Source organism: Hibiscus syriacus, unplaced genomic scaffold (assembly GCF_006381635.1).
Source record: "Hibiscus syriacus cultivar Baekdansim isolate YM2019G1 unplaced genomic scaffold, ASM638163v2 tig00111402_pilon, whole genome shotgun sequence".
NCBI lineage: Eukaryota > Viridiplantae > Streptophyta > Magnoliopsida > Malvales > Malvaceae > Hibiscus > Hibiscus syriacus.
The window spans coordinates 7107014-7177797 of record NW_024063082.1 but is presented as its reverse complement, the minus strand read 5'-3'; the positions used below and the strand labels follow the sequence as shown (position 1 = coordinate 7177797).

Below are 70784 nucleotides of genomic sequence, written 5' to 3'. Positions count from 1 at the left end.
ATTGATTCGGAGTTGCTTATGGACTTGGAGAGAGAGCACAAGGTCTCTAACGAGAAGGATAAAAGTGAGAATGTTGTGATTCTCGGTAATTCTCTTCTTTTGAATCAATCCTTTGACTGTTGTGTTGGGGGAATGCTGAAGAGGGTGCAGTGAAGGAAAATAACATGTCTTCGAATTGGAAGACCAAAGACTACGAAAATTCTTGGGAGCACAATAACGGCAACGCAAAAGATACTGGATATGAGAATTGTTGGAATAACTCCTGGGAATGGAACCAAAGGGAGAACAACTATAATGTTTGGAACAATAACAAACCCAGCTATGCGGATTATAGAAGAAGCGGAGATCGGAGAACACGGGATGTTACCAGAAGAAAGAGAGAAGGTGCCGATCAGTACATGTCAAGGTATAAAACCACGAGATTTAACGGCTGATATTATTTTATTTGTTATGTTTCGGAGTGTATGGTACAAAAATAGGACCACAACAGCTTCTCAGAGCCACCTATTATGTTCGGTTTATGTTGCAGTTTTGTAGTTTGCTTCTTTAGGTCTGTCTGAGGTTTTGAATATTATTTGTAGTCTTTTGAGAGTGATTTTTTCCTGATATGCTTGTTAATGCAAACTTATTGATATATATATATATATATATATATATATATATATATATATATCATTGGCATTCTCTTGCTTTCATCCTGACCAGAACGGGGTTTGTTTTCGGTTCCGTAAGGGCTTTAAATGTATTCAAACCTGAATGAGCTTCTTAGTTTCATGGGGCTGTTTGAGATTTAAAATGGAAGTTTGTTCCACCTGAATCATGGTTTAGGCATTTTATTTTCTAATGTTTTTATTGTCAATGCAGTGCTTTCCCCATTCACTTTCTTAGAACAAGTATAACGTGGGAAGCTGCTAAGGTGTAGATTTTTGTAGTGATTTAATTTCAGATTTCTAACCAAACCCAACAACCAAGGCAAGGATTCTTATATGGTAATCTGAGATCTTAAACCAATATTGTGAAAATTGGTCCAAACAGGCAAATGGACATCATAATTTGATACAAAAAGACAGCTATGCCATCCGCCGGACTGTTAAGTGTCTAGAAGAGTTGTAGGGAGTACAAGCATGCGATGTGAGTTTAGAATGTAAAATTTGATTGTCTAGTGTTGATGTAAGCTGCAATAAAGGGTTCAATATTTCCATCCAGAACAGAATTTAGGTCGGGCAATTCAAGGCCGGTTTTTACATCTCGCACTAACTTGCCGGGGTGAAACATGTACCTTCGGGTCTCCTTTTGCCAGATGTCAACAGAGGCGCCCCCCTTGATGCTACTTACACTGGAGACTCCTTGCTCGTTTGTTACCACAAGAAGTTTGGCCTTTAACCTATTGAGGGCTTTGATTTGATTAGCAAAGTAGCTCCTCTCACCTGCGCATAAAAGATGATTTTGAGGAACAATGCTGGAGCAAAAAGGACGAGTAAATGCTTGAAAAAGAGTGAATAAACCCAGAAGCATTCAAATTGCCAGAATCATAATACTTAGTACCGAAATCAAGCAAAAAGCCATTCCTCTTTCAATGATCACTGTTTTTATATCTTTTCATTTCATGGTCAAAAGCAACTATCAATGACACAGCTCTAAATGAGATTTTCTAGGGAAGTAATGAGATATATTAGTTTCGTTTTGCTGGAATTTAAGGCGAGGGTAATGAAACACGAGTTGAACCGAAACAAAGTATGGATAATGACTTCCGAATTCTGAGAGGAAAATAAGCACCTGAAGATTGAAAAGTTAAAGCAGTAGGGATATGCTGAACACAGACTGTATATCCCCTTCGGCCATGTTTTTCTCCAGCCGACAAAGTGGACGAAAGAATCAAATCATCATCACCGATTTGGAGGTCAGGAGTTGTTCCAAGGAATAGAGGGACGACATCAACACCTACTGAGCTAACCTGCAAGGTATTCGCAAGATGAGGGGGAACAATATTCAGATGACCTGAATCGTAGGTCACAGATCAGGAAGGCACAAATAAACTTACCTCATTGTGAACGGAACCGTTTTGCGAACTTCTTATCATGCAATGGATGCCTCTCTCTCCTGAAAGAAAACCATAAGCATAATCGAATTCAAACTCGATAGTTGCTGACTTGATACCACCACCATTCGTAGAAAGGTTCTTCTCAACCACTCTACCCCTATACCCTTGCTTTCCCCCCCACTTGATATACATGCCAAGAAGTTGTTCAGCCCACTCCTGAATATGAATATTATCTTTTAAGACAGATTGCAGTCCAAGAATCAACAAAACAAGTATATTTTTATGCACTAAAATTTTCTGTTCATGTACCCAACTTGACAATTAAAGCATTTGCACATAATAATGAAGAGTTGGAGTCGAACCTCGGATTTGTTGCCTTCGGAGCCAGCTTTAATAATGACACATGCCCCTTCCATCTCATATGGACCTCTAAGGAGCTTAGATACCTCATATTTATCTAACAAATCATTAATAGCCAAAGATGCATCATATGCCTGCTCAAAGAGACTGTAATTGACTGCATCTATTTCAGCCAATTGCGCAATCAGCTTGGCTTCTTCAGCCTGCAGAAATAAGTAGAGACTGTTCTGTAACTTTCTGAAAACCTTCAGTTATCGAGCGAAACCTAGCCGACTATGACCAGACGAGTATGTTTTAGATGCTAACAAAATCAGACAAAGTCCTATCTGATGTTTATGTGAAGTTTTAAGAGTAGAACTCCTAGTCTCTGCTGCACATCACCTTGTACTTCAGATCTTTGAGAGCGTCAACCACTTTGACACTATCAGCCAACTTGACAAGGATTTCGTTGGATTTAGCCGGGTCATTCCATAGATCGTAATCGCGTACCATCTCTTCTTGCTTTATTCTCCTTGACTCTTCAAGTTCCAAAGCAGTCGGTGCCAACATCTCAGCTCGGAGAATGACATCTTCAATCTTCTTTTTCAATGAAAATAGACCTAATGTAAGTAGTGAAAGGACGTTAACTCGGAACATAATTTTTTTTTTATCAAAACGACACTCTTCCAATGACTAGCAATTTCCTTCTAACTGAAGGAGACCATAAATGATCGGTAATAACCAACTCCTTTCAGTGTTCAAAAGCATAGGGGACGTTGCATAAACATAAGAAAGAAAACAAAGCAACACGCAATCATTCTGGGAATGTGAAAGTACAGTAAGGCGTCGATTTGGTCACTAAGAAGGTAAATTCCCCCAAAAATGAAAGAACAATAAATAGAAGAAAAAAAAGCAAAGTACTGAAACAGACCGAGTTGCTTGTAGGCCTTGTTCTTGTCATCGATGGAATGAGAAGCACGAATGGTGAAGTGCAAAAACTGAATAGTTTTCGACCTTTTATTTGTTGAGGAAGGATATTTCCATGGAGTAGGTGTAGGGCTTCTTCGAAACACAGCTTCTGCCGCCATTTCGATAAGCAGACAGATTCGGCCAAGTAAAGAAGAGATGCGGTCTCGGCAAAGACAAACATATATATTAAGCTAACAAGATACAGTATTGTTGGTTGGAAGCCCAAGGCCGCGCGTTGCCTTATCATTTCTGAGTTGCATAGCATGCCACGTTAGCCCTTATATTTTCTCACCTTTCTTTTAGGCATAATGATTTTAGAGTTAATTTCACAAAAAGTCCCCAAACTATGATACTCATTCAAAATTAGTCCTTATACCTTTAAATATTCCATCTTCATCTCCAAATTATTCTTTCATTCTAAATTAATCTCTAAACTTTGAAATATTCTAATTTCATTCTCAATCTATGACTATCATTCTAAAGTGATCCCAAACTTTTGAATATTTCAATTTTATCCTTAAATTATCGGTATGTACTAATCATATCCATTATTAATAAAATTGTTAAAAAATTGTTAACTGCATTGTAAAAATTAATGTGTAGGTATATTTTACAGCCCAAACCCCTAGGATAAGTGGCATGTACTATCCGAACATCTGATACTAAGTATGTAAACTTGAGAATTAATTTAACCTCCACCTATGTATATATTTGGGGTATGTGACCTATTAGTTATGGTTATGGTTATGGTTATGCTTGAGTTTATGTTTATACGTGTGCCTATTATAATGCTTGAGTGTATGTTTGGATTACATATTACTAAAAGGGGTAAGATAGTTGTTTAACAAAATGAAGATGTTTGAAAGCTTGAAATTGATTGTATTGATGTTCTTATCAGTTAGAGCATATTGGTGCATGATCTTTACCTTACTTGAAATCTGTTTGTTGCTCAAACTTTTAGGAACTATTTTTCTAGAATATAGTTCAATTTAGGGCGAATTAGTCTCGGAACAGCTAAAAAACAGCTTGCTGTTGTGGACTTATGGTTCACAGTTTCGACTGAAATGACATAAAAATACATATTCTGAATTTTCTTAAGCTATTGATAACACGAGCACACCCTCCAGACGCCGTTATTCAAACTCATGACCTCTAAAAAGATCAACATTCTCTTTTACTAATGAAATCACTTAACGGGTTCTTACTACTAATATTTATAAAGTACATTCTTCCCAGTTCTTGTGCGTCTAAACTGAATGGTACGCTTAATTAGGGTATGCTCATGCTAATATGTCGAAATCGATTCTCTCTGTCTTTTCAAATCGGATAAGGATTGTAGATGGGCAAACTTTTGAATATGCATAAAAAGATAATAATACTTCAAAATTTTATATGATTCAAAATGTCAATGGGTTTAAATATATATCAAGAACAAAAATACTTTAAAATTAAATATTTTAATTTAACATGAGGGTATTTTCGTAATTCACTTTTAATAATTAATTTAAAGTTTAAACTTCTATATATAGATGATAAATAAAGATAGCATAAACGAAACACAATGACTTCTATTTTATTTTCAGTCGAACATTGTAATTTCCTGTTTTAAAAAATATAAGAAAGGAAGCAAATACTTACAGCTTTTAGATGAACGATAGAGGAAACGATTATAAAAGGATGAAATTGAAAAGTTAACTTTCTGAATAATAATTTGAACAATAAGTTGTGAAGTACAAAATATGAATTACTTGAATGATAGAAACTTTACCAGTTAGTCAACAACAAGCTTCCTATCTATGCTGGAGAAAGTCTGGTAAAATGCCTTGAAATGTTTGTAAGCAATTTCTATATCTTCCTTCCCACATACTTCTCTCACACTGCAAAAGGTCCAAATCAAGAGTAGAAAAAAATCACTAAGATCTGCAGGAAAATGAGGTAAAAACAGAGAACGGAGCATTGGCAAAATAGGTTATCCATTTTAGAACTACCCTGAACCAGCTCCACTGACATAGGTTCGGTAACATAGTGCAATCAATATTACCTGTGCATAGAAAGCTGAGCGATGCCGCAATCAACAGTACGGATACCAACCCCAGAAGCAAGTATGGGACCAATGGTGGATCCACATCCCATATCATTTCTTACCACAAATTCCTACAAAGAAAACATAAAATGTATTCACAACTGTCTCAAAAATAATATGTATGTATGTATGTATGTGTTTGTGCATTATATAATAGAAGAATGTGAACATATGGCTGTCTAATATTTTGGTGTCAGTGCTTCAACCAAGATAATGTTACTAAATAGATGAATCATATGGTTAGATGATAATGAACAGGGAGCCAAACTAAAACTTCTGCAACGGGACGCCCAAATAATGATGCTATACTATAACTATCATATCTCTAATGACCAAAACAATTTAGGTCTACACGTAAAACGTGTGATAATCTTCTAAAATCCATTTACTTATCAGTGACAACATTTCTCCAAATATCACCTCCTCTACTTGAATCATCTCCCCTTCTTTCTTCCAAAAAGCAACCAACAGGCAAAAGCAGGAGGCATCTTAATGCTTGTTTGTGAGCCATGTGACATTGTGTTTCTAAACCAATATTCTGATAAGATATCAAGAAGTATAATGAATCTGAGGTGTGATTTGTTTATAAAGTGAATGAGGGTATTACTCAGAAATGTTGAGCTCTCTCTCTCTCACGCACACAAACAAAATCTTAATTTTCAAATTAGACAAAAATTGTAATGTATTCAAGCAACACTGTGAATAATTGTACATGCATGAAATACTTTGAGTGTGATCATACTATTTTGATTTTAAAAATGAATCTATGCCGCAAAACCAATGCAATTGATCCCCATGGCATAGAAAAAGGAACCTCAAGAAAGAAATTATATCTCTACAAAAATTTTCATACAGAAAGCAGCAAGTGAACTGATTCAATTGTAAGTCCTTGACTATAATATGGAAACCGGGTCACCTGAGTAGGAAGATTATGAAGTTTTGCAACTTCTTTGAAGAGAAAAGATGTTACGCCACTGGTAGCATAAGGGTTCATTGAGACAACAGATGGTAATTGCAAATATGTGAAACATGCCACCAGAATGCAAACACAACCAGAGATTTGAAAGTTCATGTTCTACCAATCAAAAGTCTTACATCAATCCATGAACGTGTATTAAGATTAAATATTTTCCATATTTGCATATGTTACTTAATCTCAGATTACACGTGTCTTCTAGATATTTTTAACACAAGTATGGCTCTTGTTATTCTTCTTAGGATACAGGCTGGGATTAGAAAGCCGCAAGAATTAAAATGGTAAGGCAACCCAGAAACAACCCACTTGAGTGACTGGTCCTTTATTCAACCGGATTAATAGGGTTTAAACTGGATGCAGAAATATTACATTTTAATATAATTTGTTGTTAAAATATAAATAGAACATAGGTGAAAGTTCTGATTCCCAACAATAACAAAACAACAAAAACAATAATTTTGGTCCACAACAAAACCGAATGACCTGAAACTACATCATTTTGTTCTAAACTGGTTGAATGCAAGTTCCACTGATTCCCAACTCAACCAGTTTGATCAGCTGCCTATTCCAGTTTCCAAAACAGTGTTAATTTATAAGCTGTGACCAGGTGTCTTTGGAGTTTGGATCAAAACAATAATTTCCATGTTAACAGGATTGATCCCCCTTGATAAGCTCTAGTTTCACTCGAGCTCAGTTGTTATGCCTAATTTGTTTTTCCTATGCTTCTTGCTTTTTGAACTTCTCAAATGGCTGGAGCTCGAATTCATTTGTTATGTAGCCTAGACTCAGATGCCTATGCCTTAATCCTTTCTTATTCCGTTAGACTCAGTTGCTCAATTCTTTTGGTTGATGGCAACCCCTGGATGGAATTCCATCCAAGTATGTCTTTGAGTACAAATGCACTAAGTTTTTTCTTCAAAACTTTTCCTCCGATTAGAAGAGCTATAATCCCCATCTTCATTCCAAATTGAAGGAGTCAAACATGAGTCTTACGGAGAAATTAAGAAATATAGTATCATAGGTGATAGAATTTCTCTTGGGGACAGTGAGACGGAGTCTCGAAGACATACTATTCTACATATTTGACATGCAAAGGTTAAGACCTTTCTGTCATCCTTCTCAAAAGAGAATAAAAAAGACCTAGATTCTAAAAAGGTACTATTTTTTCTTTTTAAGATGATGAATAAGTATTCTTAATAAGCAATAAAAGCATTAACAAAATTCTGAACAGAAGCATTGCAAAGAGTTCAATTATGCAGTTAAAAGCTTCTAGTTGATACATACCAAGAAAAGACTGGCGAATTACACGGTCAAAGGCACTTTCACCAGCATAACTATTGGCTAATGAACCAACAATGCGTCTCATTGCCTGAAACATAGTTGGTGCCCCTGCTCCTTGATATGAATCCGAACCTACCTGTCCAACAGAAGTAAGAATTCTGTAATTGTATAATTCTAGGAGGAAGATGAGTATTAAAAGACTCAATATTTACAAGAAGAATAATACAGAAACATGCCTACTTGAGAACAGAAACATCTTATTATAGCAATTTACTTTTGGGAAAAAAAACTTTGATTCTAAAAGGTTTGAAAGTAATTAATAGTTATATAAACTTCTACCAGATAAAATTAGCTTTTAAAGTATTTGACCAGAAACTCTCTCAGGTAACAATTTCTTTCATACAAATCTTGTAGGAGGCATATTTTTCTGTTGAGTCCAACTCTAGGTTGCATGCATGTACTGACAGATGACAGACAAATTTTGATTGTATGGAAGCATGTACAACATATATTCCTTGGCAGACAGCAATCCGGTTCACAAGTCCTGTCTGTGCTAATAATTGTTAAAATTATGTACGAGGTTCTAATTTTTGTGTTGAATTCAAGCTTCTCAAGAAATGATCTCAGCAAATGATTTATTTCATTATCCATCTCCCTATGTAGCATTTTTAGCTAGAGGAACTCAGATTGCATAAGCATGTTAAGTAGCACACATTGCCTGAGGAAAGCACATGCAAATAGAAAACTGATAGCAGGCTGCAAGCCATATTTGTAATGATAATTGTGTAACATTCGTGTTTATGCCACTAGATCTTTAGTTTGATTCAATACTCACTTCATTTTTGAGATTAGATGGGTTCATACAAAGAAATTAGGGTTCTGTCAATAATCTTGGCTCTCAAGCCATGTTATTGAATCATGTTCAGAATTACTACTACAAAGCCATCTAGTCATTCAAATAGGCTCAAGCTCCTTTGATAAGCATACACAAATATATATCTCTGGAAAAAGTTTACCTCCTCATTATCAAATAAAGCAACCATCCGAATAGCATGCTCACTTGATAAATCACCAGGAGACCCACATGAATCAACCAGAGCTCGCAAAGCACAATAACTCGAAGCAAGATTATCTAACCTTCCAGAGAATATAAATTCATTGTTTGCGCCTCCAAGACAGCTAGGTTGGGTATCACAAATATTCAACTCAATATTGACAATGTCATCAACATCACAGCCAAGCTCATCTGACAAAATCTGCAAGCAAATGTAAGAAAAATATTTAACACAAGTGTTCTATCAACACCACGAATTACATAAACCTGGTTGATGGATACCTATCTTAAACAACAGATATAATGATTACATCTTGCACAAACAAAAGAATCAATTATAAAAAAAATAAAATAATAAGAGGTTAGGAATAAAAAGTCGTGAAGCAAATTGAAAAATGGGTAGTAATGGATGTTACAAGGCAGCAACTACAAAAGGACAGACTAACCATTTGTGAAGTCTAATCATGCAATATTCTCTTTTCTTTACCTTTTAAAGATAACAAATGATAAAAAGAAAAGAAAAGAAAAAGACATCTTTAAAGAGGTTCATCCATACATAAAAACTGCAATTATCCAAATTTGGATACCATAAAAGAAACACATAAGGATTTTTCAGACACTTCACATGAAGCCACTCCTGGTCGTATATGCATCCTAGAACTTTAGTCAGACACTTCTCTATTGCAATTAAATAATGACCTATTAGCACAATTCACGCATGTAAAAGGCTCATTTGTTTTTCCCCAAGCAGGTAGCCTTGTGAACCAACTCTCTATGTACCATACACAATAAAGTCTTCTTTGTTCCTTTATTCTAAAAAAAAATCTTAAGGATTGACATTGTTAGCCTTAAATAGATCATTACTGTCAAATGAAAAAAGAAACATACAGTAATTTTCCAAACTAAATTTCCTTGATATTTTGTGTATTTTAATTCGAAAACTCACTTTGTTTCTACTTTAGGTTTGGAAGGCAGGTAGTTATAGTCACACCTTAGAAATGAGAGGTAATGATGTACAGGTTATACCTTAGCCTTCAAAAGATGGTTTTAAAGCTTGAAGAAAGTAGACCCTTTAGTAAGGGGCGCAAAGGGAAAGAACTACAACAAATTCGTTAATGCCTTAAGTTCCATGTATATTTCTTCTATTGTTGTTTTCCTGTTATATTTATTTAAATTTAATGTTGAAAAATCTGATTCAAGCCAATTCAGCCCCCTTTACTAGATTGCTTAACCACATTTAGCTGATAAGAATCATACCAATTTAGTTAATAGGAATCATACCAAGTAAAATATTATTACAATCTATGGGCATTTTCTCTTCTTGTTAGAGCTTCTTTCTAACAGATTCTGAGGGGGGGACGAGCTTAATCATAACAAGTGCAATATCATTAAATCAATTTTAAATTGCTTGAACAGCTCCAAACAATCATAATTCAAAAACATATACCTGCATAAGAACTGGATGATGAGCACCCTTGGAAGACGAAGTACCTTGCTCTTTTGATTCTGCAGGTGCTTCTTCTGGTTTTGTTGCAAGTAGTGGAACAAGGTGAGTCTCTAGATTTGGTTTGAATCCATCAGTGTTCACTGTGCTAAATCATTTTAACAAAAAAAAGAAGAAAAAAGTCAGTGTAGACAGTGAATGAGGACGCATTGATAATCGATCTAACAAACACTAATATATCTGCACATGAAAGAGAATAATTCAATTAAAACAATTTTGAAAAATCTTCTATTAGTAACCTAACAACACTTTTTTTTATTGTCCATCTTCCTTTTAAGATGGAAAAGGAAATAAAATGTTGGAAATAAGTGATCTTATGAATATTCACTAACTGCTATATATATGAAATATCAACATGTTTTGCAACTGTATATCTTGAAATTTTACCACTTGAGCATATGAAATTTCAAATTTATACAGAAGCTGGCACATGAATGATCTTGCTGTCAGTTTTGACACAAGTGATTACTTTCAACAAAGGAAATAAAATGGTAAACTGAAATTCTAAGTGTTCAGACAACATTATGGGATAATCAGAAAGATGCGTCAACAGGTTTTAGTTTAAGAAGGGACAAGTTGAAGAATAAATTCCATCTATTTAAAACCAAGCATGGACACACACACACGCATAGAGATGAAAAACAATGCAAGATCATGAATGAGCATAGCAACAGAATTCACTCCATGGTAACTTAAAAGACTTCAATGAATCTAGCAGTATCATAACATTGTCAACTAACCATGAAAGTTTGAGCAAATAAGATCTTCAGATTGTTTTTAGAGGAACTAATTCATTGAAACCAAGCAAATGTTAATCCATTATCCAGTTAAATCTTCACTTGATCAGAGTGTGAAATTCCTTTGTTATTTCAATTCTTTTAGATGTTCTGCTATAGTCTGTGCATGATCAAAAGTTATTATTTCATGTGCCTGTCTTCTGGCATAACATTTATGGTGATGAAATTACCAATTAGTCTTCCAAACTTTATCCTATTTAGGGTGCGTTTTATATGTTTCTATGACTCGGCCAATAGGAATTCATTTTTAGAGGAAATTATGAGGACAATACTAATTAATCTCGCCAAAATGTTATTGTTGCCTAATCAAAATGGAGGGTATTTATTAAGTATCTGTGGTATCTTCCAGCTAAAATTATTTTACAAAAACAATAGAAACTAATTGACAGAGATCAGTGGAAGAAAAATATAAACAATGATATGAACTATAGATGAGCAAGACAAGGAATTTTAACATAAAAATGATGCCGTCCGCAAAACTTATCTCCTCATCCAATTTATCGGCTCCAATAGGTGATGAAATTACAAGTGTTCATTTCAACAATAAATACCAAGATCATCACTAGCCAATCTCAATAAAGGCATTAATCATTTTTTTTTAAATTCCAAGAGTATTTGCAATATCCTAGCATAAAATAACATAATTCTGAAATGGTTATTTAATGGAGAAGTAGATAACCGGTCAAGATGAATTGCCAGTGTGGGTACTCGTAGAAGAGGTCTCTTTATTTTGACAAGCTTGTGGACAAACGAACCATCACTAGCTCTGACAATGACTCTTCCAGCAACACTTAGGTCTCTGTCAAACCAAGTGTGCCACAAGCCACCACCATAAGTTTGTACATTGAGCATGAGATAATTGGACTTCAATGAAGCTGATTTTGGTTTAAGTTTGAGACAAGGACTGTCTGTATGTGCAGCAATAACATGAAAGCCATTACCAACAATGTAACTGCAAAACTAACACGAGCTTACCTTGAATGTTCTTTTATTTTGAAAATTTTAAATCAAAATTTTCAAGATTTATTCCACTCACTTTTCTCCAACGGCGAAAGCCACCAAACAAGACATGTTCCTAGTAAAGAAGTAGCGCCCACCAGGCTTAAGGTCCCACTCATCATTCTCACTTAGTAAATGAAAACCAGCAGCAATTACCTGTCGTTTTGCTTCAGCTGTGTACAGGAAAATTTTCATGTTTGGCCTCAGAAGCTATATATCGAGAAGTCACATCATATATGAATTTAATTCAGCTTTATATCAAATTTTCGCCAGCTATATCTTGATTAGTTCGTTTATTAGTTTCACTTCCCCTAGCAGATGTGATCATTATTATGTCAAAATGTGTTATACTAATTAAGATCATGACACGATTGTAGTTTCTACTTGTACATAAAATTAGAGATTTCATTAATAAATTAGCAAAAAAATCAAATTAATATTAGGCAAAGAACTGCTAATAAATTACATATAGAAGTTGGAAAGAATTGGTAATATGTTCAAATATTAAAACAAAAATTGAAAGAAAATGATGGAAGAAAGGTGTTGATATTCGGTAAACCTGTAGCGTGAAACTGAGTCCAGGATTCGTTGAGATAATTCAAAAGGTCTCCGACAATGGGTAGATTCGTGGATGCTGAGGAGGCGGAGGCGGAGGTGCAGGATAGAGAAGAGAAGGAGAATTTGCGGCGGCGGGTATTGATGGAGAAAGGGGAGTGCGAATAAGGTAGTCTGGAGAAGAAGGTTGATGGGTGGTGCAGGAGTTGCGCTCGACTTATCGCTGCCATCGCCTACGGTCCTTTCCAGGCCTACACGGCTACACTCCATTCTGCCTAAATTATTCTCAAGAGTGAAATTAAAACTAATTTTACAACAAAAAATAATCAAATTTATTATATTTTTCTTATTTAAGGTACGTTAATGTTTTTAAATTAAAACATTTTTTATATTTTTGTTCTATTGTCATTTAAAAATAATAATTTTTAAAAAATCCCCAAATCACTATTTTTTTTATAAAAAATTATACTTATCATTAAATCATTGTTCTCATTTCTTTTCATCACTAAATCTCATTCTAAAATTAAATTTTTAAATCTTAATTTTTTTAATTTTAACCATTAGAAAATCACAACGATATAAATATACTGATAATGATAAACCTTTCGACGACAAAATAAGATTATAAAAGATTTAAATATTTAAACATTTCGAGTGATGACAAAAGAACAGTTGATCAATGGAAGTTTGACAACAAAAGAAATAGATAGTTATAATATATTTGATGATGTAGAGTTATTAATGAGGATAAATGGGTGATTTGAGGATTAAAGATTTAACAATTTTATTGGTATTTTTAATTTGAGGATTTAAGGTTTTTTTAGAAAATTAATCATTTTAATTTTGTTAAATGAGAATATTAAAATCAAATCATATGCCAAGTATTTATTGGATAAAAGTTTTTTTATGAAATTTGAAAGTTATGCCTTAAAATGATAACAATATGAAATATTAAATACTTGATTCAACAAATTTTTTACATATCTTGAGATATGTTATTCAGCTTCTCATAATACTACTTCTAACCATTTGAATTATCAAACGAACACTCTCAAAACCCAAAATATAATAAAACTCTAAACCCTGAAAAATCATATATCGACGAACTCACCTTGCGTTTAATGTGCCACTCTGTGATTTAGATTTTCCAAAATATCTACTCATGAAATCAAACACAAATAATTCATGCTTTTAGAGGAGGTTTAGAAATTTATCGGAATTGAAATTGTTCGTCTTAAAATTCAAATATAAAAGATATTCTTTTGAGAATATGAGCAACATATCTCAAAAATTAATCTCATCGAACATGTGTTGAAAAAACATTGATGCATTAAAAGATATAAGTTTTTGATGATTTTCTTTTGGTTAATTATGAGTAAGTTTTATTTAAAATAAATAAATAAATAAACAAATTAGAAGAAAGAAGAGAGGAATAAAAATAATTGGTACTAATTTTATCGCGCAATTATCGATGACAAATGAAGATTAAACGATGATATCAATCGAAAATTTTATGATTTATGATAAAAAGAAGAAGAAGAAGAAGAAGAAGAAGAAGAAGAAGAAGAAGAAGAAGAAGAAGAAGAAGAAGAAGAAGAAGAAGAAGAAGAAGAAGAAGATAATGACCATATCATAACCCTATTAATAATTTAACTTCTAATTTTGGTCATTAATCATTAGACCGTTTAATTTAGAATTAATGATATAATTTATCCTATAATATTTTATATAAGAGTAAAAGTATAAAAACGGTCCTTCGACTATATGATACTATTTTATTGTGCCTCCTCCTATTAAAAGTTATAAAATGTTCCCCGACTATTCATTATAATTCAAACTCGTTCTTTTCTGTTAATAAGTTAACAGTAGTATAAATTTGACATTAACATGCTACTGATATATGGTAGTTGTTTGAGATTATAAGATTAGATTTTATTACATCTCAATCACCAAGTTAACATACAACTCAAAGTATTGTTAATTTTTTAACAAAAAATGACGAGTTTAAAATATAATGAATAGTCTGGTGATCATTTTATAACTTTTAACAGTCGAATGACTCAACAAAGCAACTTCCTATAATTGAGGGATTATTTTATAATATTTAATTGTCATTTCACTCAACAAAATAATATTCTACAGTCATGGTACCATTTTTTTACTTTACCATTTATATAATTACACAAAATACCATATATCACAAGCTATTGCAAATCTTATAATAATTTACGCAATTACACAAGAACATTATCACATTTCAATCATTATATTATTACGCAATATTAACCTTATTTTACTGTGAGTTTTTTTGGCGTTTTTCCTAAAAAATCACCGATGACCGGTATATTTACCGATCTAACATCAGTCAGACTATATTTCCCGATCTAACACCCTTTACAGTAAGGCGCGCCCCCTACAATGCGTTATACGTTGATTTGGCGCCACGTGGGGTAAGGCGCGCCCCCTGTGATGCACCTTATGCTGATATGGATACACATGTGAACGGGCGGGGGTAATTTGGTAATTAAGGGTATAGCGCGGTGCAAGGGTCGCGCCTTACCTGTGATTCTGACTAGCGTCAGAAAGGCGCGACTGATAACTCCTTGAAAAGGTCATATTTTGGGACCTTTTCACTTAAGTTATTGAATGTCTAAGAGCCCATTTAGGACCATTTAGATGCATTTAGGAGCATATAGTTGCATGTGGTGGATTTCAGTTTGCCGTGGCATTTTATTTTTACAGCGGTGCTGCTTTATGGGAAAGGTACTTGTCTGATGATGTGCAGGTGTTGAAAGCAAGGAAAAGAAGATTTAAAATGCCGTGACATAAGGATATTGTTGAGCTAAATAAAAATGCCAAGGTCAAATGGCATTTCAGGAGCGTACAAGGAGAGAGAAGATATTTTCTAGCCAATTGTCCCGGATTTTACGCATGCTCTGCCTGAGATACCCACCGCAACATTTTGGCGCTTCAACCACCGGTTCTGTTGATGACGTTGCCTAGTCTGACCCTGCAGATCCTGTCGGTCCTAGGGCGCCTGTAGCGGGATTATGCTGGTCTCTAGCCAGCTACCTAGGTTGTATCATTGCCTAGTCTGCTCGACTCCCAAGCAACTCAACCATGGTTTTGGGGTTTCCTATGATGGTTAACACCAAACCTTAGGATTTCTTTTCCCCTATAAATAGAGGAGGAAGCCATATTGAAGAAGACTTTAGTTCCAACCACATTTGATCTTAAAAAGTTAGAGAGAGAAAGTCTCATATTTCTCCGTCAATCCCACTTGTCGTGGCATTTCTCCTTGACTAGCAGAAGGGAGTGGCGTTTTGAGCATCCGAGAGGAGCTAGTCCGCTGGAACAGTCCTTGGTGGCCGAGGAAGGCATTTGGCAGTGCACGTTGAAGGCTTTTTCTCCTCCCCTTAGTACTTGCTTTTATATTTTGTTGTTAGGTTGTAAGGAACGAATGAATCTTGCTTTGTGCTTGTTGATTTCGAACCCCAGCATGAACTAATCCTATTTGGTGGGAGTTCGCATGGTTATTTAAGTTGTTATTTTAATGAATGGTTGTGTTTCATGCTCTATTCTGTTTTGTTTATGATGCTTAAAGCCTTGAGGTTGTATGAGCTACGAGAGTAGCCTTTCCTTAGGAGGGCTCATGAGGTTCGAGAGAATGCCTTGGCAATTTATCTTTAGTCTTCGAGAGAAGCTAGGGAGGAACTATATAAACAACGGGTTCTAGATAGTAACTAGGCCTAATCCACCTTAGAGATAAGGATAGGATTTCATTTGGCTAAAAGGAGTTGTGTATAAACGATAGGTTAGATGTTAATGCTGCCGCAAAAAGGTATTGCCGAGACATATTCTATTAGCTGAGTCAATAGGATCACTGCTTGGGCTTACGCCAATCGGTTTTGCCAGGGCATCTTTAGTCTGTCGAGTCCCTTACTAGAGATAGCATAGGGCACATCAGTAGACTCTGTCGGGTAGGGTAAGCATAGAAGAAGCACCATTCAGAGAAATAAACTTAAGTTTTCGTTGTGTCTCCCATCGCTCATTTCCATTGATGCTTATCTTGTGAGAAAGCTAAAGTCCTACATATAGTAAATCTAGTATTTGCATTTTTATTTTGCCTTGACATTTCCATTTGTTTTCACATATCACAATTTAATTTGCCACGACATATCCATCTACTACCACACTATCACCACTCCATTTCCACTACGTCCATTCCATTTTGTCACAGCATTCTCATCTGTATATACCATAACTAACTTTACTTAGGTGACAAAGTAAAGTGCCTTGACAAACCTATTTGATTTCCCCAATTCCCTGTGGAGACGATACTCTACTTATCACTTTATTACTTGTTCGATTGTGTATACTTGCACACATATCCGCATCATATTTTAGTACTCACAAATAGCGGACAAGTTTTTGGCGCCGTTGCCGGGGAATTGGCAACTGGAAGTTAATTAGTTTTGTCATAGCATTTTTATTTTACTTGTTTAATTTTTTTGTATAGTTTTACTTGTTATTTTCCTTATCTTTATCAGGTTTTTATTTTACGTACTCAAAGTGCTCCAGCAAAGATGTATCAAATTGGAAATCAAGGAATAGGTCAAGAGGAATATCAATATGCCGAGGCAATTCCGAATGCTGGGAATGCAGCTAGGCCTCGTAGTATTCGAGATCATTTAAATATTATCATGGATGAACTAAATCCTGGAATTTTGGCACCCATGATTCAGACAGCCCACTTTGAGCTCAAACCGGTTATGTTCGACATGTTGGACTTTATTGGACAGTTTGGTGGTGCTCCTCATGAGGATGCAAGGCAACATGTTCGGGCATCCAACTCAGCATGTCTATTATGCCACGCAATCACAATGAGAGTGACTGCCCGACCAATCTAGAGTCCATCAACTTTGTAGAGAACTACAATCGAGGTAACAACAACCCCTATTCTAACGATCTTGGATGATGTCAACATCCAAACATTTTGTGGGAAAATCAAGGAACCATCAACTCTAGTCAGCCCGCTAGGCAGCAGAACTTCAGTGACTCCCAGAGTTTTCAAACGAATATGCCATGGCATAATTCTAACGAGGGAGTAACATATTCATCTAACACAAGCTCTTTGGAGGCCACGATGCAAGATTTTATCGCAACAATGAAGACCATGCTGCAAGACCATGCGACCTCTATAAAAAGTCAAGAAGCTCTGCTTCAGAGCCACAGTTCGTCGTTGAGGGCTTTGGAGGGTCAGGTTGGCCAAATTGCCACGGCATTACATTTTTGCCCACATGGCAGTCTACCTAGTGATACTGAAGTCACTAAGGATCAAGACATGGAGCATTGTGGTACATTCAGCTCAAGGAGTGGCATCAAAATCTATAAAGATGCTAAGTTTGGGGGGAAGACACGCGGAGAGCCCGATCATGAGATTATGCACGAAGATCCGAAGGTGCAAGAAGATTCACATTCGCTGGAAAATAAGGATGAGGGTTCGAAGAATACAACCAATGAAGAGAAGAAAATTTTTGCCACGACAAAAGAAAAAACCCCATCAGTAGGAGTTGATGACCAAAAGAAAGCTGCAGAATTTTGCCGCAACAAATTTTTATGCAGTGATAATCACTTCAATCTTGATGAAGAAGATGAAGAGGAGCTCGAGGATATTTCAAAGGAGATGAGTAAGTCTAGCTCACCCATAGCTAGACCGGGTATGAAATTTGAACCTTTGAATCCTATTAAATTTACTCATCCTAAACCTCAACTAGCTGCTCATTTTTCTAGGCTAGAAATTGTGAAAGAACTAAGGAATGAAATGGAGATTAAAAAAAAATTCACTAATGAGAAATTATTATTTGCCGCGGTAATTTCGTGGTATGCTGACATTGTCAAATTTCTCATTAGTGTTGTTTTGCTTCCTTACTTGACTGGCCTAGGAAGGAACAAGGTCATACACGATGGTGGAGACTGGCATAGGGATGATCTCGACCTCTCCAACGAATTTGTTGCCCAAGTGATTTCAAGTTGCCAAAGCAAAAAGGAGCGAAAAGAGATCACATTCCACTACCATTCAACTTCATGCATAGAGCACTTTGAAGGAGAGAGGACTACTGCAAAGGTCCTAAAATTTAGATGTGAAAGACCCGAAATGCCAAGGCAATTTATTTTTAAGGCAGAACTGTTATATGTGTGGGGCATTTTGGTCTACACTGGTGCTCCGATCGAGCGTGACAAATCTGCACTTTTATTGGACGATGTCGATACCGGCCAAGCATCTTGAAGATGCCGTGACATTTCAGATTTACTCTTGTGCATAAATAATATTTTATTATGCTATTGTTTTAGTTTATTTTCTTTGAAGTGCTTATTTTTCTTTGCAAGGTCCATCTCATGCAGCCCACCGAGTCAATGGAGGAGAAACAATATGAGATGCCACGACAAGTTCCTTTGCGAAGGAGCCGACGTCGCCTTAGAAAGACATCTCAGCGTACGGAGACCCCGCTCCCAGCCGCCCCAGAAGGTCCTAGCACTCCTCCAGTCGCACCCGCGTCTGACTCCGAACATTCCAGCCCCGCTAAGCTCCGCAAGCGCACTCGCCGTGCGACTGCTGCACCACCACCATGAAGCCAATGTACCTTGCATTGCATTGCATTCATAGCATGTAGTTTTCATTTTTCTTAGATTTAGTAAGCATTGGGGACAATGTTTCTCTCAAGTTTGGGGGAAGTAGGTTTCTCGCATCATTGTATGATAGTCTTAGTAAAATGAATATGCCATGACATTAGTAAATATAGAATTAGTTTTCTGGAATTAATTGAGGATGCCCGATGATGAAGAATTCTTGATGGCTAGGATAGAATGTACATGACTGGTTGAGGATGATAGAACCAACTCTAGGACTTGCTTCTTTGAAACCCTTGAACACGAGTGTATGTTTTCCATGCTTGAGAAACTTAGAAATTTTTTATAAGAGAATTCTTAAATGTCGTGGCATAAAACTGTGAATGATGAAAACCCCACATAAAAAAAAAGAAAAAAAAAGAAAAATAAGTTATAAATAAATGCCTTGACATATCTGTAGAGGAACACTCCGCTATGTCTTGGCATATGAGTGAATGAAAGTAGTCACAGGATGACTCTACCTGACTAGCTCGGGGGTGAAAGATATGCTCCCTTTCATCTAGAGTGTGGGATGGTAGAGTGATGGGCTGACTCTCCTCGTAGCAGAAGTAATCAAAGAAAACAAAGAGGAGTAGTAATTTGAAAATGTCATGGTAAATTGAGAAAGCTTGAGTAGAAAATTTTTAGGTTTGTTAAGCATGGACTGGATACAAACACGCACTCACCCACATAAAGAATCTTGCCCTAGGGGACGGTACTTGATTTCTCAAACTAGTCTAGCATGTTGAAGCCATATGAGCTGAGGGCTGAAATTTTATCCCATATAACTATTCTGCTTCTGAACTTGTCATGGTATTTTTGTTTTGCTTATCACTATCAATTGCTTGAGGACAAGCAATAGCTTAAGTTTGGGGGTGTGATAACTCCTTGAAAAGGTCATATTTTGGGACCTTTTCACTTAAGTTATTGAATGTCTAAGAGCCCATTTAGGACCATTTAGATGCATTTAGGAGCATATAGTTTCATGTGGTGGATTTCAGTTTGCCGTGGCATTTTATTTTTACAGCGGTGCTGCTTTATGGGGAATGTACTTGTCTGATGATGTGCAGGTGTTGAAAGCAAGGAAAAGAGGATTTAAAATGCCGTGGCATAAGGATATTACTGAGCTAAATAAAAATGCCAATCTCAAATGGCATTTCAGGAGCGTACAAGGATAGAGAAGATATTTTCCAGCCAGCTGTCCCGGATTTTACGCATGCTCTGCCCGAGATACCCACCGCAGCATTTTGGCGCTTCAACCATCGGTTCTGTTGATGACGTTGCCTAGTCTGACCCTGTAGATCCTGTCGGTCCTAGGGCGCCTGTAGCGGGATTATGCCGGTCTCTAGCCAGCTACCTAGGCTGTATCATTGCCTAGTCTGCTCGACTCCTAAGTAACTCAACCATGGTTTTGGGGTTTCCTAGGATGGTTAACACCAAACCTTAGGATTTCTTTTCCCCTATAAATAGAGGAGGAAACCATATTGAAGAAGACTTTAGTTCCAGCCACATTTGATCTTAAAAAGTTAGAGAGAGAAAGTCTCATCTTTCTCCGTTAATCCCACTTGCCGTGGCATTTCTCCTTGACTAGCAGAAGGGAGTGGCGTTCTGAGCATCCGAGAGGAGCTAGTCCGCTGGGAGCAATCCTTGGTGGCCGAGGAAGGCATTTGGCAGTGCACGTTTAAGGCTTTTTCTCCTCCCCTTATTACTTGCTTTTATATTTTGTTATTGGGTTGTAAGGAACGAATGAATCTTGCTTTGTGCTTATTGATTTCGAACCCCAGCATGAACTAATCCTATTTGGTGGGAGTTCGCATGGTTATTTAAGTTGTTATTTTAATGAATGGTTGTGTTTCATGCTCTATTATGTTTTGTTTATGATGCTTAAAGCCTTGAGGTTGTAGGAGCTACGAGAGTAGCCTTTCCTTAGGAGGGTTCATGAGGTTCGAGAGAATGCCTTGGCAATTTATCTTTAGTCTTCGAGAGAAGTTAGGGAGGAACTACATAAACAACGGGTTCTAGATAGTAACTAGGCCTAATCCACCTTAGAGATAAGAATATGATTTCATTCGACTAAAAGGAGTTGTGTATAAACGATAGGTTAGATGTTAATGCTGCCGCAAAAAGGTATTGCCAAGACATATTCTATTAGTTGAGTCAATAGGATCACTGCTTGGGCTTACGCCAATCGGTTTTGTCAGGGCATCTTTAGTTTGTCGAGTCCCTTACTAGAGATAGCATAGGGCACATCAGTAGACTCTGTCGGGCAGGGTAAGCATAGAAGAAGCACCATTCAGAGAAATAAACTTAAGTTTTCCTTGTGTCTCCCATCGCTCATTTCCATTGCTGATTGTCTTGTGAGAAAGCTAAAGTCCTACATATAGTAAATCTAGTATTTGCATTTTTATTTTGCTTTGACATTTCCATTTGTTTTCACGTATCAGAATTTAATTTGCCACGACATATCCATCTGCTACCACACTATCACCACTCCATTTCCACTACGTCCATTCCATTTTGCCACTGTATTCTCATCTGTATATACCATAACTAACTTTACTTAGGTGACAAAGTAAAGTGCCTTGACAAACCTATTTGATTTCCCCAATTCCCTGTGGAGACGATACTCTACTTATCACTTTATTACTTGTTCGATTGTGTATACTTGCACACATATCCGCATCATATTTTAGTACTCACAAATAGCGGACAAGTTTTTGGCGCCGTTGCCGGGGAATTGGCAACTGGAAGTTAATTAGTTTTGTCATAGCATTTTTATTTTACTTGTTTAATTTTTTTGTATAGTTTTACTTGTTATTTTCCTTGTCTTTATCAGTTTTTTATTTTACGTACTCAAAGTGCTCCAGCAAAGATGTATCAAATTGGAAATCAAGGAATAGGTCAAGAGGAATATCAATATGCCGAGGCAATTCCGAATGCTGGGAATGCAGCTAGGCCTCGTAGTATTCGAGATCATTTAAATATTATCATGGACGAACTAAATCCTGGAATTTTGGCACCCATGATTCAGACAGCCCACTTTGAGCTCAAACCGGTTATGTTCGACATGTTGGACTTTATTGGACAGTTTGGTGGTGCTCCTCATGAGGATGCAAGGCAACATGTTCGGGCATCCAACTCAACATGTCTATTATGCCACGCAATCACAATGAGAGTGACTGCCCGACCAATCTAGAGTCCATCAACTTTGTAGAGAACTACAATCGAGGTAACAACAACCCCTATTCTAACGATCTTGGATGATGTCAACATCCAAACATTTTGTGGGAAAATCAAGGAACCAACAACTCTAGTCAGCCCGCTAGGCAGCAGAACTTCAGTGACTCCCAGAGTTTTCAAACGAATATGCCATGGCATAATTCTAACGAGGGAGTAACATATTCATCTAACACAAGCTCTTTGGAGGCCACGATGCAGGATTTTATTGCAACAATGAAGACCATGCTGCAAGACCATGCGACCTCTATAAAAAGTCAAGAAGCTCTGCTTCAGAGCCACAGTTCGTCGTTGAGGGCTTTGGAGGGTCAGGTTGGCCAAATTGCCACGGCATTACATTTTTGCCCACATGGCAGTCTACCTAGTGATACTGAAGTCACTAAGGATCAAGACATGGAGCATTGTGGTACATTCAGCTCAAGGAGTGGCATCAAAATCTATAAAGATGCTAAGTTTAGGGGGAAGACACGCGGAGAGCCCGATCATGAGATTATGCACGAAGATCCGAAGGTGCAAGAAGATTCACATTCGCTGGAAAATAAGGATGAGGGTTCGAAGAATACAACCAATGAAGAGAAGAAAAATTTTGCCACGGCAAAAGAAAAAACCCCATCAGTAGGAGTTGATGACCAAAAGAAAGCTGCAGAATTTTGCCGCAACAAATTTTTATGCAGTGATAATCACTTCAATCTTGATGAAGAAGATGAAGAGGAGCTCGAGGATATTTCAAAGGAGATGAGTAAGTCTAGCTCACCCATAGCTAGACCGGGTATGAAATTTGAACCTTTGAATCCTATTAAATTTACTCATCCTAAACCTCAACTAGCTGCTCATTTTTCTAGGCTAGAAATTGTGAAAGAACTAAGGAATGAAATGGAGATTAAAAAAAATTCACTAATGAGAAATTATTATTTGCCGCGGTAATTTCGTGGTATGCTGACATTGTCAAATTTCTCATTAGTGTTGTTTTGCTTCCTTACTTGACTGGCCTAGGAAAGAACAAGGTCATACACGATGGTGGCTACTGGCATAGGGATGACCTCGACCTCTCCAACGAATTTGTTGCCCAAGTGATTTCAAGTTGCCACAGCAAAAAGGAGCGAAAAGAGATCACATTCCACTACCATTCAACTTCATGCATAGAGCACTTTGAAGGAGAGAGGACTACTGCAAAGGTCCTAAAATTTAGATGTGAAAGACCCGAAATGCCAAGGCAATTTATTTTTAAGGCAGAACTGTTATATGTGTGGGGCATTTTGGTCTACACTGGTGCTCCGATCGAGCGTGACAAATCAGCACTTTTATTGGACGATGTCGATACCGGCCAAGCATTTTGAAGATGCCGTGACATTTCAGATTTACTCTTGTGCATAAATAATATTTTATTATGCTATTGTTTTAGTTTATTTTCTTTTAAGTGCTTATTTTTCTTTGCAAGGTCCATCTCATGCAGCCCACCGAGTCAATGGAGGAGAAACAATATGAGATGCCACGACAAGTTCCTTTGCGAAGGAGCCGACGTCGCCTTAGAAAGACATCTCAGCGTACGGAGACCCCGCTCCCAGCCGCCCCAGAAGGTCCTAGCACTCCTCCAGTCGCACCCACGTCTGACTCCGAACATTCCAGCCCCGCTAAGCTCCGCAAGCGCACTCGCCGTGTGACTGCTGCACCACCACCATGAAGCCAATGTACCTTGCATTGCATTGCATTCATAGCATGTAGTTTTCATTTTTTTTAGATTTAGTAAGCATTGGGGACAATGTTTCTCTCAAGTTTGGGGGAAGTAGGGTTCTCGCATCATTGTATGATAGTATTAGTAAAATGAATATGCCATGACATTAGTAAATATAGAATTAGTTTTCTGGAATTAATTGAGGATGCCCGATGATGAAGAATTCTTGATGGCTAGGATAGAATGTACCTGACTGGTTGAGGATGATAGAACCAACTCTAGGACTTGCTTCTTTGAAACCCTTGAACACGAGTGTATGTTTTCCATGCTTGAGAAACTTAGAAATTTTTTATAAGAGAATTCTTAAATATCGTGGCATAAAACTGTGAATGATGAAAACCCCACATAAAAAAAAGAAAAAAAAAAGAAATAGACGTTATAAATAAATGCCTTGACATATCTGTAGAGGAACACTCCGCTATGTCTTGGCATATGAGTGAATGAAAGTAGTCACAGGATGACTCTACCTGACTAGCTCGGGGGTGAAAGATATGCTCCCTTTCATTTAGAGTGTGGGATGGTAGAGTGATGGGCTGACTCTCTTCGTAGCAGAAGTAATCAAAGAAAACAAAGAGGAGTAGTAATTTGAAAATGTCATGGTAAATTGAGAAAGCTTGAGTAGAAAATTTTTAGGTTTGTTAAGCATGGACTGGATACAAACACGCACTCACCCACATAAAGAATCTTGCCCTAGGGGACGGTACTTGATTTCTCAAACTAGTCTAGCATGTTGAAGCCATATGAGCTGAGGGCTGAAATTTTATCCCATATAACTATTCTGCTTCTGAACTTGTCATGGTATTTTTGTTTTGCTTATCACTATCAATTGCTTGAGGACAAGCAATAGCTTAAGTTTGGGGGTGTGATAACTCCTTGAAAATGTCATATTTTGGGACCTTTTCACTTAAGTTATTGAATGTCTAAGAGCCCATTTAGGACCATTTAGATGCATTTAGGAGCATATAGTTTCATGTGGTGGATTTCAGTTTGCCGTGGCATTTTATTTTTACAGCGGTGCTGCTTTATGGGAAAGGTACTTGTCTGATGATGTGCAGGTGTTGAAAGCAAGGAAAAGAGGATTTAAAATGCCGTGAGATAAGGATATTACTGAGCTAAATAAAAATGCCAATGTCAAATGGCATTTCAGGAGCGTACAAGGATAGAGAAGATATTTTCCAGCCAGCTGTCCCGGATTTTACGCATGCTTTGCCCGAGATACCCACCGCAGCATTTTGGCACTTCAACCATCGGTTCTGTTGATGATGTTGCCTAGTCTGACCCTGTAGATCCTGTCGGTTTTAGGGCGCCTGTAGCGGGATTATGCCGGTCTCTAGCCAGCTACCTAGGTTGTATCATTGCCTAGTCTGCTCGACTCCTAAGTAACTCAACCATGGTTTTGGGGTTTCCTAGGATGGTTAACACCAAACCTTAGGATTTCTTTTCCCCTATAAATAGAGGAGGAAACCATATTGAAGAAGACTTTAGTTCCAGCCACATTTGATCTTAAAAAGTTAGAGAGAGAAAGTCTCATCTTTCTCCGTTAATCCCACTTGCCGTGGCATTTCTCCTTGACTAGCAGAAGGGAGTGGCGTTCTGAGCATCCGAGAGGAGCTAGTCCGCTGGGAGCAGTCCTTGGTGGCCGAGGAAGGCATTTGGCAGTGCACGTTTAAGGCTTTTTCTCCTCCCCTTAGTACTTGCTTTTATATTTTGTTATTGGGTTGTAAGGAACGAATGAATCTTGCTTTGTGCTTATTGATTTCGAACCCCAGCATGAACTAATCCTATTTGGTGGGAGTTCGCATGGTTATTTAAGTTGTTATTTTAATGAATGGTTGTGTTTCATGCTCTATTATGTTTTGTTTATGATGCTTAAAGCCTTGAGGTTGTAGGAGCTACGAGAGTAGCCTTTCCTTAGGAGGGTTCATGAGGTTCGAGAGAATGCCTTGGCAATTTATCTTTAGTCTTCGAGAGAAGTTAGGGAGGAACTACATAAACAACGGGTTCTAGATAGTAACTATGCCTAATCCACCTTAGAGATAAGGATATGATTTCATTCAACTAAAAGGAGTTGTGTATAAACGATAGGTTAGATGTTAATGCTGCCGCAAAAAGGTATTGCCAAGACATATTCTATTAGCTGAGTCAATAGGATCACTGCTTGGGCTTACGCCAATCGGTTTTGTCAGGGTATCTTTAGTTTGTCGAGTCCCTTACTAGAGATAGCATAGGGCACATCAGTAGACTCTGTCGGGCAGGGTAAGCATAGAAGAAGCACCATTCAGAGAAATAAACTTAAGTTTTCCTTGTGTCTCCCATCGCTCATTTCCATTGCTGCTTGTCTTGTGAGAAAGCTAAAGTCCTACATATAGTAAATCTAGTATTTGCATTTTTATTTTGCTTTGACATTTCCATTTGTTTTCACGTATCAGAATTTAATTTGCCACGACATATCCATCTGCTACCACACTATCACCACTCCATTTCCACTACGTCCATTCCATTTTGCCACTGTATTCTCATCTGTATATACCATAACTAACTTTACTTAGGTGACAAAGTAAAGTGCCTTGACAAACCTATTTGATTTCCCCAATTCCCTGTGGAGACGATACTCTACTTATCACTTTATTACTTGTTCGATTGTGTATACTTGCACACATATCCGCATCATATTTTAGTACTTACAAATAGCGGACAAGTTTTTGGCGCCGTTGCCGGGGAATTGGCAACTGGAAGTTAATTAGTTTTGTCATAGCATTTTTATTTTACTTGTTTAATTTTTTTGTATAGTTTTACTTTTTATTTTCCTTGTCTTTATCAGGTTTTTATTTTACGTACTCAAAGTGCTCCAGCAAAGATGTATCAAATTGGAAATCAAGGAATAGGTCAAGAGGAATATCAATATGCCGAGGCAATTCCGAATGCTGGGAATGCAGCTAGGCCTCGTAGTATTCGAGATCATTTAAATATTATCATGGACGAACTAAATCCTGGAATTTTGGCACCCATGATTCAGACAGCCCACTTTGAGCTCAAACCGGTTATGTTCGACATGTTGGACTTTATTGGACAGTTTGGTGGTGCTCCTCATGAGGATGCAAGGCAACATGTTCGGGCATCCAACTCAGCATGTCTATTATGCCACGCAATCACAATGAGAGTGACTGCCCGACCAATCTAGAGTCCATCAACTTTGTAGAGAACTACAATCGAGGTAACAACAACCCCTATTCTAACGATCTTGGATGATGTCAACATCCAAACATTTTGTGGGAAAATCAAGGAACCAGCAACTCTAGTCAGCCCGCTAGGCAGTAGAACTTCAGTGACTCCCAGAGTTTTCAAACGAATATGCCATGGCATAATTCTAACGAGGGAGTAACATATTCATCTAACACAAGCTCTTTGGAGGCCACGATGCAAGATTTTATCGCAACAATGAAGACCATGCTGCAAGACCATGCGACCTCTATAAAAAGTCAAGAAGCTCTGCTTCAGAGCCACAGTTCGTCGTTGAGGGCTTTAGAGGGTCAGGTTGGCCAAATTGCCACGGCATTACATTTTTGCCCACATGGCAGTCTACCTAGTGATACTGAAGTCACTAAGGATCAAGACATGGAGCATTGTGGTACATTCAGCTCAAGGAGTGGCATCAAAATCTATAAAGATGCTAAGTTTAGGGGGAAGACACGCGGAGAGCCCGATCATGAGATTATGCACGAAGATCCGAAGGGGCAAGAAGATTCACATTCGCTGGAAAATAAGGATGAGGTTTTCGAAGAATACAACCAATGAAGAGAAGAAAAATTTTGCCACGGCAAAAGAAAAAACCCCATCAGTAGGAGTTGATGACCAAAAGAAAGATGCAGAATTTTGCCGCAACAAAATTTTATGCAGTGATAATCACTTCAATCTTGATGAAGAAGATGAAGAGGAGCTCGAGGATATTTCAAAGGAGATGAGTAAGTCTAGCTCACCCATAGCTAGACCGGGTATGAAATTTGAACCTTTGAATCCTATTAAATTTACTCATCCTAAACCTCAACTAGCTGCTCATTTTTCTAGGCTAGAAATTGTGAAAGAACTAAGGAATGAAATGGAGATTAAAAAAAATTCACTAATGAGAAATTATTATTTGCCGCGGTAATTTCGTGGTATGCTGACATTGTCAAATTTCTCATTAGTGTTGTTTTGCTTCCTTACTTGACTGGCCTAGGAAAGAACAAGGTCATACACGATGGTGGAGACTGGCATAGGGATGACCTCGACCTCTCCAACGAATTTGTTGCCCAAGTGATTTCAAGTTGCCACAGCAAAAAGGAGCGAAAAGAGATCACATTCCACTACCATTCAACTTCATGCATAGAGCACTTTGAAGGAGAGAGGACTACTGCAAAGGTCCTAAAATTTAGATGTGAAAGACCTGAAATGCCAAGGCAATTTATTTTTAAGGCAGAACTGTTATATGTGTGGGGCATTTTGGTCTACACTGGTGCTCCAATCGAGCGTGACAAATCTGCACTTTTATTGGACGATGTCGATACCGGCCAAGCATCTTGAAGATGTCGTGACATTTCAGATTTACTCTTGTGCATAAATAATATTTTATTATGCTATTGTTTTAGTTTATTTTCTTTTAAGTGCTTATTTTTCTTTGCAAGGTCCATCTCATGCAGCCCACCGAGTCAATGGAGGAGAAACAATATGAGATGCCACGACAAGTTCCTTTGCGAAGGAGCCGACGTCGCCTTAGAAAGACATCTCAGCGTACGGAGACCCCGCTCCCAGCCGCCCCAGAAGGTCCTAGCACTCCTCCAGTCGCACCCGCGTCTGACTCCGAACATTCCAGCCCCGCTAAGCTCCGCATGCGCACTCGCCGTACGACTGCTGCACCACCACCATGAAGCCAATGTACCTTGCATTGCTTTGCATTCATAGCATGTAGTTTTCATTTTTCTTAGATTTAGTAAGCATTGGGGACAATGTTTCTCTCAAGTTTGGGGGAAGTAGGGTTCTCGCATCATTGTATGATAGTATTAGTAAAATGAATATGCCATGACATTAGTAAATATAGAATTAGTTTTCTGGAATTAATTGAGGATGCCCGATGATGAAGAATTCTTGATGGCTAGGATAGAATGTACATGACTGGTTGAGGATCATAGAACCAACTCTAGGACTTGCTTCTTTGAAACCCTTGAACACGAGTGTATGTTTTCCATGCTTGAGAAACTTAGAAATTTTTTATAAGAGAATTCTTAAATGTCGTGGCATAAAACTGTGAATGATGAAAACCCCACATAAAAAAAAAGAAAAAAAAATAGAAGTTATAAATAAATGCCTTGACATATCTGTAGAGGAACACTCCGCTATGTCTTGGCATATGAGTGAATGAAAGTAGTCACATGATGACTCTACCTGACTAGCTCGGGGGTGAAAGATATGCTCCCTTTCATCTAGAGTGTGGGATGGTAGAGTGATGGGATGACTCTCCTCGTAGCAGAAGTAATCAAAGAAAACAAAGAGGAGTAGTAATTTGAAAATGTCATGGTAAATTGAGAAAGCTTGAGTAGAAAATTTTTAGGTTTGTTAAGCATGGACTGGATACAAATACGCACTCACCCACATAAAGAATCTTGCCCTAGGGGACGGTACTTGATTTCTCAAACTAGTCTAGCATGTTGAAGCCATATGAGCTGAGGGCTGAAATTTTATCCCATATAACTATTCTGCTTCTGAACTTGTCATGGTATTTTTGTTTTGCTTATCACTATCAATTGCTTGAGGACAAGCAATAACTTAAGTTTGGGGGTGTGATAACTCCTTGAAAAGGTCATATTTTGGGACCTTTTCACTTAAGTTATTGAATGTCTAAGAGCCCATTTAGGACCATTTAGATGCATTTAGGAGCATATAGTTTCATGTGGTGGATTTCAGTTTGCCGTGGCATTTTATTTTTACAGCGGTACTGCTTTATGGGAAAGGTACTTGTCTGATGATGTGCAGGTGTTGAGAGCAAGGAAAATAGGATTTAAAATTCCGTGACATAAGGATATTACTGAGCTAAATAAAAATGCCAATGTCAAATGGCATTTCAGGAGCGTACAAGGATAGAGAAGATATTTTCCAGCCAGCTGTCCCGGATTTTACGCATGCTCTGCCCGAGATACCCACCGCAGCATTTTGGCGCTTCAACCATCGGTTCTGTTGATGAAGTTGCCTAGTCTGACCCTGTAGATCCTGTCGGTCCTAGGGCGCCTGTAGCGGGATTATGCCGGTCTCTAGCCAGCTACCTAGGCTGTATCATTGCCTAGTCTGCTCGACTCCTAAGTAACTCAACCATGGTTTTGGGGTTTCCTAGGATGGTTAACACCAAACCTTAGGATTTCTTTTCCCCTATAAATAGAGGAGGAAACCATATTGAAGAAGACTTTAGTTCCAGCCACATTTGATCTTAAAAAGTTAGAGAGAGAAAGTCTCATCTTTCTCCGTTAATCCCACTTGCCGTGGTATTTCTCCTTGACTAGCAGAATGGAGTGGCGTTCTGAGCATCCGAGAGGAGCTAGTCCGCTGGGAGCAGTCCTTGGTGGCCGAGGAAGGCATTTGGCAGTGCACGTTTAAGGCTTTTTCTCCTCCCCTTAGTACTTGCTTTTATATTTTGTTATTGGGTTGTAAGGAACGAATGAATCTTGCTTTGTGCTTATTGATTTCGAACCCCAGCATGAACTAATCCTATTTGGTGGGAGTTCGCATGGTTATTTAAGTTGTTATTTTAATGAATGGTTGTGTTTCATGCTCTATTATGTTTTGTTTATGATACTTAAAGCCTTGAGGTTGTAGGAGCTACGAGAGTAGCCTTTCCTTAGGAGGGTTCATGAGGTTCGAGAGAATGCCTTGGCAATTTATCTTTAGTCTTCGAGAGAAGTTAGGGAGGAACTACATAAACAACGGGTTCTAGATAGTAACTAGGCCTAATCCACCTTAGAGATAAGGATATGATTTCATTCGACTAAAAGGAGTTGTGTATAAACGATAGGTTAGATGTTAATGCTGCCGCAAAAAGGTATTGCCAAGACATATTCTATTAGCTGAGTCAATAGGATCACTGCTTGGGCTTACGCCAATCGGTTTTGTCAGGGCATCTTTAGTTTGTCGAGTCCCTTACTAGAGATAGCATAGGGCACATCAGTAGACTCTGTCGGGCAGGGTAAGCATAGAATAAGCACCATTCAGAGAAATAAACTTAAGTTTTCCTTGTGTCTCCCATCGCTCATTTCCATTGCTGCTTGTCTTGTGAGAAAGCTAAAGTCCTACATATAGTAAATCTAGTATTTGCATTTTTATTTTGCTTTGACATTTCCATTTGTTTTCACGTATCACAATTTAATTTGCCACGACATATCCATCTGCTACCACACTATCACCACTCCATTTCCACTACGTCCATTCCATTTTGCCACTGTATTCTCATCTGTATATACCATAACTAACTTTACTTAGGTGACAAAGTAAAGTGCATTGACAAACCTGTTTGATTTCCCCAATTCCCTGTGGAGATGATACTCTACTTATCACTTTATTACTTGTTCAATTGTGTATACTTGCACACATATCCGCATCATATTTTAGTACTCACAAATAGCATACAGCGGCCCTTGGACCTTGCTATACCCTTAATTACCAAATTACCCCCGCCCGTTCACACCCACCTTCCCTCCCTATAAATACCCCATTCTCAATCACTTTCATCACACCAAATCCTCTATCAACTTCTCTCAAATACTCTTATATTCTCTTATTAAGGTATATTTTATTATATTTAGTATTTTTTAGTAATTTATTTAATTATTTTAATTGTTTAATATTTTATTTAATTAATTTTTTTTGCATATATATAATGGAAGGCGATCTACTTTGGTTGGATGAAAATCATATATCTCGATACTTTACTGATTCAGTAACATTTAACGTTTTAATTTAATTAATTAATTAATTTAATTCATGATTATTAGTTTAAAAATTAATTTGTGTAATTATTTATATTTTAGGAGAGAGATCGTATATTAGATCATTTTATTGGGAACCTTAAGTTAGTTATACCTACTCGTGTAATGTAGTATTTAGTAGAGGCTGGATTCGGTCACCTAGGTAGATATCAGGGTCACTGTAAGATAGAACCATACCTTATTTCTGCCTTAGTACAGCGGTGGAGGCCGGATACCCACACATTCCATCTTCCGTGCGGAGAGTGCACGATCACGCTTGAGGATGTTTCTATGCACCTGGGGTTTCCGGTGGATGGAGGTGTGATATCAGAGATAGCTTCCGGTTCTTGGACTACCTTGTGTCGGGTTAGTCTAGGACGTGTCCCGAAAAATTTTAACGGTGGACGGATACCGTTAAATTGGTTAGATGCCAATTTTCGGGAGTTGAACGAGGACACGTCTGACGATGAAGTTAAACAGTATGCACGGGCATGCATACTGCAGCTGATAGGAGGATTGTTGATGCCGGACAAATCGCGCAACCAAGTTTACTGTATGTGGTTGCAACATTCTGGTGACTTTCACCTGGTCGGATCACTCAGTTGGGGCTTGGCAGTTTTGGCTTGCCTGTACAGGGAGATGTGTCGAGCCATTTACTACAGGCGTAATGCTATCGGCAGATGTCTCCTGCTGCTGCAGTCTTGGGCATGGTATTGATTGCCCTTTTTATGTCCCGTTATCAAGAACCCATTCGTATTTTCGCTACTCATGAAGTAATTATAAAACTGATTTTGTATATTAATAATTTTATACAGTGAATAATAAATTATTTTTCTTGAATAGGTGGTCTACTAATAGGAAAAATCATCAGGAGCTACCTGATGATTTAGAAAAAATTAGGGTGTTAATCGATCAGAAGGCTGACACACAAGTATGAATTTTAATGTTTAAAAATCGATTTTAGATTATAGTTATATAATTAGATTATTATTTTGATAAAAATTATATATATTTGTTTTAGTTTGAATGAGTGTAATATTCTACTGATGATGTGAGGGCGGTGATCCCACCTGAGTTGAGAGGCCCATCAGATGTTTGGATGACGACGGTCCCCTTGATCTGTTATACAACCGTCGAGTGGCACTTCACTGATCGCGTGCACTGGCAATTTGGTTGTTTTCAACAAATTCCAGAAGCATTTGACAATATGGACGAGTTGCATAGCACAGATAGACGCGGAAAGACAGATACAGATTGACTGGCGAGACATCATGCGTGGGTCGTGTTGTGGGAGGATCGACATCGGCGCCTTCCCCATAGAGAGACCATTTTACTTGACCTCCTGATGGTTGCTGACGGTTATTACGAGTGGTTCAACAGTAACGGGAAATTATTTATGTTTCACGAGGATGCACGAGGGCAGACCTTTCCGCGGCATCGACAGAGACGTTCACCGACACAACACTATCGTCCTCTGACTCGTGGACGAATAGCAGGTGCTTCCGGTTCATCCTCAGCTATACCAGCAGGACCTTCACAGCAACCACCGTATCTAGTGACTTATATACCGCAGCCATATATGATGTCGCCAGCGCCTTTCCATTACCAGATGTCGCATTCACCTGCTTTTATGACCCAGCCCCCTCCTGGAGGCTATTATAGGTATATGTTTGTAGATTCGACTTGGGGTTTATATACTGGATATTTGGCGGGTTCAGCCTCATCACCCATGGCCGCATCACATACACCTCCTATATAGTTTTCACACTCAGCGATGCCTGAGTTTTATGAGTTTTCCCAATTTTCGCAGGCCGGTGGGATAGTCAGTCATACACCTCCAGGGTCCTTATTCTATGGAGGTGCTTCATCGTCATCAGCTCCTCATCAACCTAATGTACCTACTTAGGACGACGACGACGATGATGATGGTGATGATGATGATAGTGAGGAGTCACAACCAGTGATACGAAGAAATCCTCCTCGAGACCGACAGCCACCGCCCTGCGGAACACATTCGCGGCGCAGACATCGATAGATTTTGTTTTTTATTATATTTGTATTTAGTTTATTAGACTTTTTAATTGTAATTTTTTTATTATTTATCATTTAATACTTACTTTATTTTGTTAAATTTGTTTGACTTTTTTTAATGTATTTCAGTTAATTTTGTTTATTATCATTTAATATCAGTTATTGTAATTTGGTTATCATTTACCATTTAATACTTATTGTAAGTTTGTTGTATTTAAATTTATTTTGAAATACCAAATTGTTCGATAACTTTATTAAGTTTGTCACTTATTATCTCTTTTATTATAATCACATATAACGTAAACGTCCAATCTCGTATTATTGTATCATTTTTTTAATCTTCATCAGCGATTATCGAATGACATTAACTTGAAGTAAATGCAAATTAAAGTACAAGAATTATTATTTGATAAACAAATACATCATTTCCTCATCAATTGTTACTTGATGGCAACAGAAGTGGATATGTTTTTCTAGTGTGTCCTGTGTTTCTACAATGCCCACATCTTCTGTCTTGTCTAGATCTTTCCCGAATATCCATATCGCAATGAATTCAATTAGATTTTGGATGACCATGCTCCCTCAATAAACTCGGATTTGGTATAATCGAAAGCCAATCTTGAACCTCATCATGATCTTTATCATTACCTATGGGGGGAAACTCAAATTCGTATACCTTAAAAACTTCAGATAGTAGGCATACGGGATCTACAAAATGGTTATAGTTTTGACGTGTATGCGAGCAAGCTGCTATCATATGAGAGCATGGATACTTAAGAGCTTGAAAAAACCCGCAGTCGCACGTTCTGTCCCTTAGATTTACTCTTAACGACACAGCTTCAATCCCTTGAAGAGGTCGCGATAACTCTGTGACATGAAACATTTCATGCCTTCTAGAGAAGCTTGTTACAGATATTCCATTTGATAAAGAAATTTTTTCTTGTAGATCAGTAACTAATCTAGGGTGATATACATGACCGCCTTACATCCAGGTTTGAGCTTGTCCCCCGAGCTTTGCAAAAAACGCCCCCAAATGAAAATATATAGTCTTTACCAAAGACGCTACTGATAAGTGACATGCACCCTTTAAAGTTGAATTGATTGCCTCTGCCAAGTTGGTCGTCATGTGTCCATATCGATATCCACCATCATATGCATTCATCCATATTTCTTTATCAATGAGGCTGATGTAATCGTATCCTTCCTCGTTCTTCGCCCGCAAATCTTGAAGCATTGATTCAAACGTTTGAGGAAGTAGTTCGTAATCTGATCAAAAAATGTATAACTTACTAACTTGCTTTCTTTGCAAAATTAAAACGATCGAAAGAAAACAAACTACATCAGTTTCACTTACCCATGCACATAATTAATTGACGCTCATCATTCTTCTTGTACCTTCCATGGTAGTTCGAAGCAATGTGTCGGAGACAATACCTATGTTGGACAAAGGGTGGTTGCCACATTAAACCCAAAGACTCCATTGCTTTTTTGATCCCAGCTCCGCGATCTGAAATGACGCATATGTTTTCCCTCGTGATAACACGTGCACGTAAATTTCAGAAGAAAAATGCCCAAGAATTTGTATCTTCTCCTTCGACAAGAGCAAAAGCAACTGGAAGAATATTGCGATTGTCATCTTGGACAACTGCCAATAATAAAACTTGCTTGTATTTTCCATACAAGAAAGTCCTGTCGATCTGGACCATAGGCTTGTAGTATTTGACAACATTAACGCACTGTGGGTAAGTCCAAAAAACCCGGTAGAATTGGCATCGATCGCGGAGAACTCGATCATTATGGTATGCATAGGAGGTTTCGGAGTTCACAATTATCCCAGGATTCAACCTCCGTACCAGCCTGGAAGTTCGTTGTAAGATGCATCCCATTCGCCATGAAGTTTGACAATGGCATTTTGTTTTGCCAACCAAGCTTTTTTATAGGAGACAGTGTACCCATACTGCGATTGTATAACTGAAATTAACACAACAACAACTATATCAGAGCTTGCTTTTACCATGGGCATGATAGCTTGGCATATCACTTCAGAGTCCAAGTTGGGATGATCTTGGTTGACCCCTCCAGCACAACATGTGTGAGGACCGTTGTATACTGTTAGTTCTAATATGTTGTTTTTCCTCTTTCTCTTTGATACGCGAACCATCCAATTACATCCATTTTCGCGTCGGGCACAGTAGTATACATATTTTTCGGTCGTGGAGCGGTCGACTCTGGACTGAGCAGAATTACAGATATTGTAATTTTTTATAGCCATCATCTCTTCTTCCTTGCTTGAAAACTCCATGCCTAAAGATAACTCACCATTATTTATTGATGAGTAATATCCATAGTCACCGAGATGAGGCATATTCGTAAATTCTGGCCCGTACATTGCATCATAATCAGCTTCATACATGTTTGCTGGAGGGTCAGTTTGTGCCACATTTACTGTAACTTCATCTACATCATCATCACTATCGGAGTTGAATTGCGGTGATTATGGGTGAATGAATAGTCCAGTCTCAGCACCATTCGCACCAGGCTCACGAAGCGGTTCTTCTAGTGGAGATGATGGTTCCTCCATGCTCTCCACATTTAGGTCGAAGAACCTACTACTTAAACGCCTTCCCCTTGAACTGGAAGGCATATCGACATTCATATCGAAAAAGCTCGCAGTCGAATGCCTCCCCCTGGAGCTTGAAGTCATCGTGTCAAATGGAAACTGCACAGATGGTTGTGTCGAAGAGATCTCCATATTAAGGTCAAACGGATTTGCAGATGAATGTCTTCCCCTTGAACTGGACGCGATGTTGCCATACGGATTGTTCGTCGACCCACCTCAGTATATATCGTAAGGAGTTGCGGATGAATGTCTCCCCATTATGGCATTAAAATCATTACACATTACTGTCGTCGGGCTGTCAACTTGTTCAGCCAGCCCATAGTGAGAGCTTAATGATTGACCCCGAACGACACACACTTGAATAAAATTTGCATACATCTCAATATCGGCGTCTGAATAATTACTTTGAGCTTCAACCATCATTTCAACATCATCATCGTTCAAAAGTTCGAACGCTGTATAAGTTAATGGCAACAATGATGTTGGAAATCTGTACTGCAATGACGACATTCTTCTACTACTTCCAACATGAATCTTCCTCGAAATATTCGTTATCAGCTCCTCAAGAGTTATGTTTCAATTCAATGATATTTTAACACGCTAATTTGATACGAAAACAATGTCGGTTTCATCTTCTCGAATTTCACCATCATAATAAACAATAGCTGAAAGTCGCGTCATTCTTTGAGTTTAAAAGTGCGGCAATATTAGATCTGCAAAAAAAACTAAAATAATGATGATTAAATAAATAATATATGAACGAAAATATAACATAATAAAATTTTTACACATAAAAGAAATAATTTAAATAATATAATTTTATATTATTACCTGTACCGCAAAACTATTTCGACGTATATTCCCGCTTTCTAATTTTACAAACACAGAAATTAATTGACAACAATTAGTATAATATTTTTTTAAATAATCATAATAAACAATAAATATAAAAAAATTATCTCAAAATTACCTTATAACGAAAAATCGCACAAACTTCTGAATAAAATATGAGAAAATTGTTAGAATTATTGACTCGTTGACGGAATTGTTGTATTAATTTATAAGTTGAGAGGAGAGATGTGAGGAGATGTGAGGAAACTAATCCGGGGGAGAAGGGTATTTATAGCCGAGAAAAGTTGTAACAATTATACAAGGCGCGGTACATGCCCCGTGCTATATATAATTATAAAGGTTAGGCGCGACCCCTGACCCGCGCTATACCCTACGTGGCGTGAGGCGCGCCCCACCACGTGGTGCCAAATCATCGTATAACGCGCTGCAGGGGGCGCGCCTTACTACAAAGGGTGTTATATCGTGAAATATAGTCTAACCGGTGTTAGATCGAGAAATATAGTCTGACCGGTGTTAGATCGGTAAATATACCGATCACCAGTGATTTTTTTAGGGAAAACGCCAGTTTTTTCTCCAGATATTATTAAAAACAACAATTTTTATTAAAATTCATTTTACTGAAGGATTTTAATAAAATTTAAAATAATATTTTTCTCGAAAGATATCTAAACTTTATATAAATAGAATTTGACTTTGATAGAAATAAAACTCCTTATAATTATTGAAAAAAATCCTATATTTTGAAATAAAGAGAAGACAACAATTTTTAATTAAATCATTTGTAACCCCTAGACCCGACCTGAACGTTATACCCAAACCTAAGTAGTCACATATCCCATTCAGAGATTCTTTTTATATTTAAATTTTTTTATAAAACATTAGATGTAATACGAAACAAAATATTGATAATACATATATATCCAAAACGATATAAAAATATATGTCACCAAATACAACTGGAAAACATATAGAGATATACGTTCATACAAAGTAAAAGTAGTTGATCTCTCCTGATGCCAAATCTGTTAGTTTAAGGTCTGCTGTTATCTGAAAAGGGAAAAATTTACAAAATGAGCTAAAAAAAGCCAGTGTGTTCCATACATTGTATAAAAAACATACTGAAAAAAATATTTCAGAAAAATTGGTTTATGCAAACATGTCTTTAAAAATATGAACACTACCCACATCCGGTCACAACAGAATGTGTAGGTTCCCTAGAACCATACAACACCGACACAACGGTAAGGCCCTGAGCACAAAGCCGATGAGCCTGCATATATATCCTCCAACAATACCCTCCCAATGTCAATAATGAACATGAATGCATTCAAGTGAAAACAATAATTAATCCTTTCAAACATAAAAATGTTTCATGCTTAGAAATCATATACAGAAATACAGAAAACAAAAGTCAATCAGTAATGTAGGGTAAATCATATATCAGATAAGCCATATTCAGAAATCAAGTATAAAAATATACCGTAACCAGAGATCATATCAGAAGTGTGCCATAAATCATATATCAAATAAACAATATTCAGATAGATATTTTAAAACCGTAAGATAACACCTTCAGGAAACACACCTGTAACAGTCTGAGTATTCGGATATGGTAGCCTACTACTGAGTCTGTCGATCATGCTCTGCTGCCTAGATCCTACGAATTGAAAAAATCCATATTGGAATCCTAATATGAATAATCTTAACATTTATTTAAATAATTTACGGAAACCTACAGGTAATTCTCGTAGTACGCGGTTCAGACTGATCTGACGAACGGACAACACCAAACCTAACTGATCCTCGCTCAGGTGAAACACGAGTACCTTCATAAAATATCTTATTGGATCAATTCCATAACCATATTTCAAATAAATAATAAAAAAATGCTAAAATACTAAGCATTTTTAGGTTAACGAGCTCAAATCGGGGATTTCGGGTTAGAATTTGGAAAAACGGATTTCGGAATCAAATTCAGGACGTCAAAATCCATAAACAATTACTTTTCAAAAATTTGACTTTTAGGTCAAAGTCAACGGGTTTGACTGATGATTTGAAGGCTTTTGGGTTCGAATTTGGCGAAACGGACCCAAAAATAGATTCAGGACGTCAAAAAACATCAGAATAGGTATACTCGAAAAAAATCGACGATCGTTTAATAGCCAGCTAACGCCGGTCAAAGTTCTAGTCAAAGGTGTTCAACGACAGTCAATTCCGGTCAACGATCAACGGGTCGGGTAAAACTGGTCAACGGTTCAAACTGCCCACACGCAGTGGTGGCGCGTGTGGGCGTGTGCGGTAGCCTACGGTTGCCTAAAAATCACGAAAAAAAATTCAAAAATTATTTTAAGCGATTTTGAGGCACTTACAAAGCTCAGTTCACAATTTTGAATGGTGGAGAGCTCGATTTCAACAAATCCCAAACTTTGACCGCTTCACCTCCCTCACGCGCCGCTGTCGACGGAGACAAAGAGAACACCAATGAACTCGAAACGACACAAGGAACACGATGGTGCGGGAGGTGTCGAAAACGAAGCAATGATTGGCGATGAATTTAAGATTTTCCCGGCGGTTGTGCTAAAAAAATGTCGAAACTTTGAATCGAAATTCACAGCGTTTGACAGCGTTTCACTTCAATTGATTTAAGCGGTTTGTTCATCACTCGATGACGAACACGATGGTGGTTTCAAATCGATGATCAGTGGTCGGACGAAGTCGGGATTGTGTTTGGAAGTTGGGCGTTGGAGGAGGAAATTTTAGCAATTATACTTCTGAGTTACCCTCGCAATTCCAATTCATCACGTTTAATAGAGTGTCTGTCGCCACTATTTGGCTAAATTTAGGGCTTGATCCCTGAATTTCCTTCAGCTCTAAAATAAGCTACAAGTTTTAAAAATTTTCAATTTAATCATCAAATTTGGCCAAATTACTTAATTAAATTTCCCCCCAATTTTCTGAGTTGTTACATCATTATTATCGGAATTCGATTATTATCATAATTGAATTCCTTTTAGTATATTAAAAATGTTAACTTTTCATTACTACCGAATTCTTTTAATAATGGTAAAATCATGTTTTAAGCCATATTAGGGATGGGCATGAACCTGAACCCGACCCGATCGGGTCAAGTTTTAAAAAAATTAGATTCGGGTCGGGTTTTTAAAATGTGATGTTCGGGTCGGGTTTAGGTTTAGGGTGAAAAATATCCGACCCGACCTGAAAAATATATAATTTCCATTATATATTTAGGAACAATTATAATAATACCCCTCTATATATTATTTTTTCAATTAAGTCATTGTTTTTATTGAATAAAAAGATTTTTTATTATTTCAAGTCGGGTCAGGTCGAGTTTTTAAGTTATATATCGGGTCGGGTTCGGGTCGAGTTAAATCTAGTTTTGGTCAGGTCGGGTCAGATCTCGGGTGGAAGATTCCTTGTTCTCGGGTCGAGTCGGGTGGACCAAAAATCCGACCCAACCCGACCCATGCCCATCCCCATCCCGTCCATGATATCCCTAGTCAAGAAAAGAAAAACTATTTCAGAATTAAAATGATAAATAAAATTTTAATTATCTTTAGAGAAAAAAAACATTTTACCATCATTTTCCCTCGCATACCGCAAAAAATGATAAATACACAATTGATATCTTAACTACCACTTTTATTATGTTTTAATTATTTAACTATTATTATTTTTTAAAATTATACATAACGTTACGTTTTGATTTTATTATGATTACTTGTTAAAAGATTAACATAATTGTTGATGTGACATAATCTTATAATAACATATCAGCATATTTGTTATTTTTTATCGATTGGTAACTAAAATATAATACTATGTATGATTTGAAATAAAATATAGTTGGATGACCAAAATTGACAAAAATTAATAGTTTTAGGACTGAACTTGTAGTTTATTAAAAAAATCCAGGCGGCGGTCCATTCCATCTAGTCATGCAACTAGAGCTAGAGAGTAATATGCCAACTAAATTCTTTCTTTTTCCGATCTTGACCAAGTGATGTGCCATAACAAAAACTAACATCAAGCCAGAAAGCTGGTAAAGCGATGGCAAAATACTAAACATCATTAATCCCAAAATTAGGCCGACTCCACACAAAATAAAAACAAAATGTAAAATATCATTAAAAAAGAGAGTTAATCATGAAAAATACCAAATTGCTATTCTTATAATTATTTTAAACAATACTTATAATTTTCTTAAACTCCTGAACTAAAAATTAGTATATTTTAATTATATTTGAATTCATAAATTCATAAACTATTAATTGAATTAAAACTCAAAGAAAAATATCTTTTAAATATTTGGATTAATGCAACTTATTTTGAAAAGAATATTGTTTTGACTATAAATAATTTTTCAAATTCTGACTATACTTATCGTCACTATGCCTCAAAGGTACATGTAAGCCAATTATAAACAGGCAGAATAAAGGATTTTTGGTCAGTGAAGAAGCTGATGAAAAGGGAAAGGAAACTGGTTGACATGGATCAGTATACATAAAAATCCAGTCTCTTGAAAACAAGAGAAATAGTTGGAGAGAATTGCTAATTTTATAAGATCCTAACACGCGAACAGTTCGATAAATCCAAATCTCAGGTCAAGTCTGCATCAAAAAAAAAACGTAGTTGTTGAGACTCAACAAGTCATCGAGAAAATCGTAAAAAAATTGCGATTAGACAGCCTCCGAACTTGAAATTTTAGTATTTTACTATTCCATATATCGTCTTAATTGGCTGCGCTCTTACTTGTTCATCTCCAATCCCACCATTTTCTATAAGAAGCTCTTTGGGGTTTTCTCTTTTGAGTCAAAACTATCACTTCTCCTCCCTCGCGTCGCGTTTCTGAAAGAAGAGAGATCCGATCCGATCTGAAAATGGGGGAGAAATGGGTGTTGATGAAAACGGCTCAGACCCCCACCAACATAGCGGTGATAAAGTATTGGGGAAAGAGGGACGAGACCCTTATTTTGCCTGTCAACGACAGTATCAGCGTTACTCTCGATCCTGCCCATCTCTGTACCACAACCACCGTCGCTGTCAGCCCTGCTTTCCAACAAGATCGCATGTGGCTTAATGGCAAGGTAAATTTCTCTACATAAAATCTAAAAGATATAACAAAGATGTCATAAATGTTAATTGAATTATGGGTTTTCTTATTTATCTTTTGCTGGTTACCATAGGAAATGTCCCTTTCCGGAGGAAGGTACCAGAACTGTTTGAGGGAAATCCGAAAACGGGCTAGGGAAGTTGAGGATAAAGAGAAAGGAATAAAGATAAATAAGAAAGATTGGGAGAAGCTGCATCTCCATATTGCATCTTATAACAATTTTCCTACTGCAGCTGGATTGGCTTCCTCCGCTGCTGGTTTTGCTTGTCTTGGTACTATATTTACATGAAAATATACCTACCCGTTAATCTTTTTTTCTCTTCCATTTTCCTTCGATGATCAATACAGTTTATAGGGCTAATGGTTTTTGATTCGATGCAGTTTTCGCACTTGCAAAGCTTATGAATGTGGAGGAAGATGAAAGTCAACTTTCTGCTATTGCTAGGTATGACCATTTCACTTTAAGGAATGAAAGAATTGTAGTTGTAATTCAAGTGACGTTTATTGATTTTTTTTTTTTAAATTCGTATAGGCAAGGTTCAGGCAGTGCTTGTCGCAGTTTATTTGGTGGATTTGTTAAGTGGATTATGGGAAAAGTAAGTTATTTCTGAATGTGTTTAACAGTTCATTACTGTATGTATTTAACAATTCACCTTTCATCAATAAGGTCAGTCTCGATTGAGTAACCAATGCTAATATTTTCTTCGAAATTGAAACATCTAGGAGGAGGATGGGAGTGATAGTCTTGCAGTTCAACTAGTGGATGAGAAACACTGGGATGATCTTTTCATCATTATTGCCGTTGTGAGTATTTACTCCAATCCTCACGTTTCACATTCTTCCATAGTATAGGTTTACAGTTGCTACTCTGCAGTGAGATAATTTTTCCCTACAAGAACACAAAATATGTTGCAATTAGATTTCCCTAAATTCTGTGATTCTATCTTGATGGATTTGCACCCATTTCTGATAGTTTGGTATTATTGGTTGCTGAGACTTCTAGTTTTGCAAGTTGAATTAAAATGCAGTAAATATATGAAAATTAATATTTGATTTGCATTGTTTTGATCACTGGAGAACGTATAACCTCAGATCAATTTCTTCCCATGCTTTGCGTCTGAAGTAGTTCCTTATTTTTCCCGCTCAGTTTCCCCATATTCAGACTAGTTATCTTCTTGTGTCATATAATACATGCACACATATCTATTTTGATGCATAAATATACATCTGATCATTTTTCATTCACATAAATGTATGGATATATACATGCACATATATTTATTTATCATCATTTGTGTATAATTTGAGTATTATTCTGTTTCTTTTGCATGTTGCGCATACATTTAATATGTGTTCTGAAGTTTATTAACTTTACATTTTTGCTTTATCTTTCTATTCTAATTTATCAAAAATATTCTCCAATCTTTGAGGTGCTGAACTTGTAAACAGTGTTTATGTATCTTTCTTAGTTGAAAAACATTTCCAACTTGGCATATGGTTGGGTCTTGTATTCTCCTGATCTGCTTCTATCCAACAGGTTTCTGGAAATGTTCCCAGTAACTGAAGTCAGTTTTGCAATACTAATCTGAATATTAATGAAGATAAAAGCCTGTAAAATTTTATGTTCGATTTATGTTTGGTGTTAATTTCTATTTTTTTGGCTCTAGGTAAGTTCACGGCAGAAGGAAACAAGTAGCACCTCTGGAATGCGTGAGAGTGTTGAAACAAGTTTGCTTTTACATCATAGAGCAAAGGTGCTTTTTGGTTTGTTTTTAAAATTACTCTGCAATTTGCTTAGGTGGAACCAAAATAAAAATCACTTGATGTTTTAATCATTGAAATAAGATTTTGAGATTGTTTGAACTTGTACTGGCTCATGCCTTCTTGTTACTGTTTTGGACTGAAATAGGAAGTTGTGCCAAAACGCACATTACAGATGGAAGAAGCCATAAAGAACCGTGATTTTGCATCTTTTGCAAAATTAACTTGTGCTGATAGTAACCAGTTCCATGCAGTCTGTTTGGATACATCTCCACCCATATTCTACATGAATGATACATCTCACAGGCAAGTCCTGGTTTACGAATGCTGATTCCTTTTAGGGGTTTCGTCCTTTTAACTCTAGAGTTGAGTTTTGATGAAGTGGTTATCTTTCAGGATAATAAGCCATGTTGAGAAGTGGAACCGTTCTGAAGAATCTCCCCAGGTTTGCTTATTTCTGCCATTTTATTTGCAGCAAATGACCTTAATATTGAACATTTATCAGTCTAATCAGTAATCCTATAAGTTAAGAAAGGTAGTATGACAGTTGTAAACTTTTGAAAAGATAGTAAAATGTGGAGTGCAGGGCTACCCTTGAATCATTCTGTTTGTTGGGGCCCTATTTATTGAGTCAATATGCTTGGGCAGTGGAATATGTATGCTATTTTGATCAGAGGTTATGTTGCATTGGGCCACTCAATTGTTGTGTTGCTTGCTTCATTTGTGAACCATTTTGTTTGTTCAAGCCTCAAACATGAATCGATGGATAACCTAATGCTCAAACAATAACAGTTTAATCATGAACATGAATGCAACAGAAAATAAAACATAATATATATAACATGCTATCTGAGAGATTCTATATCAAACATGATTAGTAATCTTACCTCAGCTCTTAAATATCAGAATCTAGAGTTTAAATGACCCCCATATCCTTTGAACTCCAAGAGTTTTGTTGAGGTTGAGCCATTAAAGTGTTTTTCTAGGCTCTAATGGTGATCTAAAGGGATGATCAATCGGTTAAGTCAGTCAGTTTTCGTAAATAACCAAACCAATAAACCTCCAACTATGACAGAACCAACCGACCTACATAGTTCTTAACTGACCTAACCATACTGACTTAACATCGGCAAGTTAAAATCGGTTGACTGACCTTTTCTTCATTTATTTATTTGGATTTAATATAAATTTGGGTTGGCTTGGCTGTTTGGATTGGGTAATTTTTTTTGGAATTGGGTTGTTGCCTTCTTGGGTTGGAGCTGTAAATTAGGTTGGATTAAATTTTAATTATATATGATAAATTGTTTAAAATAAATATATTTAAATCCAGTCGGTTAAGTTAGCATGTTTGGTTATGAAATTAAATAACCAATAACTGATTAACTTAACCATTTAACCAAAGCCTGAACCAAATTTGCCAAAATAATTGACTTAACCGAAACCAAAAAAAGAATGTGTCGATTAAGTTGGTTTTAACTCACTTTTTTTGGCCCCTAGTGATCTCTAGGTTTGTATGACATTTGGGTTAGTGTATTTGCAAAATATGAACTTCTTGATTTCTCTTTCTTTATTGGTAGTAGCTAACCGTTGGTTTCAGTCTTTTTTTTTCTTTCCCTCTAATTGTAGTCAAAGAATGCTCTGAAATAAAAGCTCATACGACATGTATTTAATTGGCTAATTACTTTATGACTAGGCATTATCCCATCATGGTTGATATCTTTTATTCAAAATGTGTTGTTGATGATAACCAAGTTCATCCTTTTGAATTATATTTTTATCCTCACTGTAGTGTGCTGAGACCTTGTATAATATTAGCTGCGGCATTCCTAAAAGAATTTAATATTCTCGAGAGTACCTTTATATGCATATGTGTGTGCGTGTGCGTGTGCGTGTGCGTATGTGATGGTTATGTTACTTCCAACAACTTCTTGCCATCATTGTCTGAACTAGAGCAATCTATTTAATGTCGGGATAAAACCTTGTCATTCAACCTTTAGTATTTGTGCTGGGCTTCTTGGAGTTTTGCTTTTCTTTTTCTTGTTTTTTTTTTTTTTCTTTTTTGAAGCAACTTTCCTTAGAAATTTATTATGAAAAACTGACAGGTGGCATATACATTTGATGCTGGACCTAATGCAGTTTTAATAGCACGAAACCGAAAGGCGGCTGCTCAATTACTTCAGCGGCTGCTTTTCTCCTTCCCTCCAAAATCTGAAACTGATCTGGACAGGTAAATGGAAGTACAGGTGCTAAGAAGCATGATGTCGGTATTGGATTATTCTAATACATATGAAAACATCCATTCGTGTATCTTACAGGCTCTTTTGTCACTGCAATCTCACCCATTTTCCTACATGAAGGAATTCTCAGATATTGACTTTTTTTACTTGTACTTTTTCCCCATTATATTCAGTTACATTATCGGTGATAAGACGATACTCCAAGATGCCGGACTGGAGGGGATAAAGGAAGTGGAAGCTTTATCCCCGCCTCCCGAAAATGGTTCTGCCCAGAAATACCCTGGAGATGTCAATTACTTCATTTGTACAAGACCTGGGAAAGGCCCTATTCTGCTTTCAAATGAAAATCTGGCTCTTCTTGACCCGGAAACTGGGCTTCCCAAGTAAGAAGTGCCTTGCTTTCTCTATGCAACTTGGGTAAACTTATCTTCTAAGGAAACTGGAATGTCTCTGAGATGGCAAAATGCCAGTTAGGTTTAGCTATGCAGCTTGTTATCCTTTATGTATTTGTAGTTTCTTTTCCCCCCCTTATATTTAAGATTTGAATCCTCACCATGATTGAAACAATATTGAATAATTGCTTGCTTCTTTCATCTTCTAAACCTCTGGTATTTCCTTGTAGTTTCCAATTGGTAATGTAAGAGACTATTGTTCATTTCCCGCACATTCTCACCTTTATTTATTAATTTGAAACTAAAAAAGAATGGAAATTTGTTCACTCGGAGCTTAAATTTGTTGGTTTATACACTCATTTTAGGGTAAACCGATTCGATTATCAGTTAAATTCTGATTTGATTATTGGATTTAAAAATTACTTTCTTATCACTTGATTAATTGGTCTTTTTATTATTATTATTTTAGCTATTGCACTGTTAATTTATCCCATTCATACTTTTAACATATCGCCAAAGGTTGTTCCTTTATTTAAAAAAAAATAGATGGGCTTTAGTTCGAACGGAGAAATTAAGAGGAATTGATTAAAAAAATAAAAAAATAACAGAAAGATAAAACCTCTTAGTTGAAAAGTGATTTTTTAACAAAAACAAATAATGGAAAACTAAAAGGAAAACCCAAACAAAACCTAGAAGAAAAACCCACAATTTTATTAAATCTAAAACACGCAATGGAAAATGAAATATAAGATACATAAGAAAGAGGAAAAAATCGAAATTGAGATTTACTTTTAAATAATTAGTATTAAATTAAAAATAAAAATATTAAGAGTTTTTTATAATTATAGATTAAATTGGCAAAATAAATAAATTAAAAAATTAAACATGTTATTATATTAGTTATCTAATTGATATAATATATTTTTGTCAGAAATTAATGATATGAAACAATAAAAAATAATTAATTAAACGAAACATAGCTTAATTAATAGTTAGATGATTGTATGCCTCGTCCATTCTTCATTTTAAAATGAACTAATATTTACAAAAAGTGAGATAATAAGATTCGAAAAGTATTATATGTGATTAATTAAAAATATATTTTAATTATAGAATGAGAATGTGCTATAAGATTTACACATAAAATAAAGGGTAAAATATGTATTTAGTAATCGAATTATTATTTTGATTTTGTTTTGGTGATTTAATTAATAATTTTTTAAAATCATCATTAATATTACATTTTAGTTTCATTTTGATCTCCTACTATTAAAAAATTATAATAATATTGATATATCACCATAAAAGAATGTCACATTATCATTGAAAAAAATAAAATATCACATTAATAATTCTATTAATTTTTTAATAAAATAACTAAAATGAAATCAAAATATAACGTTATTGTTGATTTAAAAAATTAGTTAGATAATTAAAACAAAACAAATCTAAGGGTGATTAAATACGTAGTTTGCTCTAAAAATAAAAGAGCAACGATGCCGTTTTTGTGCCGATTACATTTAAAACTACATAAATAATGCTCGAGGAATACCCGCTGGTTTTTATATCTTTCTTTTCTCCTCTTAGGTACCGTTTCCCTTTTCTTGCTCTTCAATCCAAGCTCTGAGTCGGTGAAAACATATGGCAGCCTCTGCGATTGTGTCGGAACCCAAACCAGCGGCGGAGTCGCAGATTCCCAACACAAGACCCGATCTTGGGCAGTACCCTTCAGTGGACCCAACGGGTGCCGAAGAGGACGATCTGTACTGCCGCCTGAAAACCCTTCAAAGGCAGTTGGAGTTCATAGACATCCAAGAAGAGTATGTGAAAGACGAACAGAAGAATCTTAAGCGAGAGCTTTTGAGGGCACAGGAGGAAGTCAAGCGGATCCAGTCGGTGCCCTTGGTCATTGGCCAGTTCATGGAGATGGTCGATCAAAACAATGGAATCGTGGGCTCCACAACGGGATCCAATTATTATGTAAGGATTTTAAGTACCATTAACAGAGAGCTGCTAAAGCCGTCGGCTTCGGTGGCTCTTCACCGCCACTCTAATGCTTTGGTCGACGTTTTGCCTCCCGAGGCCGATTCCAGTATCTCTTTGCTTAGCCAATCCGAGAAGCCCGACGTTACATACAACGTTAGTTTCTTTCCTTTTTTTTCTTTTGAATCTGTTTTGAAGTTTGGTATTATTTTGATTCATTTGGATTTAGGGTTTCATAATTTAAGGAGAGTTATTTGGAACTAGGGTTTTACTTCCTTTCTATTTAAATTAGGGGAATTTTGGTTAAATGTCCGGAAAAGGAAATTTTAAAATTCGGGAAATTGAGATTGTTAGAAAAAAGGAAAGTTTAAAAGAGGTAGTTTTGTGGAACTGTGTGATGCACATAGCTTGAAGTTCTGTTGAACATTCAGAATTTTGATGTTTGAGTTTGAGCCTTGAGGCTATGGATTTTATTTTGAACTTTTTTATGAACTCGTTAGAAAAGTAGACATAGGCTAGGCCTCAAGCTGGAATATAACATGGAGTGAATTTAAAATGGTACTTGGGGAAATTGGCTTCATAGCTTTGTATATATACGCCTTTTAATTATCAGCAGGCAACATATTGCCTTATCCCATGTAATCTACGACTTCCATGTTTCCTAAGTTTGCTCGCAATTTCAGTTGTGCTAGATGTTCCTGAATGATTAATTGGTTAAGATTCATGAAGATGTGATACCATTTATGTAGAACTGATGTATTCAGCACCCAAGCGTTTCAGCTTTTTATTTGTTATATCTAACAATGATACTTCACATGTAGCATGAGTTTGAATGATAGTGGTTTATTTTAATATGCTTTTTGTGTTGGTGGTTATTGCATTATAACAAACAATATGATAATCTGAGTGTCTTCTAGAATTCATAGTTGTCCATGTGTTTTGTAATCTTCAAAATTTACTATTATATTGAAAATGCTAGAATGTCCTCTAACTTATTGTGACAGGATTTTTGCTTCATTTGCCTTATATGATTGACATTAAGAGCAATTTATTTGCTAGTAATTTAGTTGCCTCGTTTCTGTTAAATGTGTTTGAATGTTCTATTATCTTAGTTCTTTTCTGTACTATAAGTTTTGCTGTGGTACATTGACAGACTCTCTTTGAGTACATATCTTTTTGCTTGGAATGAAAATGACAATAATTATGCTTTTGGTGTACTTTCTGGAATATGAGACCTTGTTTTCTTATCTTAGGATATTGGAGGATGTGACATCCAAAAACAAGAAATTCGTGAGGCAGTGGAGTTACCATTGACGCATCACGAGCTCTACAAGCAGATTGGGATAGACCCTCCTCGTGGCGTTTTACTCTATGGTCCCCCTGGCACTGGAAAAACCATGCTTGCAAAGGCTGTGGCTAACCATACAACAGCTGCCTTCATTAGAGTTGTTGGATCTGAATTTGTTCAAAAGTATTTGGGTGAGGTAAGGAGATGTAATGGTCAAGTTTCTTTTAATTGTCATTACTAAATTCATCACCCCTTTATTAATGCAATACTTAGTTATCTGCCTTCAATTGACTTCCCTTATTACTGATTTTATCAAATACTGGCTACTATCATCTTCTGTTGGTGGATAATAATATCTTGAGCATTGCTTTGTCTCAGGGTCCAAGGATGGTTCGTGATGTCTTCCGTCTTGCTAAAGAGAATGCTCCGGCTATCATCTTTATTGATGAGGTAGATGCCATTGCCACTGCTAGGTTTGATGCTCAAACTGGAGCTGATAGAGAAGTTCAGCGTATCCTCATGGAACTCCTGAATCAGGTATATATGAGGGATTGCCAATATATCAATAAAGATGTTGCTTAGAATGTTGTATCCTTCAACATATACAAGGAAGTTGGCGTTTTAATTACGGAAACCCTTTTTCTGAACTATTGCTTTTGCACCCAACTTTTCTAGATGGATGGATTTGACCAGACTGTGAATGTTAAGGTCATTATGGCAACCAATCGAGCAGATACTTTGGACCCTGCTCTTCTTCGTCCTGGAAGGCTTGACCGAAAGATTGAGTTCCCTTTGCCCGATAGAAGGCAGAAGAGGCTTGTTTTCCAGGCAAGCTAAATCAATGTCTATATCATTATTGTAGTTCAAGTTCATATCTGTATATTTTTCTTTTGTTTCTTTCCAAGTCTGGTTTAGATTGTGAATAGTAAATGTTGCAATTTATTTTCCTAAGGTAATGTTTCTCCTCACAGGTTTGCACTGCTAAAATGAACCTAGGTGATGAGGTAGACTTGGAGGATTATGTTTCGCGGCCAGATAAAATTAGTGCTGCAGAGGTTTGTTTTGGCATGCTTTCAAAGCTCCCCATATATTTATTCTCTCTAGTTTTGGTCATAAATATATTTTTACTCATTAATCGGCATGCCTGTTTGATTGAATCAGATTGCGGCCATCTGCCAAGAAGCTGGAATGCATGCAGTGCGCAAGAACCGATACGTCATACTTCCCAAGGACTTTGAGAAGGGTTACAGAACAAATGTGAAGAAGCCTGACACCGACTTTGAGTTCTACAGATGAAGAGATAAATTTATGAATGCTGATAAGTATGTGTGGGACTATTACATGCAAACATTTGTTGCGATGCGGGGCATGGCATGCCGTGCCGTACTTAAAACTTTGAGCTATGCCATGTTCTGAGAACGTTTTTCAATTGCAAAAGGAGAATGCTCTATTAGTTGAGGTATTACAAGTTTGAAGCAAAACTACTGGCTCTTAGATATTTGCTATGGGAAATTTTTCATATTATGAAAATAGTATGAAAATAACTTGGACATGATAACACAAAGTGCAGAAACTTGCATGAACCTTACTGGTACATGGTTTAACTTTTGACGAGAAAAAAAGTTAAATGGCCATAATAGCGGTAGGTCTGAGTGATGAATGCTGTGACTTTCTCCTTTTGACATCCCAAAGCAAAGAGATGAGCTAAAAAGCACTTAAAATCATATTATGTGTATGCCTTCTCAATGCCGGTTATCACGGGCACCTCCAGCTGGCCATTTAGTTTCACTCTTCTTTTGGCTTTATACAAAAATTACCCCCTAGACTTCACATTTTTTCTACTTATATTGTCAAATTCTCCTAGTCTGATTATGTTATATTTTTCAGTTCATAAAAACATGACACGTGATAAGAAAATAAAAGTTCGAGTGCCAAAACATAAATTCGGGTGCCACTTCTAATAATAGTCCGAAAAGGGGTATTTAAGTGAGGAAAATGCATCACTTTGAGGAGGTTAATTCTTGTATTAAACCTTTTCTTAATGATAAAAATTCAATTGATTATTCTTCTAAAATTATTGCTTAAATCAAATAGGATTTGAAAGAATAATGACTTGGAATTTGGATTTTGTGAAAAACAATATGCGTTAACATATATAAAAAAAAAGTATATAAAAGATAAAAGAAATTTGGGAAGAGTTACGGGTAAAGGGAGATAAAGTTCCATGACACAAATTGATATGGTTTCCCCTCTACATCCCCAAACTTAGCATGATTACTTGGATGACATTTCAGGATAGACTCCCAAGTCCCAACTAGGGAGAGGCTTCTACGTATGGGAATCGTTACTGATGGATTATGTGTAATATGCAATGAAGTTCTGGAGACTAGGGACCATTTGTTCATTGAATGCTCTTTGGTTGTTTTCCTATGGAAGGCTATTCTGAATCTCACTGGCTTGAGCATACCACTTTTGTCATGGGTTAACATGTTAGCTTGGGCTTGTGGTGCTTGGAAAGGTAAGTCCCTTTATTTACTATCTTGAAGCTTGCTTGGTGTGCATTTATTTATTCCCTGTGGGAGGAAAGAAATAGAAGATTGTTCTGAGGAAGTTCAGGAAATGTTGATGAGATCCTGAATTCTATTAAGGAGATTATAGGTATTCAATTAAGAGGAAGGAATATAAATAGATTAGATAGTGTTAATATAAATCTTTGTAATCATTGGGGTATATATTAACCATTTGTTGTTGTAAGTAGGTTATCCTTTTGTTCCTTGGATGAGATTGATTTTGTAGCAGAACTCTGTCTTTTTGGGTAATAAAATTAAATTTTCCAAATAAATATATATATATATATATATATTACTAAAGGATCTTTTTTATTGTTTTAGAAAAATGTCGCTTTAACCTTATAATGATAGGAAATAAAAGAAAGGAATAAAACTTATAGATAAAACATATTTTGCTAACATTTCAGTTCGTTTCATTACAACACTTTCTCACTATAATATTTCAACTTAATCTATAAGTGTCAAGTGAAGACTCGTTGCATTCAAGGAGGAAATCTAAGTTCGATATTTGGAGGCGACATTATTAGAAATAATCACGAATTCTGCACGTAAAATAAAAAGAAAAAGGAAATAGAATATTTCAACTCAAACTTTTACAATTATATCTCAATTTCAGTTAACAGCTATGTTTAAATTGAATTACCAAATAGGCTGTGGGAAGGAAGAAGGAATGACGATGCGTGAAAAGGACAACACTTTTACTTTCCATGAACATGTCGTGGTCCACGCATAATTACCGCCATTCATGCCTCAATGAACGAAAAAGAAACCTATGGTTGACAACTTGAAGAGCACTTGAAATGCTCCCTTCTCTGCTGTAAATTCTACACTTTCAAGACCGTCCTCCATTTTCCCTTCAATGCCCAAGTATCCGAACCCAAAACCCCATTTCACCTTCCTCTTCGTCACCTTGTTCGCTTGTTGCTTCTTTCATGGCAAGTCATCGTCTTGGCTCAACACCGAAGCCAATGAAGTTGTAATGGTGCAAAGCAGGAGTCAGGATTGGCCTAAGAGATGTGATTTCTCAGTTGGTAAATGGATATATGATCAATCATACCCTTTGTATGACTCTAACTGCCCATATCTTAGTACTGCAGTCGCCTGTCAAAGAAATGGAAGGCCAGATTTTGGCTATGAGAAGTGGAAATGGAAGCCAAATGGTTGTTCTCTTCCAAGGTACTTACTTCGAACATAATATCGTCGTGGAATCGAAAACAGGGTTTTAGATGCAGGATTCGAATCCTGATCCACTCAATGCTATCTTTTTAAGCCTTAGCTAGACAAGGAAGTCAGTAACTTTAATTTCTTGAGCTGATATTGTGGTTTCAGGTTTGATGCACTGAAATTTCTTGGGAAGATGAGAAGGAAAAGGATAATGCTGGTGGGTGATTCTATTATGAGGAACCAATGGGAGAGTCTGGTTTGCCTGGTGCAAGGAGTTATACCAACAGGACATAAAAAGGTGACCTACAATGGTCCTTCAATGGCCTTCCATGCCATGGTAAGAGAGACATGAATGAAAAAAAAAACAAAACCCTTTTCTTTTTTATTGTTGCTCAAGCAAAAGGACTGATTTATTACAGGATTTCGAGACATCAATAGAGTTTTTTTGGGCTCCATTGCTTGTGGAGCTGAAGAAAGGAGCTGACAACAAGAGGGTCTTGCATTTGGATTTGATTGAGGAGAATGCAAGATATTGGAGAGGTGTTGATGTTCTTGTGTTTGACTCGGCACACTGGTGGACTCATTCTGACCAATGGAGTTCGTAAGTATTCTTGTCCGACGCATAAATGTATTCAACCATCGTTTCTAAGTTCAAGTAACATAAATCATGAGTACTCGAAGCAGTAACCGATGTCAAAATTGTGTTCCAACAACACATATACAGGTGGGACTATTACATGGAGGGAAAATCTCTCTATAAAACCATGAATCCAATGATTGCATACCAAAAAGCACTCACAACATGGGCAAAATGGATTGAATTGAATCTCGATCCTCGAAAAACCAGAGTTATTTTCAGAACAATGTCGCCTAGGCATAACAGGTATCAAACGAGTCCTAAATTCAACTCACTTTATGCTCCTTTATATCCCCATGCTTTCTCAAACAAAGCTGATTTTTTTCCTTGTCTTTTTTGTTCATTGCAGACAAAATGGCTGGAAATGCCATAACCAGAAAACTCCCCTTCAAATTTTCAGCCACCCTCATGTTCCTGAACAAGTTGTTGTGCTGAAAGGAGTATTAAGAAGAATGGGATTTCCAGTATATCTACATGAAATTACGACGATGTCGGCTTATCGAAGAGACGGGCATCCTTCTGTTTATAGAAGGGCATTGAACCAAGCACAGAGGCAGCACCCGAGAGAGTTTTCATCCGATTGTAGCCATTGGTGCCTCCCTGGGGTGCCTGATATTTGGAATGAGATGTTGAGTGCAATGCTCTAAACAAAGTCACCAATGTTGAACTGGTTTTTAACTGTTTCTACCAAAAATGTAGTCTTTGCACTCTCATCAGGGTTAGATTTGTCATGGTTTTTGTGTGAAAATGTTAAGAGAGAGTGACGGTGTATATGTTTGGCATGCTCAATTTAGTCAATCATCCGTTTATTTGTGTGTTGATTGAGTGTTCATGTTACTTCAGGAAGTGTTCTGCAGCTTTTTACTTCGTTTTCCCCCTGGCTACGGTATGTGTTTCTAGTGGAACTTTATTACCTAAACGAACTTAGTCGAGTTCGAGTATTGCTAAGTTTGACTCGATTCAAAAAATTCAAAACTTAGCTTGACTCAAATTGAAAGTTTGCGAGATTAAAATTGCTAATTTTGATTTGAAATTGAAATAAAAAATTGAAACTCGACTCGAACTAGTAAAAATTTGAACTTAAAACATTCTTAGATTTGGTTTGATTGAAGTTCGAACTTGATCTCTGTTCAAACTTGACTTCAAACTCGAACATAAAAGGTACATGAAAATCTTATATATTATATATATATATTAAAAAATAACATAAAAATATTAATATTATTAATAATTTAATTTTAAAAAATAGAAATTTAATATACTATTTATTTGAGTTGCTCGCGAGCTTTTTCTAATTGAAAATCAAGTAGTCTGTTTTAGCTCTTTAAGAACTCGAGTTGAGTTCGAGCTCCAATCAAAATTATTAAATTCAAATATTGACCAAACTTTGATCGAGTCAAATAACTTAAGATATGTTTGGTCTTGTATACAACCCTAAGAGTCTGTTTGGATCAAGGAATTTAGTATTCCCAGCAGGCATATTTGTTTACTGATGAAGGATACCCATGTTTGGTTGATGTATGATTCCTAAGTGAGGGTAATTTTATATTACCAACAGTAATTTTTGGGTTTTATTACTGGGAATGTTATTCCCGTATGTGTGTTAGGTTTTATTTTATTCCCGTGCTAAGGGCTAAAATACCCCTCTTTTCCGGCTTGCCTCTGCGTGATATCTTCTTCTCCCCGTGTTGCGAAAAATTCATCGCTCCTAGTAAGATTTCTTCTCCACTCCCTTTCTTCTCCCCCGCTAGCATATGTTTTTGGGTCAAAAAGAAACCTTCTCTTTACCGGAATTATTTATTTCAATACTATTCCCTTAAACCCTCCATTGTCGCTCTCTTACCCAGTCAAAGACCTGATTCTTAAGCTCTTCCCTTCTCTTCTTCTTCTGTTCAAAACCCTAGAAATTCTCTCTCTAGGGTATGATTTCTAGTCTTTTGTTGAATATTTGATCGTTGTTCTCTGTGTTTTTTTTTATTTTTTCTGGTTCATGTTTTTTTTCTTTTATTTTTATGCAATTTTGATCTGCACTGTTGTTTAATGCTCTGCTCTTTATTTCTGTAGGATTTTTCTTTCTTTCTTTTTACATGACTATTTGCATATTGCTGTGAATTTTAACATAGTTTCTTATTTCACGTTGCTGGTCATTCCGAGACTCTGTTTTTACTACACTGCTATTTGTTTTTGAAGTTACAATGTCTTATAATTCTGTACCCTTTGTTTCTTTTACTTTTTTCACCCTGCTTTTCCTCCATTGTTGAGCCTAGAACAATGTGTGCTGATTTCTCGCCATTTATTGTTAAATTCGAGCATATATTGTTGGGCTTCGTTGTCTTTTCTTGAAGTGCATGTTCTTGACATGGGTGCAGGATAATGATATACGCCACTCACACACCCTAATCTGCAGAGTCTTCTAAAAAATTAGGTAGACAAATCGCGTTATGAAGTTAAAGAAAGTTGATGGTTCCTCAATAGTCGTAGATGCTTTCAATAAATAAAAAATGGATACTTGATATTTCTACAAGGAAAGGATAATCGCTCTTGTTAGGGTTTTCCTCTTTCTTTTGTTAAAATCGTTTTGAAGAGAGGATTTGAGAGATTTTTGTGTAATATATTGTTATGTTTTTATCAATGACTCTAAATCCCTTGTTCCTTCTAATGTAATTGTAATTTGAAGGAAATTAATTAGAAACTAATTTTATTACATTTTTGTTGACATTTTGGTTGTTGGATTGAATTTAAAATGACCCATAAGTCTATTCTTGAAGATGAACTGATTTGATTAATTTCTCATTATTTTTTTATTGAGCTGAAAATGATCCATTAGTCTATTCTTGAAGATTTTTTAGGTTAAGGGATGATCAGTTTGTCATTCAATCATAAAAAAAAGCTTGCTTTTGTCCTTGAAAGTGCTGAAAAAGCTATTTTTTTCTTTCTTTTTTGGTATAAATTTTCTTTGAGAATCTGGAACTAAAACGAGTTGAGTTCGATTTTATATGATCTTCATTAGCGTATCCATTTTCTTGGGAAATCTTATTACAATTTTACAATTCAATGTCTATATGTAGATTTGATGGAAGTTGAAGAAGCACTTCAAATATTGATGTCAATGATGTCTATTGTTTCTAGGTTTTTTGGTTTGAAATCTTTTTTCTAGCTTATTATCGAGTTAAAACTCGAGTCTGATGAGGATTTAGAGGTAGCTGTTCTAAATATTGGTTGCATCTGTGAAAGCTTGTTGTTGTTCTTCCATATTCTCTAAGTTCTGAATGGTAATTGTTGTCTCGTTTATGGATACCTTACATTCACCAATGGTGTTATTGAGACAATGCTCCTTTGATACTCAATAAATATGGAGTTTTTCACTCGTTCGTAATTATGAATTCTATTTGATAATTCAATGTCTTCAATTTTTTTGCTTTATTTTCAAGTTTTGATGTGTAAAATCATATGAAGTGGCTTCAATCTGATCTTGATCCTTTTCATTTCAGGGAACATCTTTGCTTTCGGGCTTTTCGTATCGCCCTTGTATGTTCTATTTTCCAAGTTTTAAGAATTTATCATTGAAATGAATAGATTGGCATATCTTATCCTCTAATTAGTTATGGCTATTGTCTTTTGTTTTAACTTTTCAGACCCACGTTTAAAAGAATTATCAGAAACCAGTCTACCGAGAACTTCTCGGGATTGCCTTATATATATGCTCTCTTGAACTGCTTGATCTGTACGTGGTATGGCACGCCCTTGATATCTTATGACAATGTGCTGGTTATGACGGTTAATTCGATCGGTGCAGTTTTTCAAATGACCTACATTATCATCTTCATTGTGCATGCTGATAGAGAGAAAAAGGTTATCTTTAGATGCATTTGTTTTTACATACCATTTGTTTCTTAAGTGCACTCTGTAATCTGTATTGTTCTCATGTTGCCTAGACTCTCGTGCTCTCGTATGATATGAGGAGCCTCCTCTCGTACCATCGGTCTAGGTGTTGAATATTAAGTACTTTAAGAAAAACGGGAAGTCCGGGTACCATAGGTGTTGTTTTCCACTGTCAGTCATATTCTTTGTGTTGATGGCAAATTAGGATGATTGGGTTGCTACTAGCAGTTTTTGGCTTTATCGCAATCATAGTTGCTGGAAGCTTGCAGATAGCCGACCGAGGAATGCGATGGATCTTTGTTGGGTTATTAAGTTGTGCTTCTCTCGTATCAATGTTTGCTTCCCCGTTGTTTATAATCGTAAGTTGGTTGATCAAATGCGCTTGTAGTTTTCTTTTCTCTTATACTTTGATTGATTTTGAAAATTTTTAAATTTTTTAATGACATGATCTTTGTTCCCAAAATTTAGTAATTCGAACAAAGAGTGTTGAATTCATGCCATTCTATCTCTCCCTCTCAACATTCTTGCTGAGCACCTTGTTCTTCCTATATGGCATCTTTAACTTCGATGCCTTTATTTACGTGAGTTGCCTCTAACATCGATGACAGCTTCTTGTTTTCAATTTGATAGTTGTCAATCTTATATGTTAACATCACCTCTTTGTTCTTCAGGTTCCAAATGGAATCGGAACTGTGTTGGGGATTCTACAACTCGTGTTGTACTTCTACTATAAAACAAAGTCCTTCGAATGATCCCAAGAACCACTCATGGTGTCACACGTGTGACTCTTGCTTTTTTCTTTGAATAGGTAATTACTTCTATATTCTGTTTCTATGCTTCGATGATTTTCTGATGGTATGCTGGTGGAAAGTTTTTTTTATGTTGAGGTGTATAGTGACAAGAATCTTGATGTATGGTCTCGTTTGTTGTATTTTCCTGAGCGTGTTCCATTTCTTTGTCTGAACAAATTTGTTTGTCAACACTCTGAGTTAATAAGGGGAAGTGTCTAGGCTTTGCATACATGAGCGAAGCATAACCCGATTTCTGCTTGAGACCGATTCAATTACATATGGCTACTATTTTTGCATCCTACCACATTTGAACACAATTTGTGCTCACTTGAATGCATAAAGGAAACCGAGGTTGATTTCCTGCCATGTCTGTTTTCACTTGTTTAACCTCAAAAGCATCACCAATTTTTGGATACGGATGTTCGAGTATGTTCCGAAAGCAAATACATAAAGGAAAATTAAGGGTCGGAATAATATAGGTTCCAGACTTGTAGAAAGTTGAATTAAGAAGGATTCTCATCAGTTCTGCAGAAATGAAAAGCTAGTACTTGTTAGATTTCAGCTTAGATTAGATAACTTGAATTAGCTTCAATATCCTTTGCCCAAGTTACTCAGTTTCGACTGTTAATCATGCTAGTTTATATCATACTGGTATCGATGCTATCGACTGTTAAATCAATTTTTAACTACATATTTCAAATTCGGTTTAAGATTATATCAATCATGATTAAAACGATGTTCATATTTTGAAAAGGCAAAGGATTCAATTACATTATGGGAAAAATTTTCTTTGTAACATCTCGTAGAGTACGAAAAATGAAGGAGGCCACTCAGTGTTGTTCTCACCACTGCACTGAATTTCACCTGCAATAATATAAGCTATGGGTGTATTTAATTCGATTTGATTTTTAATAAAAGATTAATCTAGCAACACATATTTTTTAAAATCGAAACTGAAATCGAATCAAATGGCATAAAAATCATAGTTTTTGATTTAATTTGGTTCAAATTTATGATTTTCTATTGTTCACTATTTTTTAGATTCAACAACCAAACCTTAAAGCTTAAACAGAGTGCAAATATTACAGCTTTAAGTTCATAAAGAAAAAAATATTAATCTTTAAGGTTTTATTTATTTAAGTTCATCTTATAAACAATGTTATGTTAGTAGAGAATTGGGTGTAATCGAGCTGAGTTAAATTCGAACTTGATATATATAAATCTAATCTAAAATCAAGGTAATACATGTTTAAAGGTTCTCAACCAATATATGTTGTTGCTCATACCTTTACATATATAATATTCTAATCCGAAATCTCAAAATATCAACAAACCACTAAGTCTTTAAAAGAGCTTCTCCGTTATAAATTTCATTCGAGACATTGCAGTAAAAATACAATATTGATTTTAGCTATGGAAGTTGAAGAACATAAAATCGCCTCTTGATCGCCTGATCGGAACTTCTCTTGATAAATCATCAGGCAACTGCCTTCTTTCACCGTACAAAACAGCTCACTAAACCACAACTTACATTTCCCCCCATAAGTATCGGCCGTTGCCAAACCGACAACACTGAGTTATGACTCTGCCACTGCATATTCTTTCAATCCTAGCAAGAGCGGGTGCCTCTCCCGTCACATTTTAGCTCTGCTCACACCATTTCACATCCATGAGTCTGTGACTGTGTCTTGGTCCACCATTGGCAACCACAAGCCTTCCATTTGAAACCATGGCGGGGCAAAGACCAACAATGGTGGATGCAGCACAAATGAAGATAATTGCTTCTTCAGTTATGAGTTTGGTAACACGGGTTGTAGTTCTTATCGAAAGACATTCTCGAGGCCGATTTTTCAACCATGCTAAGACTAAACAGAAACCCCTATTGCCAAAATCAAGTCAAAACCAAGCGAGGACTACGTCTCATGATAATATGTACTGCATTGTCCCTACATTCCGGTGAGCCGTGACGACGACTGATGCAGCACCAACTGCACAAAACTGGGTTTGCACGTGCAAGAGCTTTACATCAACATGTAGTATTTGCTCGGTCTTGGATTTAGTTTGGAACCTATATTATTGTATATATATATATATAAGATAAATAAATAATTATTGTATATAGAAAATATAATAAACATTATATCTTAGATAACAAAAATAATTTACATCTTTTTATTATTATAAATATCTATGAAGAATTTTCACAATGTAAACATTTATTTCCATGATGTAAAATTTTAATATATTTTTACATAAATTATGTAAAATTTAATATTAATTAAAATTAAAATAATACATGATATATTTAAATACTCAAGTAATATATTATCAACAAATAGAATTTTTATATAAATAATTTTTATTTAAAGATTTAGAATTTAACTTGCTAAAAAATATAGAACAAGGACAATTTGGTAAAATATACATTCCAGTAATCTTTTATTCCATCAACCAAACACTGTAATCTTACATTCCTGCCAAACCAACCAAACACAGTAATGTAACATTCCCAGTAATCCTATTCCTTAATTATCTTTTATTCCCACTAGTAATCTTACATTCCGTGAACCAATCACACCCTAAAAATATAAACTGCGGAGGACCATATGTGAAGTACGTAGCTACGAAGGAAGGTTCCCTAGTTGTAATCTATGTTATCTGATTTCTTTTATATTTTATTTCGAACATTTTTGTACAACACTTGTATTAGACATGCACGACAAACGCAAGGACATGATGTTTTAAATATATAAAATTTCAAAATTATTAAAATAAAACAATCTAATCTTAGGGGGTTTGGATGGGGGAATGTGGGATTTTCATAGGAATGAAATCCACATTCTCTCGTTTGGTTAGCCCGGAAATCATGTTCCCGGTAATGTAAGATTACTAATAGTGGATTTTTTGAGTATATTATCGGGAATGTCATTACCTCCATTTCCTTAGGTATTGTTGGATTACCGATATTTTGGACTAAAATGCCCTTAAATTTTTTTTCTTCAAAAATATCATTCTTCTGTCATTAAATAATAAAAATTCTACGAAGGTTAAATTACAAATTTATCCTTAAACTAGTTTATATTTACAAAAAAAATCTATAATTAAAATTTTATATGAAATTCAGGGGTTAAAATAAAATTTTACCCTTTCATTAAATCTTTTTATATTTTTAATTTTGTAAAAAAAAAAAATATAATTTTATGAATTTAATTTTTTTAAAATAAAATATATAAATATTTTCCAATTTGTTAAAAAAACAAATATATAATAAGGACAGTTTGGCCAAATATACATTCCAATAATCTTTTATTCCTTTAACCAAACACGGTAATCTTACATTCTCGCTAAGCCAACCAAACACAAAATACAACATTCTCAGCAATCCTATTCCCTGATAATCTTACATTCTCACTGGTAATCTTACATTCCGTAAACCGAACGCACCCTTAATGCTTTATCTTTTGTCTGCATTCAAAATTGTATCTATTTATGTATCTGCACCATGATTGTATATTTATATAAAATCCGATGCGTCGATTGTTTGTATTATATTGATTTATGATTTTAATAACTTAATATATTTATATTATATGTTGAAAATAATATGGGTTAAAAAATAAAAAGTGAACATGCCTGTAGAAAATAAATTGTATGAAATAAGATAATTTTATTGTGTTGTGTCCCTGAACGAAGCATAGCTTTCACCCCTTTAGGGATGGTAAAAATATTTGATGGATTTTGATCAGACTCGTTACTATAGGATTGGGTTTTTTTAATAAAAAAATCTAGGTATGGGGTGAATTTTGTGAAAGAGAGAGTTGGATCAAGAAAAAATATATATTTAGAATAAAAGTTTTTAATTTGACCCGACTGGAATAATTTTTATAACATACCTCTATATATCTAAGAAAAATTAATATGATGTTACTCCATATATATATATATATATATATATATATATATCAATTATCTTTTTGTGTTAACAAATAAAAAATACTAAAATTATTTGTATTGAGTCGAGGGTAAATTTTAATCCCAAAATTCATATCATATAAAATATCACCTAACAACAAGATTGAATTCAATAAAATATCACCTGATATACAATATGCTCGAACCCGTAATCTCTAAGAATAACAATCATTATTTTAATCACTAATATAACTTATTCGTACAATTTAACTTATTATATTATGAATTTAAAAAAAATACTTGAAATAATAGTAAATTATTAATTACTATTGAACAATTAATATATAAACTATGCAAATACAATTATATATCGTAGAAAATAAATTTAAATTAAATTTTGAACAAATTATAATTTTAATAAGCTTTTATCCGAAAAACATTAAGATTTAAAAAGTCAAATTAATAGTAAAATTTATAATAATAAATGAAACAATAATAATAAAAAAATTAACAGTAAAAAGAGCCGTTACACTTACAGCATGACCAAAACAACCCTTGAGTCGGCGTTTGCCGCTTCTTTATAAAGTCTCCATTGGCAGAAAAAATAAGGAGGGAATGAGATCCGCTTCTTTCTTCTTCTTGTTGAAGGATTCACCTGCTCTTTTGAAGATTCAAGGTATGTTATTATTGTTTTTTTTTTGTTTTCTCCTCATAATTTTCGTTAGTCGTATACAGAGGATGTGGTTTAGGTTTTTCGGCGTCTTTCTTGAATTGCTGGAGTTATCTTCAGGTTTAATTTTTTTTTTCTGTTGATTTGATATTTGATTCATGGATACCTCGAGTATTACAGTGTTAGATTCTAGGTTTTCCTAACTTTTTGATGTAAATAAATCAAGCAGGTAGTTGTGCTTTGTAGATTTTTCATTTAGTTTGTGATGCTTTTGGTTCCTAATGTGGGTTTTGGCCCCTATGGTGAATTTTCACAAATTATCTATTTCATGATTTTTTTTTCTGGTTTGCATTTTCATTCTTTTCTAATGGCTTACTCAATCAAATATTTTCCACCTCAAACCTGGAAATCCTGATTGTGTGTTCATAATATGGATGTGTGGAGCAAGCAAGGAAAATAGTTTCCAAAAGCAAACTGTATAACCTCTTTTAATCTCCCTAAACCATAGATTATGTGAGTTCAGATAGCAAATTTGTGTGATCTATGATGATGACTTACTCTCCTGATTTTATATAGATTATGGATTGGAGAGCTTGAAACTATTGTATACCTTCATACGCGCCATACCTTGTCGTCAGGGACACGAGAATGAAGGACTCCCTTGTAAGCCTCTCATTACTAAAGTATTCACAAGTTCTGATGATCAGTGGTTAGTTGTTATCAACTGCTTTGGATATATATCAAAATTCAATCTGGAGATACCAAGGTAAGAAATTACATTTGAAACAATTATTAAATAGGTATTACTTGATAGCAATTCAAGAGAACATAGTGGCTAATGATCAGTGCTTGTCTGGTACTGGTTCCTTGAGGGTTGGAGCTGAGCTTTTAGCAAAGCAATTAATAGTGCACAATCTTCTTCTGTTTCTAATTTGTGTTCTAGTGAGTTGTTATTATTTGAGGAGCATTGAATGCTTCTTTTGCCCATCTTATGTTTGCTAGCGTACTATATAAATTCCACTGCCATCACGGGGAAACCATTTGAAAGATTTCACGATGGGGAAACAAATTAATGCCTTCATTAATTACAGTTTTCAATAAATCATTTCCTTTTGATTGGTGCATTGAGAGTGAGAACATGCTTATACGGTACATGATTTAGACTTGGCTATTCTCCATATGTCTTACTACAAAATATGCGATTTCCCTTTTATTGCTTGCTTTTGGTTTTAAATTCTAGGTGATGTACCTGCTGGAGCTATAGTGCTTCTTCATGCCTGTGCTCATAACCCAATGGGTGTTGATCCAACTATTAAACAACGGGAACAGATCATACAGTTGATAAGATCTAAAGGGCTATTGCCCTTCTTTGACAGTGCTAATCAGGTAATTGTCTGATGTTTGAATGTTGCTTAGTGTACTCCATAGACGTTAATCTTATAGTTTTCATAGGTTATAGAATGGTTATTTTACACTTGAATTTTGACATCTAGGGATTTGTAAGTGGTAACTTAGATGCAAATGCACAACATGTTCGCATGTTTACTGCAGATGGGGGAAATGCTTTGTAGCTCAAAGCTACGTAAAAAACATGGGACCTTATAGTGAAGTGAAATACTTAAAAAAGTTTAAAGAAATTTTTATACTATATCAAAATATTACAAATAAATTATAAAAAAATAGTTATTTTACTATATTTTAAGTTAATATATTTAAAATATTTAACACTAAAATTTTAAACTCAACTTCTTTTAAGAACTTTTAAAAGGCATTTTCTTATAGTACTTTTCAAAAGCATTGCCAAACCTATTTTGATGGGTTCGTAGACAAAGCCAGAATGATGGTTAATATTTTTTGATTCTACGTTATTAAAAAAACTAAACATGGTCGTAGTATTTTTTAATGGAGAATTTCTTATATTGATTTCTTTTGTAAGTTATAAATATAAAGAGATTCACTTGAATAAAGAAGAAGGTGATGAAGTATATGAGGTGCTTATGATTGCGCTCAACCTCAATGTTTTCTTGGTGCAACCTATTTGTGCTGTGCCGAACATATGAGGGGTTGTTGGGATATACAACTTTATACTTCCTGATTCATTCTCTATTCTTATAACTCCAAATTAATATCTCCCCTCAAATGATTGTGGCCAAATGATTTCAAGGGACATGGAATTTGGGTTCCTAGCACCAAAAATACATGATTTCTTTGTAATATAGCTTTTGACGTGAATAAAATATTTGATAGTACACAATATACTTAAATGTTGCATGAAATGATATTTTTGTCTCACCCTAACTACATCTGACTTGATGCTTGTATTTTTAATATTTTTAGCTCTAATTTGTTCTTGTCTAAAAATTTGATATAAAATAATTATCCGCTTTATCTTTTTTGGTTTTGTGTTAGTTATTGTGTAAAAGAACTCACAAGTTATTGTTTTAGCTTGAAATGGAATAGTCGGTGGCTTGATCCTCATGTATTTTTCCAACGGTAATCTCTTGTTGTTGTACTTCTTCAAGGATTCTCCTTCTGCTCATCTTTCTTAAAGGTATGCTTTTAGTTCCTGGTGTGGGTTTATACCCCTGTAGTGAATTTTCTGAAGCTAGAAATATATTATTCTCCTATTTTCACTTCCTTCTCATTACAAGGAATTCTAGTCTATGATATACTTGAACTTTTGAAATTTCTATTGAAGAAAACAGTGACGAGGATAGTATGCATAACAACGAACTAGTAATTTAGTTAGGTTGTTACATGGAATCTATCACATGCATCGACCTATAAGATCCTTTTTCCCTATCATGTTAGATATACATATAAAGAGATATCGTTGATATTACTTTCTTTTAATTTCATTAAAAAAGTTGTAAAGTTGTTTAGCTTGCAATATCTATCCTTTCAGTTTGGTTTGTCTATTCTAAGACCATTTGAATTGACTAATTATTCTAAAATTAAAGGCTAAACAGTATAGAAAATTTATTCATGCTTTTTTTAACAGAGAATATATATTTGGAACTTTATTTTCTATAAGCAATAAGTATAGAGATGTTCTCTTGAATAGAGATGAAGGTGATGATGTATAGGAGGTAATTATAATTGGTTTCAGCCTCGGTGTTTTCATGGTGTAGCTAGCCTATTTCTGCTGTGCCGAACATCTGAGGGTTGTTTGGCTGAATGAATATACAACTTCCTACTTTCTGATTCATTCTCTATTCTTATAAGTTATAACTTCAATTTCATATCTCTCCACAAATGATGGTGGCCAAATAATTTTCAGCAAATAGGGAATCTATGTCCCAAGCACCAAAATAATATTTTTTCTTTGTAAAATTCTATTTGGAACTTTTTTTTATATAAGCAATAAGTATAGAGATGTTCTCTTGAATAGAAAGGAAGAGGATGAAGTATAGGAGGTAATTATGATTGGTTTCAGCCTCGATGTTTTTCTGGTGCAGTCTATTTGTGCCGTGCCGAACATCTGGGGGTTGTTTTCCTGATTGAATATACAACTTCCTACTTTCTAATTCATTCTCTATTCTTATAATTTATAACTCCAATTTCACATCTATTCACAAATGACAATGGCCAAATGATTTTTAGCTTATAGGAATCGGTATTTTGAGCCCCAATTTTTTTTTGTAATATCCTATTTGAAACTTTTTTTTTCTATAAGAAATAAGTATATAGATGTTCTCTTGAATTGAGAGGAAGGTGATAAAGTATAGGAGGTAATTATGACTGGTTTCAAACTTGATGTTTTCCTGGTGCAACCTATTTGTGCTATGTCGAACATATGGGGTTATTTGGCTAAATGAATATACAACTTCCTACTTTCTAATTCATTCTCTATTATTATAACTCCAATTTCACATCTCTTCACAAATGATGGTGGCCAAATAATTTTCAGTAGATAGAGAATCGGTGTTCTGAGCACCAAAATAATATTTTTTCTTTGTAATATCCTATTTGGAACTTTCTTTTCTGTAAGTAATAAGTACAAAAAAAATTCTTGAATAGAGAGGAAAGTGATGAAGTGTAGGAGGTAATTATGACTGGTTTCATCCTCGATGTTTTCCTGGTGCAGTCTATTTGTGTTGTGCCGAACATCTGGAGGTTGTTTGACTGAATGAATATACAACTTCCTACTTTCTGATTCATTCTCTATTCTTATAACTCCACAAATGATAGTGGCCAAATTATTTTCAGTAAATAAGGAGTCGGTGTTCAGAGCACCAAAATAATATTTTTTTCTTTGTAATATCTTATTCGAAACTTTCTTTTCTATAAGAAATAAGTATAGAGATGTTCTCTTTATAATTGGTTTCTTTTCTATATAAAGTAAATATATAATGTTAAAAAAATATCACTAACATATGATTAAAAAATTATTTTGATTTTTAATGTTGTGATAAAATAATTTTGATTAGGTAAAAAAATTAGGTGACTAATGGTTAATGTTTATCACTAATATGATATGTCATATGGGTTAAAGTACTTAAAGAATTATTTTAATCTTTAATGTTGAAATAGTTTTGGTTGGATAGAAATAGTTATATATGTTTAAAGTGACGAGGTGGTATATGTTAGGTACAAAGCTACATAAAGATCGAAAGGAGTTGTATTTCTTCAAATTTTTAGTATAATGATATTTTAGGTCTTTTTAATTTAAGTTTTAGTTAAATAAGGTCTTAGCTCCATTCCCGGTGTATCCACGTATTTAAAGTGATGACATAGAATATGTTATGTGTCTAAAATGATGATGTAGCACATATTATATATCTAAAGGGATGACGTATCATGTGTCTAAAGTGATGAAATTACATGTCACGTTTCAAAGTTAATAATATTATATGTTATGAGGTCAAAGTGATAACATGACATATTATGTGTCAAAAGTAATTATATTTTATATGTCATATGTTTAAAAAATTAAATTATAATCTCCGGAAAAATATTAAGATTTAAAAAGTCAAATTAATGGTAAAAAAAAAAAATTAACAGTAAAAAGAGCCATTACACTTACAGCAGGACCAAAACAGCCCTTGAGTAGGTGTTTACCGCTTCTTTTTAAAGTCTCCGTTGGCAGAAAAAATAAGGAGGGAATGGGATCCGCTTCTTTCTTCTTGTCAAAGGATTCGCCTTCTGCTCTTTTGAAGATTCAAGGTATGTTATTTTTTTTTTTGGTTTTATCCTCATAATTTTCGTGAGTGATATACAAGGATGGGGTTTAGGTTTTTGGGTGTCTTTCTTGAATTGCTGGAGTTATCTTCATGTTTAATTTTTTTTTTCTGTTGATTTGATATTTGATTCATGGATACCTCGAGTATTACAGTGTTAAATTCTAGGTTTTCCTAACTTTTTGATGTAAATAAATCAAGCAGGTAGTTATGCTTTGTAGATTTTCATTTAGTTTGTGATGCTTTTGGTTCCTAATATGGGTTTTAGCCCCTGTGGTGAATTTTCACAAATTATATATTTCATGATTTTTGTTTTTTCTGGTTTGCATTTTCTTTCTTTTCTAATGGCTTAATAAAATATTTTCCACCTCAAACCTGGAAATCCTGATTGTGTGTTCATAATATGGATGTGTGGAGCAAACAAGGAAAAAAGTTTCCAAAAGCAAACTGTATAACCTCTTTTTATCTCTCTAAACCATAGAATACGTGAGTTCAGATAACACGTTTGTGTGATCTATGATGATGACATACTCTCCTGATTTTATATAGATTGTGGATTGGAGAGCTTTAAAGTATTCACAAGTTCTGATGATCAGTGGTTAGTTGCTATCGACTGCTTTGGATATATATCAAAATTCAATCTGGAGATACCAAGGTAAGAAGTTGCATTTCAAACAATTATTAAATAGGTGTTACTTAATAGCTATTCAAGAGAACATAGTGGCTAATGATCAGTGCTTGTCTGGTACTGGTTCCTTGAGGGTTGGAGCTGAGCTTTTAGCAAAGCAATTAATAGTGCACAATCTTCTTCTGTTTCTAATTTGTGTTCTAGTGAGTTGTTATTATTTGAGGAGCATTGAATGCTTCTTTTGCCATCTTTTGTTTGCCAGCCGACTATATACATTCTACTGCCATCACCGGGAAACCACTTGAAAATTTTCACGATGGGGAAACAAATTAATGCCTTAATTAATTACAGTTTTCAATATATCATTTTCTTTTGATTGGTGCATTGAGAGTGAGAACAACGGTACATGATTAAGACTTGACTATTCTCCATATGTCTTACTACAAAATATGCGTTTTCCCTTTTATTGCTTACTTTTGTTTTTAAATTCTTGGTGATGTACCTGCTGGAGCTATAGTGCTTCTTTGTGCCTGTGCCCATAACCCAATGGGTGTTGATCCAACTGTTAAACAACGGGAGCAGATCATAGAGTTGATAAGATCTAAAGGGCTATTGCCCTTCTTTGACAGTGCTAATCAGGTAATTGTCTGATGTTAGAATGTTGCTTAGTGTACTCCATAGACGTTAATCTTATAGTTTTCATAGGTTATAGAATGGTTATTTTACACTTGAATTTTGACATCCAGGGATTTGTAAGTAGTAGCTTAGATGCAGATGCACAGAATGTTCGCATGTTTACTGCAGATGGGGGGCATGCTTTGTAGCTCAAAG

The 70784-nt window shown here is 35.7% G+C and overlaps 6 protein-coding genes and 1 long non-coding RNA gene across 9 annotated transcripts; 5 read left to right on the top strand and 2 right to left on the bottom strand.

The window, feature by feature from the left end:
• Positions 1 to 1117: 1117 nt before the first annotated feature.
• Positions 1118 to 3621, bottom strand: LOC120162331 (peptide chain release factor PrfB3, chloroplastic-like). 3 transcript variants are annotated; one of them, XM_039172496.1, is made up of 6 exons: positions 3312 to 3621; positions 2783 to 2980; positions 2404 to 2604; positions 2042 to 2257; positions 1777 to 1954; positions 1118 to 1427 (listed from the first exon to the last, which is right to left on the bottom strand). In XM_039172496.1, exons 1-6 carry the CDS (start codon positions 3612 to 3614, stop codon positions 1138 to 1140), a joined length of 1386 nt encoding a protein of 461 aa, XP_039028427.1. In that variant the 5' UTR covers positions 3615 to 3621; the 3' UTR covers positions 1118 to 1137. The 3 variants fall into 3 exon arrangements, with proteins under 3 accessions (XP_039028427.1, XP_039028428.1, XP_039028429.1); XM_039172497.1 differs by having other exon boundaries at positions 2783 to 2977; XM_039172498.1 differs by having other exon boundaries at positions 2783 to 3000; positions 3312 to 3559.
• Positions 3622 to 5064: 1443 nt separating this feature from the next.
• Positions 5065 to 12843, bottom strand: LOC120161498 (probable aspartyl aminopeptidase). Its single transcript, XM_039171726.1, has 9 exons — positions 12603 to 12843; positions 12081 to 12216; positions 11724 to 11996; positions 10191 to 10335; positions 8706 to 8945; positions 7604 to 7825; positions 6349 to 6507; positions 5391 to 5503; positions 5065 to 5226 (listed from the first exon to the last, which is right to left on the bottom strand). The coding sequence occupies exons 1-9, from the start codon at positions 12826 to 12828 to the stop codon at positions 5121 to 5123; spliced, it is 1620 nt and encodes a 539-aa protein (XP_039027657.1). The 5' UTR covers positions 12829 to 12843; the 3' UTR covers positions 5065 to 5120.
• Positions 12844 to 42342: 29499 nt separating this feature from the next.
• LOC120161786 (diphosphomevalonate decarboxylase MVD2, peroxisomal-like) lies at positions 42343 to 47520 on the top strand. The gene is made up of 10 exons (XM_039171997.1): positions 42343 to 42832; positions 42932 to 43130; positions 43240 to 43303; positions 43391 to 43454; positions 43582 to 43662; positions 44526 to 44612; positions 44768 to 44925; positions 45016 to 45064; positions 46722 to 46846; positions 47030 to 47520. Exons 1-10 carry the CDS (start codon positions 42626 to 42628, stop codon positions 47241 to 47243), a joined length of 1248 nt encoding a protein of 415 aa, XP_039027928.1. The 5' UTR covers positions 42343 to 42625; the 3' UTR covers positions 47244 to 47520.
• A 1292-nt stretch (positions 47521 to 48812) lies between these two features.
• On the top strand, positions 48813 to 52037 carry LOC120161785 (26S proteasome regulatory subunit 6B homolog). The gene is made up of 6 exons (XM_039171996.1): positions 48813 to 49387; positions 50485 to 50715; positions 50898 to 51056; positions 51195 to 51347; positions 51491 to 51574; positions 51681 to 52037. The coding sequence occupies exons 1-6, from the start codon at positions 48890 to 48892 to the stop codon at positions 51813 to 51815; spliced, it is 1260 nt and encodes a 419-aa protein (XP_039027927.1). The 5' UTR covers positions 48813 to 48889; the 3' UTR covers positions 51816 to 52037.
• Positions 52038 to 53933: 1896 nt separating this feature from the next.
• Positions 53934 to 55633, top strand: LOC120161940 (protein trichome birefringence-like 36). The gene is made up of 5 exons (XM_039172135.1): positions 53934 to 54265; positions 54419 to 54590; positions 54673 to 54854; positions 54978 to 55136; positions 55240 to 55633. Exons 1-5 carry the CDS (start codon positions 53949 to 53951, stop codon positions 55535 to 55537), a joined length of 1128 nt encoding a protein of 375 aa, XP_039028066.1. The 5' UTR covers positions 53934 to 53948; the 3' UTR covers positions 55538 to 55633.
• An 838-nt stretch (positions 55634 to 56471) lies between these two features.
• Positions 56472 to 59859, top strand: LOC120161982 (bidirectional sugar transporter SWEET2-like). The gene is made up of 6 exons (XM_039172182.1): positions 56472 to 56601; positions 58382 to 58418; positions 58526 to 58742; positions 58978 to 59131; positions 59241 to 59353; positions 59444 to 59859. Exons 1-6 carry the CDS (start codon positions 56487 to 56489, stop codon positions 59522 to 59524), a joined length of 717 nt encoding a protein of 238 aa, XP_039028113.1. The 5' UTR covers positions 56472 to 56486; the 3' UTR covers positions 59525 to 59859.
• Positions 59860 to 66004: 6145 nt separating this feature from the next.
• LOC120161816 lies at positions 66005 to 68305 on the top strand. Its single transcript, XR_005519505.1, has 2 exons — positions 66005 to 66136; positions 68191 to 68305. It is a non-coding gene; the product is annotated as an uncharacterized LOC120161816 (long non-coding RNA).
• The last annotated feature ends 2479 nt before the right edge of the window (positions 68306 to 70784 follow it).

Excerpts from the sequence above, each read along its gene's own strand:
- LOC120161982 (XM_039172182.1), top strand. The coding sequence starts at position 56,487 with ATGTGTGTTAGGTTTTATTTTATTCCCGTGCTAAGGGCTAAAATACCC. Across the intron at positions 59,132-59,240 it reads CTTCCCCGTTGTTTATAATC|TAATTCGAACAAAGAGTGTT; the intron begins GTAAGTTGGTTG and ends CCCAAAATTTAG. Across the intron at positions 59,354-59,443 it reads ACTTCGATGCCTTTATTTAC|GTTCCAAATGGAATCGGAAC; the intron begins GTGAGTTGCCTC and ends TTTGTTCTTCAG.
- LOC120161498 (XM_039171726.1), bottom strand. The coding sequence starts at position 12,828 with ATGGCAGCGATAAGTCGAGCGCAACTCCTGCACCACCCATCAACCTTC. Across the intron at positions 11,997-12,080 it reads GCTTTCGCCGTTGGAGAAAA|TTACATTGTTGGTAATGGCT; the intron begins GTGAGTGGAATA and ends TTAGTTTTGCAG. Across the intron at positions 7,826-8,705 it reads CTTTATTTGATAATGAGGAG|GTAGGTTCGGATTCATATCA; the intron begins GTAAACTTTTTC and ends TCTGTTGGACAG.
- LOC120161786 (XM_039171997.1), top strand. The coding sequence starts at position 42,626 with ATGGGGGAGAAATGGGTGTTGATGAAAACGGCTCAGACCCCCACCAAC. Across the intron at positions 43,304-43,390 it reads CAACTTTCTGCTATTGCTAG|GCAAGGTTCAGGCAGTGCTT; the intron begins GTATGACCATTT and ends AAATTCGTATAG. Across the intron at positions 43,455-43,581 it reads TTAAGTGGATTATGGGAAAA|GAGGAGGATGGGAGTGATAG; the intron begins GTAAGTTATTTC and ends TGAAACATCTAG.
- LOC120161940 (XM_039172135.1), top strand. The coding sequence starts at position 53,949 with ATGCCCAAGTATCCGAACCCAAAACCCCATTTCACCTTCCTCTTCGTC. Across the intron at positions 54,855-54,977 it reads CATTCTGACCAATGGAGTTC|GTGGGACTATTACATGGAGG; the intron begins GTAAGTATTCTT and ends ACACATATACAG. Across the intron at positions 55,137-55,239 it reads ATGTCGCCTAGGCATAACAG|ACAAAATGGCTGGAAATGCC; the intron begins GTATCAAACGAG and ends TGTTCATTGCAG.
- LOC120161785 (XM_039171996.1), top strand. The coding sequence starts at position 48,890 with ATGGCAGCCTCTGCGATTGTGTCGGAACCCAAACCAGCGGCGGAGTCG. Across the intron at positions 49,388-50,484 it reads AGCCCGACGTTACATACAAC|GATATTGGAGGATGTGACAT; the intron begins GTTAGTTTCTTT and ends TTCTTATCTTAG. Across the intron at positions 51,575-51,680 it reads ATAAAATTAGTGCTGCAGAG|ATTGCGGCCATCTGCCAAGA; the intron begins GTTTGTTTTGGC and ends TGATTGAATCAG.
- LOC120162331 (XM_039172496.1), bottom strand. The coding sequence starts at position 3,614 with ATGCTATGCAACTCAGAAATGATAAGGCAACGCGCGGCCTTGGGCTTC. Across the intron at positions 2,981-3,311 it reads CAAGGCCTACAAGCAACTCG|AAGATTGAAGATGTCATTCT; the intron begins GTCTGTTTCAGT and ends TCATTGAAAAAG. Across the intron at positions 1,428-1,776 it reads TTTAACTTTTCAATCTTCAG|GTGAGAGGAGCTACTTTGCT; the intron begins GTGCTTATTTTC and ends TTTTATGCGCAG.